The 59,859-nt window shown below is 40.8% G+C and overlaps 1 protein-coding gene and 1 pseudogene across 2 annotated transcripts; one reads left to right on the top strand and one right to left on the bottom strand.

Moving 5' to 3' along the window:
- Nucleotides 1–5,873: 5,873 nt before the first annotated feature.
- Nucleotides 5,874–6,336, bottom strand: LOC107528184 (ubiquitin-ribosomal protein eS31 fusion protein pseudogene; annotated as a pseudogene).
- A 12,747-nt stretch (nt 6,337–19,083) lies between these two features.
- SP1 (Sp1 transcription factor) lies at nt 19,084–53,190 on the top strand. Of its 2 annotated transcripts, XM_087814645.1 has the most exons (6): nt 19,084–19,169; nt 20,220–20,377; nt 20,651–22,166; nt 43,313–43,481; nt 46,549–46,748; nt 47,748–53,190. In XM_087814645.1, the coding sequence occupies exons 1-6, from the start codon at nt 19,163–19,165 to the stop codon at nt 48,059–48,061; spliced, it is 2,364 nt and encodes a 787-aa protein (XP_087670771.1). In that variant the 5' UTR covers nt 19,084–19,162; the 3' UTR covers nt 48,062–53,190. The 2 variants fall into 2 exon arrangements, with proteins under 2 accessions (XP_087670771.1, XP_016056839.2); XM_016201353.2 differs by lacking the exon at nt 19,084–19,169 and having other exon boundaries at nt 19,978–20,377.
- Nucleotides 53,191–59,859: the final 6,669 nt, after the last annotated feature.

Genomic DNA, 59,859 nt, shown 5'->3' with positions numbered 1-59,859 from the left:
GAAGATAAAGAATTGAATGAGTAATTACAGGGTTATATGGGACCAAAGTCTGTTTCAGGAGCTGGGAAGGAAGCCTTCCCTGAGGAGATGAGAGTTAAATTGAGTCCAGAAAGGTGACTTAGAAGTTAAGTGGGGCTCTGGCCAGGTAGCTCAGTTGGTGAGATCATCAACCCGATACGCCAGGGGTGCAACAGTCAACCAGGAAAGGCATGGGTGGGTGAAACGGCAGGTCGATGTTTTTCTCTCTCTCTGTTTCTTGTCTCTCTCTCAAATCAATTAAAACATATATTTTCGAACCTAGCTCAGTGGCTAGAGCATCTGCCTGCGGACTGAAGGGTCCAAGGTTCGATTCTGACCAAGGGCACAGCACATACCTTGGTTGCAGGCTTGATACCCAGCCCAGTCGGGGTGAGTGTGGAAGGCAACCAATCCATGTGTGTCTCTCACATTAATGTTTCTCTCTGACTTTCTTCCTTCCACTTTCTTGGAAAAGCAATGGAAAAAATATCTTCCATTGAGGATTTAAAAAAAGCAATAAATAAATAGATACATATCCTCGGTTGAGGATTTTTAAAACAACTAATGAATGCATAAATAAGAGGAACACCAAAGCAATGCCTCTCTCCCTCTCTCAAATCAATAAATAAAAATTTAAAAAGGAAAGAAAGGCTCTGGCTAGTAGCTCAGTTGGTTAGAGCATTATCCCAATATGCCAAAGAGTGTTCCAAGAAGAAGGAACAGCATAAGCAAAGACCCTGGCTTGGGGAAGGTCATGACACATTGAAAGAACTGAAAACATGTAAAGACAGGGAGAAAACTGTGGCCAAACTTGAAGACAGGATGACTCAGAGCTTTATAGGCCAAGTTAAGATTCTGGACTTTATCCCCAGGGTGCTGGAAAGTCTTGAAAAGATTTAAGTAGGGGAGTGTAATACAATCAGATAAGGTTTTTAAGAAGGATCTGGATGTACTGTGGAACTTAGATTGGATTTGGGTGTTCCCAAATCTCCTCTGCCTCTCCTTCCCAGAAAATATTTTGGAGTCTTTTACTAATTGTTAAATTCATCTCCTGTGACGTTGTGTTAGCTAAATGATCAGAATGTGACCCTTTTTACAAACTCCTGGGAATAGCAGTTGAATTCCTCACTGTTGTTGGGTCATTCAGTAAACACTCACTGGGTGCTGTTCTGTGCAGGGCACAGGTCCAGGTGCTGGAGATATGAAGATAAATAAGACTTAACTCAAGGTACAAAAAGAAGAATAGATTTGACCTTAAAAAAATAAGTTATATTTCATAGATAATAATAACAAAGTTAAGAGGCAATGGATAGGGAGAAAAATCTCGATACTTTTTAAAAAATATTAGTATCTAGCCCTGGCCGGTTGCTCACAAGTTGGAGCATTGGCCTGAGGACTGAAGAGTCCCAGGTTCGATTCCGGCCAAGGACACGTTGCAGGCTCAATTCCCGGCCTTACTTGGGGAGGCAACCAACAAATGTGTGTCTCTCTCTCCCCACTTCCACTCTCTCTGAAAAGCAATGGAAAAAATATCCTCAGGTGAGGATTTTTTTAAAAAAAAAAAGAAGCCCGGGCTGGCATGGCTCAGCAGTTGAACATCAACCTATGAACCAGGAGATCGCGGTTCGATTCCCTAGTCAGGGCACATGCCTGAGTTGCAAGCTTGATCCCCAGTAGGGGGCGTGCAGAAGGCAGCCGATCAATGACTCTCTCATCATAGATGTTTCTATCTCTCTCCCTCTCCCTTCCTCTCTCTGAAATCAATAAAGAAATATTTAAAAAAAAAGAAAAAGAGAGAGACAAAGTATAGAAAAGAAAGCAAGAAGTTATTGGCCACAGCAAAAATATACTTAGGACAATGAAACAAAGAAGGGTGTAGAAGAAGCAACAGGAGAGCCTAGGCTGGGCTGCTTTGGCTCACTGGGAAGTCAGAGAAAAGGGGGAAAAGGGGATGGTTAGCCAGGGACAAGCCACTACTGCCCATTGCTCCACTAGTTGCAAGTCTCATGGGGTCCCTTAGAGGTTAGGGAACATGTGCCTGTGAGGGAAGGAGATGGGGAAGAGAATGACATGGGTGGGCATGTTCCCTGGGAGGAGAGCACATTGGGACTTTCATTTTTAGGGGTTTTAAAGGCTGGGTGTTTTGGGGAGGTCTTAGGGGGTGAATCAATAGAATATTCATTAGCCTTATGTTGATGTACCAAAATGAGATTTATTCTCTTAATTTGTCTGTCCTTGGGTATAGTTGGCAAATGACACTAATTGGATTTCTATTATCTGTCTCTGAGTAGGGTGGTTTAAGCTATTTACCTTCTGGTTGGGAAGAAGTGCAAACCATTTCCTTCTACGTGTCATTTCAGAAAGATAGGATTCATTAGGTGGCTACAAACTGCTGTTTAACTGTCTGTCTCAGTTTCCCTATTCCTCTTGTTCTGGAATCATCCAAGCTTTTCCTAGGCTATAACACAGCCATTCCACTCCTAGGTATCTACTCAAGAGAAATAAAAACATATCCCACACAAAAACATATAGAATTCATAACAGCTTTTTTATAATAGTCAAAGTAGTGGAAACACCCCAAATGTCCATCAAAAAGTGAATGGTTGAACAAATTGTGGTATATTCGTACAATGGAATAGTGTTATGTAATAGTAGGGAACAAGCTATGGATATAGCCAACAATGTGGAAGAATCTCAAGACCATTATGTTGAGAGAAAGAAGCTAGGACAAAAAAGAATTTTTAAAATTTATTTATTTATTTTTTAATTAAAAAATATATATACCTTTATTGATTTCAGAGAGGAAGGGAGAGGGAGAGGGATAGAAACATCATGAGAGAGTCATTGATGGCTGCCTCCTGCATGCCCCCTGCTGTGGATTGAGCCTGAAACCTGGGCATTCCTGACCAGGAATCAAACCTCGACCCCCTGGGTTGACGCTCAACTGCCAAGCCATGCCTAGGAAGGCTATTTATTGATTTTATTATTATTATCATTATTATTATTTTAATCCTCACCTGAGGATCTTTTTTCCATTGCTTTTTCAGAGAGAGTGGGAGAGAGAGAGAAACATCAATGTGAGAGAGACACATTGATTGGTTCACTCTCGAAAGCATCCCAGCTGGGGCCAGGATTGAGCCTGCAACAGGGTATGTGCCCTTGGAGGGAGTCGAATCCCAGACCCTTCAGTCTGAGGGCCGACGCTCTATCCACTGAGCCAAACCAGCTAGGGCTATTTATTGATTTTAGAGAGAGGAAGGGAAGGAGAGGGAAAGAAAGAGACAGAGAAACATCCATTTGTTTTTCCCTTATTTATTCATTCATTGGTTGATTCTTGTGTGTGCCCTGATGGGATCGAACCCTCAACCTTGGTGTATTGGGACAATACTCTAATCAACTGAGTTACCCAGCCAGAGTACCCCCCCAAATTTTTTAAGTACATACTGTCTGGTTCTATTTCTGTGAAAGTCTAAAAAAGACAAATCTAATTTTTTTTCTAGAATCAAATCTAGAATATAATCTAGTCAGAAAGTGGGTCAGTGGCTGCCTGGGTGCTGAGGTGAGGGAAGGGTTGGCAGGGATTGTCTAGGAGAATGAGGCACAGGGAACTTTTTAGAGTAATGTTCTGTATCTTGATTGTTGTAATGGTTACACAGCTGTATACACTTGTCTAAACTCATCAAAATGTACATTTAAAATGAGTGCACTTTATTCTGTAAAAATTATACTTTTTACATTTCAAAAAACACAATAAGGAAAGACAATTGACAGGGATAAAATATTTGGCATGTTTTAATGAAGAATTAATATCTAATATACATAAAGAGCTTCCTTAAGTCAAACAATTCAATAGAAAAATCGACAGAACATGAAAGGACAATTCACAGAGGACAAAATGCAAATGGACAATAACAAAGAAAAGATACTTGTCCTTATAAATCTCAATATCAGGAAAAAACAAACTTCAATAATGGAATTGTCAGATTGACAATTTTTAAAATTGGTGAGAATTCAGGGAAACTATCATTTTCACAGTGTAGGTATGTGTAACTAGGAATATTTTTAGAAGATAAATTGGCAGTGTATAAAAATTTCACATGTGCGTAGTCTTGCCTCAGCAACTCTGCTTCTAGGAATCTATACTGATAACACTGGTATGTATGGAGTGCTTACAGTATGCAGGGATTCTAACCATACCTCAACTGTTCTAGGGAATAAATACCCTTATTTCCTCATTTTACAGATGAGACAAGTGAGACATGGAGGTTAAGTGAGTTGCCTAAGGTCATACTAATAGTAAGTCATAGATCCACAATTCACACCTATAATTTGTCTACAGAATTTGTGCTCTTAACCACTCTGCTATACAGCTCTCCACTCTTTGCTAAATACCATACATGAGTAAATGCCATACAAGCCAAACATATATATATATGTTTGCTGCAATTGAGTTTGAAATATTAAAAAAGAATAAAACTAATATGAAAAGATTTTTAACATATTTTGTTAATGTAAAAAAATAGCAAGCTATAGATTAATACTTGTAATACCTATTTACATAAAAAATATCAACATAGCAACTATGCTCAAAAGAGCAGAAATGAAGAAGCTTGGTCTAAGACATAAAAGATGAGTTTTCTTTTCTCCTTTTGGTACCTTTATTATTATTTAAAAATTTTAAATTGAGGTGTAATTGACATACAACATACATTAGTTTCAGGTGTACAACATAGTAATTTAATATTTAGGTTTATTTAACACCCATCACCATACATAGTTACAGAATTTATTAATTTATTTAAGAGAGAGACATCATTTGTTGTTCCGCTTATTTATGCATCCATTGGTTGATTTTTTTTTAAATAATTTTTTTATTGAGCCCGGCCGGGCGTGGCTCAGCAGTTGAGCATTGACCTAGCATCCAGGCGATTGGGGTTCGATTCCCGGTCAGGGCACAGCCCAGGTTGCAGGCTAGGCAGCTGGTCAATGACTCTCTCATCATTGATGTTTCCATCTCTCTCTCCCTCTCTTTTCCTCTCTCTGAAATCAATAAAGATATATTAAAAAAAATTTTTTTAATTGACTTTAGAGAGAGGAAAGGACAGAGAGAGAAACATTGATCGGTTGCCTCCCACACGTGCCCTCACTGGGGGTGAATCCCGCCACCTTTTGGTATATGGGACGATAGATACTTCAGTCAACCGAGCCATAGCAGCCTGGGCAACAGTTGATTCTTGTATGCGCCCTGCCTGACGGGGTAGAACCTGCAACTTTGGCATATTGGGAGGACGCTCTAACCAACTGAGCTACCCGGCCAGGGCAGAATTTTTTTTCTTGTAATGAGAGCTTTAAAAATTTACTCTCTTAGCAACTTTCAAATATACATAGAATATTTTTTGTTTGTTAATCCTCACCTGAGGATATTTTTTTCATTGATTTTTTTTTTTTTTATAGAGAGTGGAAGGGAAAGAGGGAGAGAGACATTGATGTGAGAATGACACATTGATTGGTTGCCTCCCACATGTGCCCCAACCCGAGCCAGGAATCAAACCTACTACCTAGGTATGTGCCCTTGACCGGGAATCGAACTCGAGACCCTTCGGGATGGGTGGAAGCTCTAACCACTGAGCACACTAGCCAGGGCTGCAACACAGTATTGTCAACCATGCTGTACATTACATCAACAGGACTTACTTATATGATGAATGGAAGTTGGTACCTTTTGGCTCTCTTCACCCATTTTCCTCACCCCCCACACCCCTTACACCCACCTCTGGCAGCCACCAATATGAGCTTGTTATTTTGTTTGTTTGTTTTGTTTTTGTTAGTTCATGTCTTTTATAACCCATATACAATTACTTGTCTTCTGGTTTGCTGAAACAATAGGTCAGAGATTTGCCACAACAATGTCTGTCAAAGTGGCTGGCCATAAAACTCCAGCACACAGTCACCTGAAGGGCGCTCCTGACAAAGCCGGCTGATTTTTGCCATCTCGTCCACCTTATAGTGTTTCAGGACAGCCAGCTTAACCTTCTTTCTCTTATGCTCATTCTCCTTGGGAGTGGTGTAAGGCTTCTTCCTTTTCTTAGCACCACCATGAAGTCTCAACACAAGATGAAGAGTGGACTCCTTTTGAATATTATGGTCAGACAAAGCACATCCTTCTTCCAGTTGCTTGCCAGCAAAGATCAGTCTTTGCTGATCAGGAAGAATTCCTTCCTTATCCTGGATCTTGGCCTTCACACTTTCTATTGTATCCAAGGGTTCACCCTCAAGAGTGATGGTCTTCCTTGCAAGGGTTTTCACGAAAACCTGCATCTTGGTGGTGGTTCCACTGCAGATGGGAGATTGGAAAAACCGTATATTATTTGTTTGTTTGTTTGTTTACTGATTTTAGAGAGAGGGGAAGGGGGAGACAGAGAGAGAGAGAGAGAGAGAAACAATGTGAGAGAGAAGTGTCTATCAGTTGCCTCCTATACACATCCGGATTGGGGATGGAACACCGCAACGCTTTTGGCACATGGGAGGATGCTCCAACCAATCAAGTCACCTGGCAGGGGGTTTTTTGTCTATTTTTTGATTCCACATATAAATGAGATCATATGGTATTTGTCTTTCTCTGTCTGACTTATTTCACTTAGCAGATTGCCCTTAAAGTCCAGCCATGTTATTGTAAATGGCAAGATTTCATTATTTTTTATGACTGAATAATATTCCAGTACGTATATGCATTTTATCCATTTTTATATTTTCTTTATCCATTCATCCACCGATGGACATTTAAGTTATTTCCTTATCTTTACTATTGTAAATAATGCTGCAGTGAACATGGGAGTGAATATATCTTTTTGAGTTAGTGTTTTTGTTTTCAGATAAATACCCAGAAGTGTAATTACTGCCTCACATGGTAGCCCTATTTTTCACTTTCTGAGGAACCTCCATGCTGTTTTCTACAGTGGCTGCACCAGTTTACATTCCCACCAACAGTGCACAAAGGTCCTGAAAGGTGAGCTGTTGAACTGCGACGGGGAAGGCACTTCAGGCGCCCACCTGTGTGTATCAGTGGACGCCACAGAGAAAACCAGTTGGTCTAAATGGGGAACAATAAGTAGTTGAGTGAGTATGGCTGGAACTTTCGTTACATTTCCAGGTGAAAGGTAGGGTCTGCAAAGATTTGAATGGATTTGTGCCAGATATTGAGATCTGTATTTAATAAGGTAAGACTCCCTGGGGCCAGAGCGTTCAGTCTCTTTTGAAGAGAATGAAGCTGGAGACAAGGAACCCATCTGTACAGTAAGATTACAGTAAGCAATGGTGACTCTGCCTAATTAAGGCAGCGGTGAGGGATAGTGAGAGAGGGGCGGGCAGGAATCTGAAAGACATTTGTGGAATAAGACTGATGGGATTTGATGACAGATTACTACTGTGAGGGAGGAGGTAGGGGCCTAAAGAGAGAGAAATCTGTGGGGGAGAAAACTGGGCACAAAGTTCCTTCAAAAGGCATCAGTTGTGTATGTAAAGTCCTTCACTGCTTCTAACACAGGATATTGTAATTTATTTTAATTAGCTGTGTATGAGTCTGCCTCCTTTACTAAGCCATGACTCCCTCGTCTCATCTCCCCCAGTGTCTAGTGCCCTGCCTTGCACAGATAAGTTAACCCTGAATGAAAGAACACAGCAGAGAGACTGGCTTTGGCTTAGGATGGGTTTGGGGAGCAGGGAATGTTGAGGGATAAATAATCACAAAGGTTGGGAGGCAGGAAGTTCTTCAGCCTATACTGCCTTCTTCTTAGCCTTGGTCAGAAGCCTGCCCCAGGAGAGATTGCCCAATTTTTCCTCAGTCCTTTCATTCTCTGGGTTAGTCATACAGTGTGATAATGTGGACTGGCTGAGACGTGGGTGGCTTCAGTAAGGGGGAGAGTGTCTCCCCCAAATTCTGCTACACCACCCAGAACCTGATTCTAAAAAGGCACTGTAGGAGAAGCCTCAGATTTCTACTTCCCTCCTCTAAACAACCAAACCTAGAGATGTATGGCAAGAGGTGGCATGTCTTTGGCAAGATGTCATAGGCTGATGTGGCAAGGGGAAAAGTGGGAGAACAGCCAAGAAGGTGTGAACTTCAGCAGACAGGAAAAAAAGAGGCCTGTGACTGGGGATGTGAAAGGAGAAAGGAGCGAGTGGGCATTTTAATTATTATTATTATTTAATTAAAATATTTTAACCATTTGTATTAAAATCATTTAAATCAGAATAGAGAAGAAAATGAATCTGATATAAGTATCATTTGGACTTAACAATTATTATTATTAATATTTACCATATTTAGGTCAGCTTTTTAGAAAGTATTTAAGATAATTTACAGATATAATGACATTAAACTCTTAAATATTTCAATATGCATTGCTAATAAAAACACATTCATACATAGGAAATAGAGTTAATAATATTGTAATAACTGTCCTGGCCAGTTAGCTCAGTTGGTTAGAGAGTTTCCCGATATGCTAAGGTTCTGGGTTTGATTCCCGGTAAGGGTACATACAAGAATCAACCAATGAATGCATAAATAAGTGGAACAACAAATCGATGTTTCTCTCTCTCTAAAAATCAATAAATGAAAATTAAAAAAATAATATTGTGATAACTATTGTCCATGTAAGAAATGTCCAAACCTGTAAAGAATTAAACATTTTTTAAAAGTTTTATTGAACTTATTGGGGTGACATTGGTTAATAAAATTATATAGGTCTCAAGTATACAATTCTACAATATATCATCTGTATATTGCATTGTGTTCACTACCCCAAGTCTTTTTCCATCACCATCTATCCCCCCTTTACTCCCTTCCACCCCCCTTTCCCTCTGATAAGCACCATACTGTCGTCCTTTTCTATAAGGTTTTTTTTCCCTTTGCTTAATCCCTTCACCTTTTTCACCCAGCCTCCCAACCTCCCTCCTCTGTGACAGCTGTCAGTCTGTTCTCTGTATCTATGAGTCTGCTCTATTTTGTTTGTTAGTTTATTTTGTTCATTAGATTCCACATATAAGTGAAATCATATGTACTTGTCTTTCTCCGATTGGCTTATTTTACTTATCATAATACTCTCTAGGTCCATCCATGCTGTCACAAAAAGTAAGATTTCCTTCTTTTTTATGGTCAAGTAATAGTCCATTGTGCAAATGTACCATTATTGCAATCTTGAGGGTGGTTTGCTTGAGGAATCTGAAAAGAAGCATTTCAAAAATCTGTCAACCCAGATGTATGAAAACAATGCACAGGGCTTGCTTAAGGCCAAGATAAGCCTTTTACTAAAAAAGTTATATGCTTGGGGCATGATTACCCACCATGACTTGTCCAGTTAGGAATTTATGATCAGACCACCCTGTGAGATTACTTTTGGTAGAATCTCTTTTTTGTCTGTACTATGTATGGTATCAGATGGGTACTGCACTTATCTGGATGATCACTTCATAAGGTATATATAAATGTTTAATCACTATGCTGTACACCTGAAATGAATATAATATTGTATGTCAACTATAATTGAAAAATGAATTTTAAAAAAATGTTCTGCTCTGGCCAGTGGTTCAGTTGGTTGGGATTTCATCTCATACACCAAAAGGTTGTGGGTTCGATTCCCAGTCAGAGCATATGCCTAGGTTTTGGGTTCGACCCTCTGATTCTCCAAAACATATCCTGGGGTGAGGATTAAAATGATTACCCCTCTAAATTAACAATCATTCCTTGATATCCTCTAATACCTAGTCCATATTCAAATTTTCCAAACTGTCCCCAAAATATCTTTTTACAGTTGGTTTGTTCAAAATAGGATCACATTGCATATGACTTTTGCCCCTTAAGTTTCTTTTAAGCCCTTCCCTCTTTTTCCATCATTGATTTGTTGAAGAAACAGTCACCCGCCCTGTAAAGTGTCCTACCTTTTGGATTTTTCTTATTTGTTTCTTTGTGTTTTCACTTATCTTGTTTCTCCAGTCCCTGTATTTTCTGCAAACTGGAGATGAGATCTAAAGACTTCCTTAGGTTCAGGTTCAATATTTTGGAAAAGAATTTTTTAAAAAAAAATATATTTTTATTGATTTCAGAGAGAGGAAAAGAGAGGGGGAGAGAGAAAGAGAGAAACATCAATGATGAAGAGAGTCATTGATCGGCTGCCTCCTGCACGCCCCTGACTGGGGATCAAGCCCGCAACCCGGGCATGTGCCCTGACCGGGAATCGAACCACAATCTCCTGGATCCTAGGTCGATGCTCAACCACTGAGCAATGCCCAGCCGGGTGGAAAATAACTTTTGTTAGGTGTTCTTCACATTGCATTACATCAGGGCCACGTAATGTCTGGTGGTCTGATTGATTGATTGATTTTAGAGAGAGGGCAACAAAGAAAGAGGAAGAAAGAAGAGAGAGAGAGAAACATGGATTTGTTGTTCCACTTATTTATGCATTCACTGGTTGATTCTTATATGTGCCCTGACTGGGGATTGACCCCGCGACCTTGGTGTATTGGGATGACACTCTAACTAACTGAGCTACCTGGCCAGGGCCTGATTCAGTGTTCTTGAAGTTGTTGGAGGAGGCTAAGCCTGAAGGGACCTAGGCAGCCACCTGCCTATGGAACTGGAAGCTGAGTTCTGACTGGGTTGCAGCCTTTGTGGCAGGTGGCCTGTGCAGGCACAGAGAAGACTGAGGTGGCACTCAGAGAAGCTCAGCTTGATGTTGGCAGTTTCGATTGGCTCAGTCCTTGGGCAGGATTAAGCAGAGAGTCTTGAGACACAGATACCACATAGGCAGTGGCAGCTCCCTTCAAACCTGCTGTGTGTGTACCTTGCAGGAATGAGGAGACTAACCAGGCAGAGTTCCTCAGGGTTGGGGGTAGAACCATTCCAGGACCTGGTCACCTTGTCCTGCATTTTCCTCTTGTGGAGAACACGAAGGCTTCCTTTTCAGCTCCAGGCCCTTTGTTGGTGGGCCAGGGTTGATGTGGCTCAGAGAAAATTCCTGATTCTACTAGTTCAGTTTTTCTTGTTCTCTGGCTTCCAGTTCCTGCCTTGAAATAGCATTTGATTGCTCTTAAACTTTAGAATGTCAGTGCTAGAAGGAACCTTGTGGATCATGGGCACTAGCTCCTTCACTGAAGAATTCCCATTGTCCCTCATTCTTCCTTAGAAATAGCTGCATGGAGGATGGTGAAACCAGGATGGTACAGTGTATTTCCCCAGACTTTAATCATTCACATTCCACCTTCATAATTTTTTTTAAAGAAAAGTTTATTGATTTTTTAGAGAGAGAGGAAGGGAGAGTGAGAGAGAGAAACATCATAGCATCAATTGACTGCCTCCTGCAAGTCCTACCTGGGATCCAGCCCCCAACCTGGGTATGTGCCCTGACCCAGAATCCAACCAGCAACCTTTAGGTGCATGGGATGATGCCCAACCAACTGAGCCGCACTGGCCAGGGCTCCACCTTCATAATTTTTATTGTTTTGTTTTGTTTTGTTTTTTTTAAATGTCTTTATTGGTTTCAGAGAGAGAAAGGGAGAGGGAGAAAGAGAGTTGAAACATCAATGATGAGAGAGTCGTCATTGATCGACTGTCCCCTGCACGCCCCTGACTGGGGATCGAGCCCGAAACCTGGGCATGTGCCCTGACCAGGAATCATACTGCGATCTCCTGGATCCTAGGTCAATGCTCTACTGCTGAGCCATGCCCGGCCGGTCCATAATTTTTACTGTTATCAGGTTTCCCTTGTTCCATAGTATTAATTTTTTATCCTAACAATAGCATCTGTGAAATGATTGGTTGATAGTAGTTCAAATTCCTTCTAAAATTCATTAAGAGAACACATACAGAAATGTTCAGATTCCACTAGTGGTAAGTGCCTCACACTTTGGGAAATGCTGGAGTAGAACTGGTGACAGGGAGTCCCACTAACTTTGCCTTGAGACCTTGATTGGGCACACTTCTCAAGTGCTTAATTTATTTCCTAAATCAGTTAGAAAGAGATACTGTAATATCCACAGATATTAGTTACTAGTCTAGTGAGTGACTAAGGTAAGCTCTTCCTGGAAGACTTCCAGGGACCTTTGTGCAGGCACCTCTGATCACCTGCAGTGGGGGGGAGGGGAGAGCAGAAAGAAGGAAGGCTTTGGTAAAGGTGACCCCTAAGCTGGGCATCAGTGTTAGGGAAGCTGTGGGAAAACCCCTCTTGGAGGCAGAAGTCTGTGAAGCTCCTGTCCTCTCCCACTTTTCCCTGGCCACCCCAAGAAGGAATTAACATGGTGTTCCGGGCCTGTCCCCCACACGAACCACCCACTCACCCTGGGGACAGCGAAAACTCCCTGAAGAAAAGTCAGGTGTCAGGCCTTAACGAACCTCAGCTGGCTCCTCTGAGGTAGAGCAAAGCAGGAAGGAGGGGTTTGTGGTTGGGGAGAGCCAGATGGTCCACCCTACCCGGAAACTGGGGGTGGAGAGGCCCGGCCCAGCCCACGGCAGTTATCCAGATCTGGCTGAGTCTGAGAGGCCGACAAGCTCCACCCCATTCCCTTCTGGGCACCTCGTGGCCCAGGCAGGTTTGTTTATGAATCCAGCTCCCCCCTCCCCTAGCCCAGCCCAGCCCTCCACCAGCCTCCAAGGTAGCCCGGGTTCCTGTTCTGTGGGACAGGGAAACCGGCCGGGGCTGGCCCCCCTTCCCTTCCTTTCCGGTCGTCCAGCTTCTGTGGATGCCGGCTAAGGGCAAGTCCTTTTTCCAGACCTGTTGAGCCTGTTGGGGGTCATCCTCTTTTCTGGACATGGGGAAGGTAGGGATGGTGTAACTCTCTCCTCAACTCTGGACTCTGGAGGGGACTCGGGGCTAATTGTCTCATGAGAGGAAAGAGAAAAAGAAACTGCTTCATTTTTGGTTAAAAGGCTAATAACTTTTTTTAATCCTTTACTGTACCCCAGTCATTCCTGGGATGCAGAAGTCTAGTTGGGGTGGGTAACTGGTAACAGTAAATTGGCATTAAACACTAGCTTCCTGCCAGATCCCGTGAGCTTTTGGATCCCTGAGGAGCCCAAGGGATTTGGATATTTGGGGTGAGGGAAATGTTTTGATTATGTCTTTGTTTCAAGCTGGAGTCCCTAGGGGTCAGATTTAAATGTTCAGAAAAGCTCTCTGCTGTTCAGTTTAGGGTCCAGTTTCCTTTCTGAGCTCCTGGATGGAGTGCTGGGTGGGGAGCTGAGCCTGCTTCTCTAGTTCTCAAGAATGCAGATGGATTGTGGAATTTCAAGTCCCTCAGCAATTTCTTTTCCTCTTCCCCACCATGCCTCAAATCACCGCTGCTCGTATTTGCCAAAGGATCTTCAAGCTCCAGAGACCATCAGCTGGGTGCACAGTCAGGCCTGTCTTCTCACAACCCTCTTCAGAAAAGAGAATATTCGAGAAGGTTGGGCCAGAGTTCAGCTCCAACAATAACTAAATTGTATTCTTGACCATGCCTCCTAACTCTTAAGACAAAAACTCATTTTTTCCCCTCAGACTTTCCTCCTCCTCCAGGCCTTTAAGACCACCAGAACTACAGACTGGTTGCCACGCTGAGCTGAACAAAGGCCTTCCTAGTACAAGGTATAGTTTAGGCAAGGATGAGCCACAGTGCTTCTCAGATAAGGAAACAAAGACATAGCACAGGTACAGAATGAGTCATTTTAAATAATGATAATAATAAGAATAGCTGCAGTCAGCCCTCCTGGCATGGCATCAACCTATGATCCAGGAGATCCCGGTTTCATTCCATCAGGGCACGAGCCTGGGTTGTGGGCTCAATCCCCAGCAGGCGCATGCAGAAGGCAGCCAATCAATGACTCTCTCGTCATTGATGTTTTTCTCTCTCTCTCTCCCTTCCTCTCTCTGAAATCAATAAACATATACTTAAAAAGCCAACCAAACAAAAAAAGGATAGCTGCAGCCAGTCCTGGATTTCTCATCAACAGGTATCTGGATTTCCCAAACAGAAAGAAACCTGATTTGTTACAGTTTGTTGTTGTTGTTTCTTGTCTTTCCAGGGCCCTAAAAAGACTGAAGGACGGACGTGTGTGATGATCCATCCAGCTTCTACAGACACCAGTGCACGGGGAAATGACATTAGACTGCATGATGTGAAACAGCTCGGCTTGTTTTCTTGTTCAGAGAGCTAGAATAAAGGTTTAGAACATTATCTTTTGAGACTTAACTTGCCAGGGACTCTTACTTTTTATTTTCTAAGCTCCTTTATCCTAGAGTAGGCAGGACAGGTAAAAGAAATGTCAGTCAGCCAATTTTGTATTTAGCTATAATTGAAAGCTTAATGAGAGGGAAGGTTACAATGACGGTGTAAAAAGAAGGCTTTGAATCATCTATTTCAATTTGTAAAATGTTACCAATTTACCGGATTGCTAGGTGGGAAATTGATGAAAGCTAAAGAGTGTTTTCAAAATCAGGAAGAATGATTAATTATTATTATTGGTCTCTAAACCGTTTATTTCTCGGGAGCAGGAGCTGGAGGTCTGTGGGAGCGAGGTGCAAAAATACTGTGGGCTGCAGGGCCTGGTGCAAGTGTGTCAGGGTGGTGTGGCCTTCAGGCAAAGGTGGAGCTGTTCCAGCCCACGTTGGCCCGGCTCTTGTCCCAGTAGTTGAGGTAAATCCTGTCTGGGCTGACACGCAGGCTCTAGGCCGGTGGGCCTCACAGCAGCTGGCTGTACAGCCAGTCTTGCTCATGCTGTGCAGGCTGCAGAGCTCACAAGGCTCACTTGAACCGCAGAAGTGCTGGTCCAGAATCACACGCACTGTGATGTACTAGGCTGGCTTGCGGGTGGCCTGCACCAGCTACTGGGTGTGCTAAGAGAGGAGCCCGTCAGGCACCTAGGGGCGACGCACCTTGATGTTCACCATGAACATCCAAACAATGGTGGAGGGACAGTGAGGACTGGGGTACAGGATCTGACCCAGGTGTGCTAACTGCAGCCTGGGAACCTCAGGAAGGATTATTTAACTTGTAAAAGGGAACCAACTGAAGGCTGAGAATCAATCCTTAGCATTGTAATATCTGGAGACCTATTTAGGATGTTTAGGAACTACATCTTCTCCTTTCTCTTACTGTCAACTATATGGCAGGCCCTGAGGATACAAAGTGAAAAGGCATCAATCAGCTGGGCCCTCAGATTGCTTTGTCTAGTTGGAGATCAGATATTTAGATACCTCTAAATAGAGGTATATATAAAGAAAACAGTGGACAGAGTATTTAAGTCCTAAGGGAGGCAGGAAAGACTTCATAGAAGTTGTTCTTATCAAAAAAATAAGAGTAAAAGGAGGACAAGCTGAGTGAACTGTGATTCTGGACTTTGGAGACCCAAGAAGCATGCTTTTGGGAAAAACGTCAACAAAGTGAATTATAAGAGAATGCAGTGGATAGAAATGAAAGATGAACCTGAATAAGAGCAAGTCAAACCACTAAGAGCCTTCACTACCATGCTGGAATGTTATCACTTACTAATGTGAAACTTACATATACAGCCAGGCATAATTCGTGTTTTATGAGTGGTTTTATTGTCAAACAATTCTCAAGTGATCCACATTGCTCTTAAACACAGTCTGTAGGAGTTAAATGATTTGAGAGGCCTTGAAATCAGTTTATTCATTTTTGGTTTTGTATTTTGTGTTTAGTCTAAAGAAAATTTGTTCAGGTTTTCACAAGTGAAATGGACAAGATGGATCATGTCCATTTGCTTTTGGGGACCATCAATAAGCATATGTTGAAGACATCCTTCACTGGCCAGGTTTTGAATTGTCTTGTCCTGGAGAAGCAGAGGGTATTGTGAAAAGGATGATGGCTCTTAAATTTCTGAGTCGAAATCTGTGCCTTTTCCTCAGTACCTGAAATAAAATCAAACCTAAGTTCCCATTTCAGGCATAGACTAGCTTAGAACCATGGAAAAAAACCAAACTTTGGAACTAAACAGAACTGTTATAATTTAACTGAAGGATCTGAGCCTCCGTTTTATTATCTGTAAAAGGGATGGCAGTTTCTTAAATTGGTTGAAAGGATTAAGTTAGACAATGTATGTGAAATGTTCAGACGACTGCTCCACAATGTTAGACAGCACACACATACCCCACCCCCCACCCTGCCTCCAAGTTTAGGTGTGGTCTTTTGCTGAATGCACTAAACAGCTGTTAGAATCCCCAGAGCTTGGTTTACAAAGATGAGTAATGCAGTTTCTTCCCTCTGGGGAATTTCTTCCCTTCTGGAAGTTTCTTCTCTCCAGTTTCTTCCCATAGTGTTTCTTAAAACTAGTTTAGGGACTAATCACTTTGAAATAGCTACTTAAAAATGAATACTCTCAAGTCCCACCCCAGAGAATCAGATTTATTAGGTATGAGATGGAGTCTAGGAATCTACCTCTTTAAATAGCAGCCCACAGGATTCTGATAGAGACCGTCCGACATAATATCTTGAGAAGCTTTGATCTAGGGAGCGATGCTGTTAATTATAATGTAATGTGATGTTTCATAATAAAGCTGTACAAGAGAATGATGCCGTTTGAACTGTCCTGGAAGTATGGGAAGGTTTTTTTTTTTTTTCAGGAGTTAGAAGGTGACACTACAAAAGCATTTAAACAAACACAAAAAGCAATAAAGGCTCAGACCTCTTCTCGGAGGCCATGGTGAAGGGCTTCCCTCGGTTGGGAGGAAAAAGCCAGAGGAGAAAAACGTCGAGGGAAGGAGGCAGGAAAAAATTTTTTTTTATTAAGCCCATTTTTATAAATGGTTATACAAGGTATTGCTTTATTCACTAAAGAATTAATGAAAGACTTTTTGTGGGACTATTCTGGGTTGGAATCTGGAACTACAACTCATTAGCTTTGTGACCTTGGGCAAGTTATTCCCAGCCTTAATTTCTTCACTTATAAAATACATAATATCTCTAATACTTACTAATATCTTCCTTATGAGGATGACACAAGGAATAAAAAAACGCCTAACTGACCTAGGCACCTAACACTCCATAATCACTTCATCATCTTCAGGCTCTGCCCAATGCAGCACAGGTCTGTTTCATGGGAATCCTTTTAAATATATCTTTATTGATTTCAGAGAGAGAAAAGGAGAAGGAAAGAGAGACAAACATCAATGATGAGAGTCATTGATTAGCCCCCTCCTGCACACCCCTCACCAGGGATGGAGCCCCCAACCTGGGCATGTGCCCTGACCGGGAATCAAACCCTGATCACCTGGATCCTAGGTTGACGCTCAACCACTGAGCCATGCCCGGCCGGGCGGAATCCATACTTTAAAATAAAACATGACAACCTAACCTGGTCGGTGTGGCCTAGCAGTTAGTTGAGCACCAACCTAGGTTCAATTCCCGGTCAGGGGAGGTGATGGGTTGGGCTCCATCCCCAGTAAGAGGTGTGCAGGAGGCAGCAGATCAATGACTCTCATCATTGATGTTTCTCTCTCTCTCTCCCCCTTCCTCTCTGAAATCATGACATATTAAAACACACACACACACACACACACACACACACACACACACACACACAAAACCCCAACCAAACAAAAAATGACAACCTATCATGAAGTGATGAAATTGTAATTAATGAAGTGATAACATATAATATACAAGTGCTAAAGAGAATGACCTCATCATACCATTGACAAGTCACCCAGGCGACTCCACCAAAACTAGGATAAAGGAGAGGCAGAACAGGCTGCCAAAAATTCGGGTGCCTCGAGGAAAAACCTCCTTTAATCTTTGTAGTTGCAAAAGCAGGAATTATCTTGTTTTATGCACAAACGAAATTTACAATTGTGTGTGTTGGGGGGGAAGAGGGTGGTTTATAGGACCTGGACTCTAGGAGGTTCTCCACTGCACTTTATCCTCTAAGACAAGCTCTTGAAAAGTTAAAAAGCCATAAATTAAGTGGTCAGCACCTTTGGGGAAAATCCTAAAAATGCTAGAGTCTCACAAGGACCTTGCAAATTGGTCAGTTCAGTAGTGACTGACGGTGTGAGCGCCCGCGCTAGGTAATCATCGCGCCTGCACCCTCACGGTTTACACCCACGTTCAGTGGCATCCGCCTGCCTCCCCGCCCAGCCTGGGAGGGGTGAGACTTGAGAAGTACTTTTAAGGATCCTTAAAGGAAGACTCAAACGAGCCCCGGTGGAGAGTCATAAGTGCGCGTCTAGTTTCCTGGCCTTGACACTTGTCTAGCTGAAGGGCTCCGCTGAAGCCTACCACCTAGTCACTATAAAGGCGTCCTCTGAGAAGGGCCAAAATGGCGACGGACTCCTCTTGGCACAGCCCAGTTCCACCCCCCGTAGCAAGCAGTTTTAGTAATGCCCATTGGCCAAGATGGAGGGGTGCCTGGCTTCCTCCTCCTCCTCATTGGACTGAGTTACTTATGGGGCCGCCAATTCTCCTCGGCCTACTCCAAGTTCCTGCCCTCAGAGTTCATTCGGCGTTTAATTGGCTTTTAGTTCCCGTCAATTTGCGTCTTGTCTTGTCTTTTTTCAGCATTAACCCAATCATAACTTTCCTGGATGCCCGCCTGATTTCTGATTGGTTTTGATCAGCTTCATCCTATCCCATTCCCGGTTACTTCTTAACTCTCCTCCCACCAGAACTTTGCTCAGGCACGTCCTGGGTTTTGGTTGGTCGTTGTTCTGTCATTCAAATCAAAGCTCTTCCTATCCCTACCTCTCAGGGAGCCCGCCTGGCAGTTGACTGGTTTCATTCCAAGCCTATCATTTCTAGATCCCGCCCATTTTCACTTCCTGCGTCTTTCATTGGGTTTTAAAACTGAGGAGGCGGCCTTTTAAGGCGGACACCAGACACGCAACTTTGTCTTACACGCCTTAGCGAACAAGCGAGTCTTGCCATTGGATTACCTGACCGCCTTTCTTCTGCAAGTCCCTCCTTTCTCCCTCCCTCATTGGGCGGGGCAGCAGAGAAGGGGTGGGGCGTAGGCCGGGCTAGTGGCGCGCTGTTCCCTCCTCCTTACCCCCCCCTCCCTGTCCGGTCCTGGTTCGCTTGCCTCGTCAGCGTCCGCGTTTTTCCCGGCCCCCCCCAACCCCCCCGGACAGGACCCCCTTGAGCTCGTCCCTCAGCTGCCACCATGAGCGGTAAGGATGAGTCCACTCCAAGCTTAGGGGTGGTAGGGAATGAGGGGGCGCGCGCGAGGGCCGACCGGGCGGTCCCCGCCGTGAGGGGGGGCGGGCGGGAGGCGGCGGCGGCGGCCTTGGTCCCGCCCGGGGCGGAGGGAAGGGAGGGAGAAGGGGCAGTGGCGGAGCCTCCGAGGAGGAGGGGGATGGGCCGCCCGCCCCGGGGGAGGGGGCAGAGTGGCCTCGCCCACCCCCTGCCCGCCCCGGCCACGGGGGGACGGGCCTTACCCCCCACTACTCGGCAGCCTGCCTGAGGCTCCTCCCGTCGGGGGCTGGAGCTGCGGGGGCGGCCCGAGCAGTGCAGGCCCCGCCCGGGCCAACCGCCTCCCAGATCCGCCCTCTGGTCGCCGCCTGCCCCAGAGCCCTCCCCCCCTCCGTAGGTTCCCCTCCCCCCCACCGTCCCGCCCTTTCCACGCCCCTCACCCCGAAACCGCCCTTTCTCTCTAGGGTCCGCCCTCAGTCCGCCCGGAAACCTCCAGATTTTTAATCCCTGGACCCTTTTAGCCCCTTAACCAGTATTCACAAATGTTTCCTCACTCACACTTTTTATCTCTTCTTCTTTTCTCATGTTACTTTTTACATTTGAATTTTCCTCTTTCTCCATCTTCTTTGACCCTAATTTTAGCAAACTTTCCATACACCCACGTGTGTGTTTGTTTTTGCCTTAACCTATCCTTTTTTTCCTTCCTGGACATTTTTTCTTATTTTGAAACTCAGCATGCCCACTGCCTTTCACATTTCCTGTACCAAAACATGTTTTCAGTGTTTTCTGAGTTTAAGTTTGTGCAGAGGAGAGTTGAGGCCCAGTTTTGGCATCACTGAGCCAGTTCATGTCCTATACGTCCTACAACTGTCCCTTCTCTCCCATCCATTTCCCCTCCCCCCCCTCCACTGGCGCCTTTCACCTTCCTGTTAGTCATGTCTGTTTCCTCATAACCTTCTCTACCCTTCCTCACCTTACCCTTTTCCTTCCCTCCAACTTTAAATTGTTTATCTTTTCATTCTTTTTAGACCAAGATCACTCCATGGATGAAATGACAGCCGTGGTGAAGATTGAGAAAGGAGTTGGTGGCAATAATGGGGGCAATGGTAATGGTGGTGGTGCCTTTTCTCAGGCTCGAAGCAGCAGCACAGGCAGTAGCAGCAGCAGTGGAGGAGGTGGAGGACAGGTAAGTAATGATCAGGACAGAGTGGGGAAGGTGTTGAGAGGATGTACATAGTCTTAGTTTTCTTTTCACAGAATAAGTTTTAGGAGTGAGCTAACCATTTTATAGATAGGGAAGTAAGTATAGAGAGACAAGTAACTTGGAGATTCCCCAAAGATGAGAACTTCAGTGAGATTTTTGTTTGCTCTTTGTCTGCACCGTTTTGCTGTTTATTTGTTGTAGGCTGGTAGCTGGATGTCACTAAACTAACTCTTTTCCTCTCATTTTTTGGACTAGGAATCACAGCCATCTCCTTTAGCTCTGTTGGCAGCAACTTGCAGCAGAATTGAATCTCCCAATGAAAACAGCAACAACTCCCAGGGCCCAAGCCAGTCAGGGGGCACAGGTGAGCTTGACCTCACAGCTACACAACTCTCACAGGGTGCCAATGGCTGGCAGATCATCTCTTCCTCCTCTGGGGCTACTCCTACCTCAAAGGAACAGAGTGGCAGTAGTACCAATGGCAGCAATGGCAGTGAGTCTTCCAAGAATCGTACAGTCTCTGGTGGGCAGTATGTTGTGGCTGCCACCTCCAATTTACAGAACCAGCAAGTCCTGACAGGACTACCTGGTGTGATGCCTAATATTCAGTATCAAGTAATCCCACAGTTCCAGACCGTTGATGGGCAACAGCTGCAGTTCGCTGCCACTGGCGCCCAAGTGCAGCAGGATGGTTCTGGTCAAATACAGATTATACCAGGTGCAAACCAGCAGATCATCACAAATCGAGGAAGTGGAGGCAACATCATTGCTGCTATGCCAAATCTACTCCAGCAGGCTGTCCCCCTCCAAGGTCTGGCTAATAATGTCCTCTCAGGACAGACTCAGTATGTGACCAATGTGCCGGTGGCCCTGAATGGGAATATCACCTTGCTACCTGTTAACAGTGTTTCTGCAGCTACCTTGACTCCTAGCTCTCAGGCAGTCACGATCAGCAGCTCTGGGTCCCAGGAGAGTGGCTCACAACCCGTCACCTCAGGGACTGCCATTAGTTCTGCCAGTTTGGTATCGTCACAAGCCAGTTCCAGTTCCTTTTTCACCAATGCCAATAGCTATTCAACAACTACTACCACCAGCAACATGGGAATTATGAACTTTACCACCAGCGGATCAGCAGGGACCAACTCTCAAGGCCAGACACCCCAGAGGGTTAGTGGGCTACAGGGATCTGATGCTCTGAACATCCAGCAGAACCAGACATCTGGAAGTTCACTGCAAGCAAGTCAGCAAAAAGAGGGAGAGCAAAACCAGCAGTCACAGCAGCAACAACAAATTCTTATCCAGCCTCAGCTAGTTCAAGGGGGACAGACCCTCCAGGCTCTTCAAGCAGCACCATTGTCAGGGCAGACCTTTACAACTCAAGCTATCTCCCAGGAAACCCTCCAGAACCTCCAGCTTCAGGCTGTTCCAAACTCTGGCCCCATCATCATCCGGACACCAACAGTGGGGCCCAATGGACAGGTCAGTTGGCAGACTCTTCAGCTGCAGAACCTCCAAGTTCAAAACCCTCAGGCTCAGACAATCACCTTGGCTCCAATGCAGGGTGTTTCCCTGGGGCAGACCAGCAGCAGCAATACCACACTTACACCCATAGCCTCAGCTGCCTCTATCCCCACGGGCACAGTCACTGTGAATGCTGCTCAACTGTCCTCCATGCCTGGCCTTCAGACTATTAACCTCAGTGCTTTGGGTGCTTCAGGAATCCAGGTGCACCAGCTTCCAAGCCTGCCATTGACTATAGCAAATGCCCCAGGTAAGGCATCTAATTTTTTGCATTTAGTTCCACAGCTAACTAGAACCCTAGCTCAAACTGTTGGTTCCAAAGAAGGGAGTAATACTTTGTTGAGGGCTAATCATTTAGACAGGTCAGTTAGAGAAATAGCAGTGATTCTGTTTAAATCATTTGGAACTGATTTAACTGAAACTTTTCCCCTCAGTTAATCTGATGAGAAAGGAGCGCTTCTGGGCAATGTCCCTGGGATCTCTGTACTTCCAGTGCCTTTAGTATTACAGAACAAAGATCTGCAAATTTTTCTGTAAAGGGCCCAAGAGCAAATATTTTAGGCCTAGTGGACTACTATGGTCTCAGTCACATACTCTTTTTGTTTTTTACAACCCTTTAAAAAATGTAAAAACATTCTTGGCTTGAGGGCTTTATTTGGCCTGTGGGGCCCACTCTTGTGTAGGATAAGAATTGATTATAAATTTGACTTATTTTTAGGACAGTTATTAAGTCATCAGATATTTCTTATGAACAACTAGAACTCCTAAGTGAGGGGAAGAGTGACATAATGGATTCCAGAAGGATTTTTTTCAACAAAATAAGTTCTCTGGTTAATCTTTAGTTAACCAGGATGTTCTATTCAGTTTAATTTTTTTTTAACTCCCAGTTACCTTAAAAGTAGAGTCCATCTACCTCCCCTTACACAAATGTATATTTTTAATAAGCTTCCTAGGTGATTCTCATACTTCCTAGATAAGAGAACCACTTCCTAGACTATGATATTAGTGTATGGTTGAGAAAGGAGGGGAGAGAAAGGGAGTAAGGCCTGGAATGGAGTGGGGAAGTGGAGTTGAGAAAAGTTAGGAATAAGGAGAACATTGAAGGGAAAAAAAATCTTCAAGGAATAGCTATTTATATTGTAATGTGCATTGAATCAGTTGACCACAATATTCAGTCATTCACTTTGAACTAAGTTTCACAATTGGTTAATTTGAAATTTAAACATATCCATTTAAATTTTTTTTTTAATTCTCACCTGAGGATATTTTTTCCTTTGCTTTTCAGAGAGCGTAGAAGGGGGGGGCGGGGAGAGAGAGAGAGAGAAACATCAGTGTGAGAGAAACACATCCACTGGTTGCCTCCTGCAGAAGCCCTGACTGGGGCCAGGGATGGAGCTTGCACTGAGGTACATGCCCTTGGCTGGAATCGAACCGGAGACCCTTCAATCCGAGGGCCCATGCTGTAATACTGAGCCAAACCGGCCAGGGCTAAACCATATCCATTTAAAAAGCTGACAGTCTATTTAGAATTTATCATTTTAAATTTTATCACAAGTTAGCTAATCTTTACTAAAGCATGATAAAAAGATATATATATAAATTTTTATATTCTGGCATGATATATAAAAGTTATGGGAAATTGTTTAATACCGTTGAACTTCTAGTTCTATTGGAATATATGTAGGCATATGAATTGTTTACTTTTATTATAGCATTATACTCCATTTAGACTGGTTCTTATGTAAGTGAGGATAACAAATAGGCAGCCATATTTCCTGCCTTCTGAAGGTTTGGAAAATCTGGGGGGGGGGGGCGGTGTCAAGTTCCCTAACTTACTTACATTCTTGTGGTGTATTTAAAATGACTACATTTTGCCCGGCCGGCTGGGCGTGGCTCAGTTGTTGAGCATCAACCTAGGATCCAGGAGATCGCAGTTTGATTCCCCGTCAGGGCACATGCCTGGGTTTGGGGGCGAGCAGGAAGCAGCTGATCCTCTCCACTCCCCCTACTCCCTCCTTCACTAAAAAAACACTTAAAATAATAAAATAAAATGACAACATTTTGAGCTTTAACAAGACAGTAATTTTCTTAGTGATCTTAGACTAGAAAGTTAGAGCTGGAAGGGACCTAAGAAATCATCTAGTAAACTGCTTTATTTTCTCGATGAGGCCATTGAGATACTAAAAAGTACTTAAGTGATGAGACTACAGCCAGAGCTTGGGCTTGCGGTTAGTTCTCCTAGTCTAGGGTATTTCATTACCTGTTAATTTTAAGTCTGGACTTGAGAAATCTTTTAGATTGTTAAAAATGTGTATCTGCTTCTTGGAAATTTAATGCGCTAGAGCTGGCAAGTGTTTTATAGGCTAAAAATTGTGGGGAAAGTTTAATAAAAAACTGAAATCAGCCTGGAAACTTAGATACTTTCTGGGTAATTCACATTAGCATGTCTGTTTTTTCTTTGCTCTGAGGTTGTATCCAGCAGGTTGCTTTTCTTTAAAGGAAAGCAAAGCTGTGGGATTGTTCCCGTTAATTTGGATCCCTGCAATTTCTAAAAGGTTTATAACTTAAGCTCTAAGGAATAGTTATGAGGCACCCTCATTGCTAAATCATGCTCTGGGGAAGTCTGCCATTTCCTATGTCATAGGATAGGGCTACCTAGCTGTTATTGATGGTCTCTGAGCTCAAGAAAATGCATGCCTTTCTGTAAGGTAGCAGCAGCTTGACATTTACTAATGAGAAGATGAGGCACTGAAAGGCCATTTTGTGAGAGTTGAGGTTGTTTGCTTCATTAATAGTGGTTTCTGAAGATACAAGTTTCCTCCTTTCTAGTTAGTCATACTTGTGCAACAGTTTTTTGCTTTCAGTTGATCTGACTTCATTCTTAATGAAAGATTAATAAAATTATTTCCTTGAATGAAGCTTAGTGCTGTTCACTTGTTGCCTGGAAGCTACAAAGTGTCTCATTGTACCCCCTTTTCTGATATATAGTTATTTTACTAGAAAAACTCCACCTCTTGGCAGTGTGATGCAGTAGAATAGGTAGGAAGATAGTACCCAGACATGATCGTGAAATACTGCAGCTTCCATGGTATTCACTTGATCTCTTTACATTTATTATTTTTTTTTAAATAATCTTTTAAAAAACTTCTAAGCTCTCCTGTTGACTTTGACTTTTGTTTGCTTTTTGCTGAATACACAGGCAAAGGCACAAACAAACAAACCAGCCACCTCTGTATTCCTGTGTTTTTCATGGCTCTGCCCCTGGTGGGTGGTAGTGAGGAAGGGACCACCCAGTAAATTAAGTTTAGTTTCCGGACAGTGAAAAATGATATATGGGCTTAGTTTTTTGTTTTAAAAAGTTAGCAGCTTTTTCTTTTTTTCCCCAACACCCTTTTCTCTTTATCAGCACCCTTTCCTCTCTTTGTAGTTACACTCATAGATTTTGTTGTGTTTTTTTTGTTGTTTAGTTTAAAGCTTCTGGGTGGTTGTTTTTTTCCAGCAACTGCCAAGTCCTGAAAACTCTTACCCCAGGTTGAGTTGGGGCTGGCTTTGAAAGACTGAGTTTGGGTGACTTCGTGGGAGTTCTGCCTAATAAAGAGTGCAGGGCAGGGCTTTGGCAGGAGAATAGAACATACTTCCTTGATGGCTATAATTCACTCAAGAAACAAATTTCAGGCACTAAAAATAAAAATTTCACATCTGTTCGGTTTTATCGGGGTCAGGAAAATGTCTTCTCTTAGAAGTTAAGTTGAATGTGATACCAGAGTTGGTTTGCCAACAGTGTTACTAAACTTGGGGTCAGATTGCTGAGAGCTAAATTGTTAAAAACTTGTATTTTAGACTAGGGCATTTGAACATTAGTGATAAGTAGATTTAGATGATTTAAATTTGTTCAGAATTATTCTAGTGCAAAAGGTCATACAAGAGAATTTCCTATTTTAAAATAATACACTTTACCAAATATAATGTCAACTGTTTTTGCATCATTTGCCTCCTTTATCAAATATTATATTTGTTTCTTAGGGTGATGTTAGTTTAGTGCTTTTTAAGTGATTTTAAATAGAAAAGGTCTCCTTTAAAAACCTAGGTGTCTTGATCTGAAAAGACTGAGAAGACAGTCTTCAGACTTTTTCTGTTGCTCTTATATATTCATTCCGGTGGCTTTCAGTAAATGACGTCGTTGTTAAATCACGTTGCATTGTGTAATGTGGCCATTTTACTTCTTAATTAAATAATAAGAATACAAGGGTGCCTAGTGTTTCAGAAAACTTTAGTATCTGTTCAGTTCTCATATCTCCCTTTCAATTGTTCCACTTTGTAAAGTAGCATGTAAATGTTACCACTAAGAATTTAGTTCTGGTCATTTCTTGCTTCTCATTGTTTTGTTTGCTCTCTTTGAAAATGTTTTAAAATGTAAGGTGAACATCTGTAGTAATGCTTTTTGTAAGTAATGCTTTGTAAGTTACTTATTGTGTATTTGTAAATAATACATAATAATTAGTTGAAATTTTTCAGTTTGCTATTTAAAAAACAAGCATGTTTTTTGTATTTCTTACAGAAGGTGTGTCACAAAAGTACTATCCCTTTCGCTAACATTTAGCATACAGGCCCTGGTGTATGGACGGATTATTTTAAAACATATTTGCCCACACTATGACTGTATTGATAATACTATACTAGGTTTTTAGAATTGTTCTCCTTAGAAGACCCTGAAAAAGTTTCTGTAGAAAGAGTATTTTTCAGAGTTGGTTGCAAATCCGGGCTGTAATTTGAATTTATGCTTTTGCTCCAATGTTTTTAAAACTGAATGGTTTATGGAAACTGGGCAGTAATACTTGTTCAACAAGTTTGGATGTGCCTATCTAATCTACACTGAATCCTCCTTCTCATGCTGTATCTATGTACAAAATAAACAATAATTTAACAATTTCAAAGAAGGAGTTAAAAGTATAAAATACCTAGGTCACGACAAAGACTTGCCCTTTAAGAGATGAGAGAACTAAATTAGAAGTGTATCCGTCTCTGGAAAATTATTTTAAATGGTTTTTGTAGGCAAACAAATGTTTGTTGCTAACAATCCAAGCTTAAATGCTATTGAGGTGCACCTTTTAAAACTATTCAGTATGAATTGACCCTGTTTTGATGGCTTAAACGTTACAGCTCTTTGCAAACAATACAATTAAACCAGACTAGCCATGGTAATAACAGTTAAACTGATAGTTGCTAGATCTGGAAACCTTCATCCCCTCTAGTACCCTCAGTCTGACAGAACCTAAGATGTAGAAAGATTCAATGACTTGCCAAAGGTCACTGACAAAATTTACAGCAACACATTTTTTTGCTTCAAATCAAGATTCTTTTTACGCCAATCCACTTCTATCAAGTTGAAGAATGGATTGGTTTTCTACCCGATTCAGTTATTTTGAGATGTTGCTAACATTTGTAGCCTAAGACAGATAATAGGAAAAAAAGAAGCAAAACGCATGGTTAATCCGCAGCTTCTTTATAGACTTTGTTATGAGTCAGAATTTGTTATAACCAGATTAATTAATTTGAGTTTATTTAATCTCTAAATAAAAAGTATAAGCAGTGATAATGAAGGGAGGAACAAGATGGCAAAAGAGAAATCGGACATACGATTAATCAGTCTTTGAACACATGAAGATCAGCTTTGTCATATTAGGGGTGGGAGTATTATCCCCCTCTTTTTTTCTTTTACAATTAGGAAGGTGTGATTTGTTTTCCTGTTCTTATTTTTTCCCTGATATGCTTGAGACATTTTTATAGCAAATCTGATCTCCTTAATACTCTCCATCTATCGTTTTTCATGGTATTCTGGAACTTCCCTCTCAGGACCTCTTTTCCTTCCCTCTTTCATTTCTGTTATGTATATGGTTTAACAACCCTTTTAAAGACTATATAGGGCCCAATTTTGTCTAGGCTCTACATGGTTACTGGTGGTGTATCTGAAACTACTCTGCTTAGAATTCTTCGGCAATTTCTTGCACTTACGGAAAAAAAAATATTTTAATTTTATACAGACAATATGTCTTGAAGGTAAAAAGCCCGTAACCCTGAAACCTACTTGTAAATTTTCCATATTATGAAGAAATTGCTTTGGTTTTGTGTTTTCTTTTTTCTTTCTCTTTTTTAAAATATCTCTTTATTGATTTAAGAGAGAGGAAAGGAGAGGGAGAGAGAGAGAAACATCAGTGAGAGAGTCATTGATCAGCTGCAGCCCACAACCCGGGCATGTGCCCCGACTGGGAATCGAACCCTGATCGCCTGGATCCTAGGTCGATGCTCAACTGCTGAGCCACACCCGGCTGGGCTATTATTTTATTTTATTAATTCCAGGGAGGGAGACAGGGAAGGGGAAAGAGAGAGAGAGAAAGAGAGCGAAACAAACATTGATGTGAGAGAGAATCAGTCGGTTGCCTCCCTTGACCAGGGGTCGAATTGGCAACCTAGGTATGTGCCCTGACCTGGAATCGAACCTGAGACCTTCTGGTGCACAGGACGATGCTCCAAACAACCAAGCTACACTTGCCACGGTCTTTAATATTTTTTCTGCAAATCCTTTTACTTAAAATTTTGGCTCATGTTTATAAAAGCAGATGCCTGGGAAAGAGGGAAGAAAATTGCATAAATATTGTGGTTTACTTAATGGTATTCTACTCTTAAATCCCTAACATTTACATGTTTGGGGGAGAAAATTGTTTAAAATGAAAGAATATGAAATATAATGGTTATTTTTAAATAATTATTTTTAATTGTGGTAAAAAAAACACATAATATAAAATTTACCTCCTTAACCATTTTCAAGTGTACAGTTTAGTGGTGGTAAGTAATATATTCACATTGTTATGCAACAGATCTCTAGAACTTTTTCATCTTACAAAACTGAAATGCTATACATATTCAACTCCTCATTTCCCTCTCCCCTCACCCTTTTGCAGCTGTTATTCTACTTTCTCTTTCTATGAATTTTACTACTTTAGATGTGTCATATAAGTAGACTCCAACTGGCTTATTCAACTGAACATGAAGTCCTCAAAGTTCATTCATACTGTAGCATGTGACAGGATTTTCTTCCTTTTCAAGGCTGAGTAATATTCCATTGTGTGCATTTACTGCATTTTCTTTGTCCATCTGTCCACATTTGGGCTGATGGATATATATAACATATAATTAAGTACTTTAAAGTATGCAATTCAGTGGCACTTAATTCATCCACAATGTTGTACAATTACCACCTCTTTCTGCTTTTAATACTTTCATCACCCCAGAAAAATACCCATACCCACCCATTAAATAACCACTCCTCATTCTTTCCTCACCCCATCTCCTAGTCTCTGGATTTTCCCTTCTAGGGATTTCATATAAGTGAAATCATAAAATATGTAACCTTTTTTATCTGGCTTTTTTCATTTAGCATAATGTTTTCCAGGTTTACTCACATTCCCTTTTTTGGCTGAATAATATTCCACCATGCAGATATACAATATCTTGTTTATCAATTGGATATTAAGGTTGTTTGCACCTTTTGGCTATTGTGCATAATATTGTTATAAACATTTGCGCACAATTTTCTGTGTAACATATATTTCCATTTCTCTTAGAAATATACCTAGGAGTAGAATTGCTCCCTTATAGAATTTTAATCTAAAAGGTATTAGCAAGAATGTTCATCACAGCATTGTTTGTAACGGTGCAATTTTGGGAACAAGTGATATAAAACAAAAAGCAACAAATGCACAAACAAAAAAACTCATAGATACATGCAACAGAATGTTGGTTACCAAATGGGAAGGGGGGTCAGGAGAAAGACAAACAGGGTAAAGGGGGTGAGGAAAGGAGACTAGACTTTGGGCAGTAAGCAAACAATAGAGTATACAGATGTCATATAAAAATATATACCTAAAACATATCATACATTAACTAATGTCACCCCAACAAATTAAAATAGAGCATATAGTAGCTTTCCATCTTACGTCCTTTTTTCATACTGTGGTTGGCAATTGAAAGCTGTGATGTGTTTTTGCAACACTAGTTATAAATGAGAGTATCTGCTTTTGTTATTCATCTAGTAATCTGGACAAATTAAGACAAGGTGAAGTCTAGTTCTCACATTAGAAAGTCACCTTAGCCCTAGCTGGTTTGGCTCAGTGGTTAGAGCGGTGGCCAGTGGACTGAAGGGTCCTGGATTTGGTTCTGCACAAGGGTACGTACCTTGGGTTGCAGGCTCTATCCCTGGCCCCAGTCTGGGTGAATGCAGGAGGCAACCAATTGATGTGTCTCTTTCATATCAATGTTTCTTTCTCTCCCCCTCCCTTCTAACTCTCTCTGAAAAGCAATGGAAAAATATTCTCAGATGAGGATTAAAAAAAATAAATAAAGCTACCTTAGCGTTTATTCTTAGGGAGGAATTGAAATATCAGCTGTAGTATATCAGATTATATAATTGTACTAGGGGCATTAGTCATGCATAAACTTAAAGGGCCTATCATTAAAAGATACCTGACATGTAAGTGCCTATATTACGTGGTTGCTTCAGGGATCTCAGGATGGTGTGGATCTGAAGTTACATTTAACGTTAATTCAGATTTTTGTGATAACGTAACTATTATGATTACAAATAGGTAAAGTTTATTTGTGCATATGAATAGTAGCTGATGAGATGACAAATTGATAATAGTTAATTTGTTCAGGTAGTAGTATCTTGGATGTTTTCACCACCTTTTTGGTTTCTATTACTTTTAATAGTACTATAAATATATATATGTCATTATTGATTTCAGAGAGAGCAAGGAAGAGGGAGAGAGAGAGAGAAACATCAATGATGAGAGAGTCATCATTGATCGGCTGCCTCCTGTACACCCCGGACTGGGAATCGAGCCCGCAGCCCAGGCATGTGCCCTGACCAGGAATCGAACCAAGATCTGTATCCTAGGTTGATGCTTAGGTGCTGAGCCACACCCAGCTGGGCTATAAATACATTTTTAAAATCTTATTCACAGAACATGATAGATGGCTACTATTACTCATTTTTCTTCAGGCACTACTAGAGAATTAATTTGGCTTTGTTAGTGGGAGAATTCTCTAGGATACTTGAGTTTTGGGTGCTTATCTTTCCTATGCACATCTCTACTTTGCTTCAACTTCTACTTTTTTTCATGCTTTTATCATCACACAGCATCTCATTGTTATATTTTATCCAGAAAATTTTCTGAATAGCTGAAATTTAATCATCCACAGTTTCTCCTTTCAAGACAACACTGTGCATTCAAAACAAAAACAGTTATTTCTGCATTACTAATCAAATACAAGCTGTTTTTAATGGGAGTTATGTATAATTTAAAGGCTCTAATAAGATTACCTTTAAATGGTAAATCCAGTATTTAGAAACAAAATATTAGATGGCTGTGCGTTTTATTTTTTGTTTCTTATTTTGGTTACTCTCACCCGAGGATGTTCTTCCATTGATTTTTAGAGAGAGTGGAAGGGAAGGGGAGAAGGAGAAAAAAAATCAGTGTGAGAGAGACATTGATTGGTTGCCTCCCGCACTTGCCCTGACTGCAGCTAGGGATCAAGCCTGCAACCAAGGTACGTGCCCTTGACCTGAATTGAACCTGAGACCCTTCAGTCCGTGGGCCAACACCCTAACCACAGAGCCAAACCGGCTAGGGCTGTTTTTTGTTTCTTTTACAGTATTCTTTTATTGCTGCTATTTTTAGTGACATTGATGATTGAATTTGATGTTACAACTCTTCTAGATAAATTCAGAATGATGTATTGTAGGTAGTAAGGGTGCATATATACATGGGGGGAAAAACATTAAAAGTATATTTTGCCCTCCTTTTATTTTCCTAATATATAGTGATTTATTGAGTATCTCCTGGGTGCTAGGAACAGTGCTAGGTATATTATTAATTTATTAGTTAGTCCCATATAATTAAATCCTTTTTGCTGATGAGGAAGTTAAGGCTAAGGGAGGTTACCCAGCTAGTAAGTGGTGAAACCTGGGTTCAAACCTAGGTCTGTCCAGCTATACCATTATAGTGTATTGCAGTGTTTGTAATGGCTTTTATTAATTTTAATTTTTAGAGGCTCTCCAGTAATTTAAAATGTCAGTTGATGGATATGAACAGTCCTAAAAACCTGATTTAAAACCCAATGCAGGAGTACATTGTGTTTGTCTCTCCTTTAATTAGGGAAATGATGTCCAAAATTGAAATAAGTCCAAAATTTATTATTCTATTTATTTTATTTTATCACTTTCCTGCTCTTACTAAGCCAAACAACTATTCTCTTAACCTTTATGCCTCTCCTCCATGGCTTTCCCCTGGTATGTATATGTTATATATTTAAATTAATTTTAAATCATGTCAGCCTGAATAATAATACATAATTATAGCTAGTTTGGGGAGAGATGATTTCCTTTCCCCAGGAAATCACTATAGTGAGAATTGGGGAAAAGATAAGACAATCTAATTTATTTCTCTGTCTTGAAAAACAATTTTCACTGTAGAATAATGTTGACAGAGGTGGGGAAGTAGTTGAAAGTCTTGGAATTCGGAAGAATTTCAACCTTTCACTAATGATCAAATTTTGAAATCTTTTGGTGTCTTGGACATGAAAAATAGGGAAATGTGTACCTTTGTATTTCAGTGTTTAGAAAGGAAACATTACTAAAACTGGAAAAAAAAAATCTTGTTTTGATGGAGAAACTTCTGAAATTATACTTCCTCAAATAGTCTCCCATTTAAAATTTGTGTGTCCTCCCTTCTATGAGTTCCTTAGTCTATGTTTTTGAAAGATCTTAGACATATTTGTTGCTTTTCTTTTGTTTATATCCCTGGCAGTCTTACTATTTTACTTATATCCCAGAAACTTTGAAGTTCCTTGTATTTATCCACTAAATCCTGCCCTTTTTCCCCCCCTAAACGTTTTTTATTTATGCCTTTCTCAGCACAGGAACCACTGCTCTACTTTAGACTTTTATTATCGCTCACCATTATCTAATGGAATAGCCCAGAATATTTCACTTTTCTTTCTTCTAATACTCCCCTTCCCAACTCTTAAACTTCATTTATTAGAGTATTTTATTAGTACTTTATTATACAAATTATGGGTCAGATATACTTCTTGATTTTATTTTCTTCCCAGTAAGATAGAAGTTCTACAATGGCTAGGATTATATGAAACTATCCCCAGAGCTTAATACAATATCTGGCACATGTCCTTATTCCTAGTATACTTGTTGGGTTAAAGATTAGTCATATCTTAGCCTGGCCAGCGTGGCTCAGTGGTCAAGCATTGACCTAGGATCCAGGAGATCACAGTTCGATTCCCTAGTCAGGGTACATGCCCAGGTTGCTGGCTTAATCCCCAGTAGGGGCTGTGCAGGAGGAAGCCGATCAATGACTCTCTCATCATTGATGTTTCTATCTCTCTCTCCCTCTTCCTTGCTCTCTCTGATGCCAATAAAGATGTACTTTTTTAAAAAAATTATTCACATCTTCAGTATTTGATCTGTATTGCCAGAATGTCTTACAAACACTATGCCTTTTCTGCTATATGCTTTTGTGCACTCATGCTATGGGGAGTTGTATAAAAGTGTGTATCTCTCCATACTTCCTCTACCATCACTTAAAAATATTTTTTTATTGGTTTTTTTTTTAGTATTGATTTGTTCTCATTTGTGCATGTTTTTTTGTATTTTAAAAAATATATCTTTTTTGATTTCAGAGAGAGGAAGGGAGAGGGAGAGAGAGATAGAAATATCAACAATGAGAGAACCATTGATCAGCTCCCTCCTGCATGCCCCCAAATGGGCATCGAGCCCGAAACCAGGCATGTGCCCTCACTGGGAATCAAACCACTATCTTCTGGATCCTAGGTTGACACTCAACTGCTGAGCCACACCTGGCTGGGCTGTGCATGTGTTTTTGAGAGAGAGGGAGGGAGGGAGGAAGAGGGAGGGAGACAGGTAGACAGACACAGACATTAATTTGTTGTTCCACTTGTTTATGCATTCATTGGTTGGTTCTTGTATTACCCTGAGGATCCAACGCTCAACTTTGGCATATCGGGATGACGCTCTAACCAACTGAGTTACTGGATCAGGCCGGAGCCCCCCCTTTTTTAATCAGTCATTTAAATATTTATCTTGTATCTAATAATATCTTCTGTTTCATAGTTCATCTCTCTACCTCCATCTTCTCTCTCTATTCCACCACCGTTCCACACACCATGTCTACTCCTGTGTTTCTTTAGGAGTCTACTCATATCTGCTCATAGTGTTCCCTCTACCTGGGACACCCTTCCCTTGCCAACATTTTTCACCTGGCCAACTCCTATGCATTCTTTAAAGTTTGGCCCGCCCGGCCGGGCGTGGCTCAGTGGTTGAGCGTCGACCTAGGATCCAGGCGATCGGGGTTCGATTCCCAGTCAGGGCACATGCCCGGGTTGCAGGCTTGATCAATGACTCTCTCATCATTGATGTTTCTGTCTCTCTCCCTCTCCTTTCCTCTCTCTGAAATCAATAAAGATATATTTAAAAAATAAAAATAAAAAAAATAAAATAAAGTTTGGCCCAAATATCAGCTCCTTTAGGAAACAAGCCTTCTCTGAAATTCCAGATCAGAGAAATTACCCTTTTCAGTACTAGAACATTTTTTAATGGCTTTTATTATAACATTTATCACATTGTTTTTGAAAGTATGTTTCTCTGTTTAGTGAGCTATTCAACAGCAAGAACTATTTCTTTGAATCTTCAGAGCTTAGTATGGTATACCTGGGACAATAGAAGTAAATAATTGATAAACATTTCTACAACCTGCCTTTAGGAAGTCTGGATGGTATAGGGCACTATAAGGATTAAAGCCCTAAAGAAAGTTTATATATAGCAAAGCTCATAAATTATTGTTCATATATATATCTGTATAAAATTTACTGTAGTAATTTTGTAATCAGGAAAGATTAAAAATGGAAGAAATCGCCTGGCTGGCATGGCTAAGTGGTTGAGCATACACCTATGAACCAGGAGGTTATGGTTTGATTCACAGTCGGGACACATACCCGGATTGTGGGTTCCATCCCCAGTGGCACCATAGTGTACACACAACGCACACATACCGCTGAACCCCAAATTAAGAATGAGGAGTCCACTTGAGTAATTATTTTAAATAACTGCATCTTCCTATATTTTAAACTTTTTAAAGGTAATTTACTAACAGTTGTGGGAACACAATAATGGTGGCAGCCAGTTATTTTAGTCTTTCTGAAACTCCCTCCTGAAAGCTGAGTATGTTGATATCATCTACCTGCTATTGCAGTGTGATGAGAATGGCATGCTTCACTTGTGTGGCATTCTTCTCCAAAACCAGTAACTCCAGTCTAATTAGAATATATTGGACAAATTCAAATGGAGGGATGTTCTCCGAAACACCAACCAGTATTCTTCAAAGCTGTGAAGGCCATGAAAGACTAAGATACTGTCATAGATCAGAGGAGCCTAAGGAGACATGACAACTAAATGCAGTGTGGTATCCTGGATGGGATCCTGGAAGAGAGTTAAGGACATTAATGGAAAAACTGGTGAAACCCAAAGAAGCCTACAGTCTAGTTACTAACTAGTATTGTACTATTGCTAATTGATTAGGTTTCTTTTTTATCCTCACCTGAGGATATGTTTATTGGTTTTAGAGAGAGAAAGAGAAACATCGATATGAGAGAGAAACATTAATTAATTGCCTCCCATGTACACCCTGACCAGGGATCGAACCCACAACCTAGGTATGTGCCCTGACAAGAAATCAAACCCACAACCTTTCGGTGTATGGGACAAAGCATCAACCAGCTGAGCCACCTGGCCAAGGCAGTTTGTTTTGACTAAAGTACCTTGGTTAAGTAAGATATTAACATTAAGGGAAGCTGGGTGAAGAATATACAAGAACTTTCTGAATTATCTTTGTAGTGTTTCTATAAATCTAAACTTGTTACAAAACAAAAAAATTGCAATAACAAACCCCAAAACTTTACAATGAATCCTTATAGCTACAATGAACCACCAAGTAGGAACAAACTAAGATCTACAGATAATGACATTTGCAAAGGGGAGGAAGCAGAGAGAAGGCAACAAGGGTTTCTGATGGCACTGAGAACAGGAGAATCTTTAAATCACTAATAGGCATTCATTGGAGAAATCTAGAACAGTAACAAACTGGGAAGGGTTCTGCGGGATTCAGTTAGAGGGTAAGTAGAAGGGAATTGGGATAGAATCTGAAAACTTTTGAAATTAACAAACCAAATTTTTGGAACTGAGGAGAAACATCTAGGAATAGAATCCACATTGAGCAAGACAGGGACAAAGAAAAGAGCAAAAAAGTAAGAGCAGAGGGGTAGATATGAGAAAGAATTAACAGTTATGTGTTGGTTTTTGTTTTAATCACTTTGCAAAAATTAGGGGAAAAAAGGAATCTGTAAATCCTTGAAGCTAAGAAAAGCCATACTGGTTCCTATTCCTTGCTCCTAAAATTTCAGGAAAACTCATTTTATTTTAAAAGTGAGTTTGACTATATAAAGTTGCTACTAGCAAAAAATACTAATAACAGAAAGAAGCAGAAAAACATTCCTTCGGACATTGAAAGGACCCTGGAAAAACATGCCCACAGAAATAGATGAAAATTAAAAATGAGCTAAAAGAATTCAAGAAAATGAAAGAAGTTAAAGTACAAATTCAGATTAGAAAAATCTCAAAAATGAGGTGATTGGAAAAAAGGAGAATTTGAAAAGAGAAGTAACAGACCTCAGGAGTAATTTTGGAAATAAAAAATTATTTTAGAAATAAAGATGAGCCCTGTCGGGCGTGGCTCAGTGGTTGGGCGTCGACCTAGGATCCAGGTGATCAGGGTTTGATTCCCAGTCAGGGCACATGCCCGGGTTGCGGGCTGCAGCCGATCAATGACTCTCTCATCATTGATGTTTCTATCTCTATCTCTCTCTCTCCCTTTCTCTCTCTGAGATCAATAAAGATATATTTAAAAATAATAATAAAAAAATAAAATAAAAATAACCCCCCCAAAAAAGGTACAAGGGATTGAGAAAAAAGTAATTTAAAATATAGGGAAAGGCCTGGCCGGTGTGTCTCAGCAGTTGAGCATCAACCTAAGATCCAGGAGAGGGCAGCTGATCAATGACTCTTATCATTGATGTTTCCCTCCCCCTCCCCCCTCCTTCCCCTCTCCCTGAAATCAATAAAAATATATTTAAATATATATGTATATACACACACACACATATGCAAAGAAGAAGCAACATTTATATGAACAAAGTCCTGAAGGAAGAAAATGAAACCCATAGGACAGAAAGAAAACTTTCCGAAAGTGTGCTTGGGGAAATCAAACGAGAATAGCCAAAATGATACATAGTCTGGTAAAATTGGTGGGTTTTAAGGGGGGGGAAATATATAATTTGAGCATCCTAGTAAAAAACAACAACCCTGGTGCTGTGGTTCAGTGGTTAGTGTTGCCCCATACACCGAAGGGTCCAGGGTTCGATTGATTCCCCGGCAAGGACAAGTTCCTGGGTTGCAGGTTCAATCCCCGGTCCTGGTTGGGGTGCATGTGGCAGGCAACCAATCCATATGTCTGTATCCCCCCACCCACCTCCCTTCCACTCTCTAAAAAATCAATGGGAAAAAATATCCTCAGGTGAGGTGAGGATTAACAAAAAATAAAAAACACCCCCACCCCACCCCCACCCACTTAATCACTTATAAAGGAAGGAAAATGGAATATCACTAGACTTTTTGGCAGTTTGTTTAGCGTCAGGATGCAGTGGATTAACATTTAAGAGAATCAAGGAAGTGAAACACATGAACTAAGAATTTTATATCCAGATAAATAGGCATCCAAGTATAAAGACTACCAACAGTGTAATACTAACATTACATTGTTAGAATTCAGAAAATAGTGTTCACATGGTCCCTTCCTATGGAATCTACTAGAGCTTCAAATAACTAAAATGACTAGAGAGCCAGATCATGTTATCTAAATACTAATTTCCCATTAAAAGAAACTTAGGAATACTTGAAATAATAGCCGATTCTAGATTTAGAGCAAGAAATAGTATCAAAAGTGGAATATCTTGTCATAGTGCACAGGAGCCAACAAGGTAGTTTTCTATGACCAAGTGAAGGACAGTTTGAGCATCAATAAGAATAAAAACTGCAATGGAGTGAAGCATCAAATATGTTTAAGTCCATGAGTTCATATCAATGCAAAGAAAGTTGCAGAGGGGTGTGGAACTATTTGAGGAGGTGGAAATGTTCTATATCTTGCTTGTATTAGTGGTTGCACCATTTACTGCATATGGTGACTCAGCCTTGGCACTATTGACATTTTGAAGTGAAAAATTCTTCATTTTGGGGGAGGAGCAGCTGTTTTGTGCATTGTAGAATGTTTAGCAACATTAGGTGCCAGACCTGACAATCAAAAATGTCTTCATACATTGTCAGATGTCTCCTAGGGAGCAAAATAGCCCCAGTTTGATGAACCCCGATCTAAACTTATTAAAAGGGTAAATTTTCATTGTAAATTATATCTCAATAAGCTTGATTTTTAAGAAAAGTTCAGTGGTTGGTCACTTTTCAAGGATTGTAGGAAATCAGCCCACAGTATTTTGAAAACTAGTGATTGACAGAATCAAGTATTTACCCCCGTCTTTTCTATATTGAACTGTATCTTAAGAGTAACCAAGTAGTCAGTATAGGGTTGGGGACCAACTATATTTTTTGGCATTATATTTTATCACTCCCAGTTGTCAATCTTTCTGTCATTAAAGTACAATTCTTCTATTATTCCCCCGTCCAATTTGCTACCTGTAATTCACTTTGGACTGGGAAACCAGATTAGTAAAATAATTGTTTAAAAAGATAAAGCACCGTGTGTTATGAATCATCTATTTCTGTTACTAGAGACATTTTTATTTCTTGATTTGGGGTCGTATTCTGGACACCTGATGTTCCTCATGCATAAGTGAGTGTTACCAGTGTTGTTTTAACGTGACTGAACACGCAATCACTTCATAGTCTGAGATATACTTCTTTAAGTCTATTGTGTAAAATGAAACATTCAGAAAACCCAGTGTGTGCTTAAAATAGGTATAGTTTTAAAATTCAGTCTTACTGTATTGATACTTGTTGAATTAAAGAACACATGTTCCCGAAATCATTCTAGAGAGATGAATAGGGAAGTATATGGGAACCGCCCTTTTGAAAATTATTTAGGACGTTCCCATTTCATCCTATTTAGTATTGCCCAAGTTTTTTCTGAAAGAATAGGGTGTTTGACTTACCATGGTGGTCTTAAAAGTTCATGACTTCAGCATACTTGTTCACTTTGAGGAAACCGAAAAGGTGTATAACTGCCATAGCTATTTCAGAAACTGATGCTAGAGGCAACCACTGGGTTGTGCAAAACTGTCATTAAACTGTGCCTTTGGTTTACTAGTTATTTTCATCATGGAAAGGAAAATCTTTAACTCATTGCTTAACCAGTGCCACATTTTAAGATAAAACTGTTCTTTTTCTAGAACTGTTATTAGCCCTGGTCAGTGTGGCTCAGTTGATTGTGGGTAATCCCGTGCACCAAAAGGTTGATGGTTGGATCCCTGTCTAGGCACATGCCTGGGTTTCAGGCTAGATCCCCCAATGTGGGTCATGCAGGAGGCAGTCGATCAGTGTTGTGCTCTCGTGTTGTTTCTCTTTTTCCTCTCTCAAAATCAGTAAACTATTCTTTAAATAAATAAATAAATCTTATTAAAAGAGGCTGGAAACAGATTCTGGTCTGATGTTGATGCTTTGTTAGGGGTTCATTCCTCCTTTTTAAGTGAAATTGAAAAATTGACCCCATTTCCAGTTTTCATATTTTAAAAAATGTTTTTGAAATCATAGTGCAGGGGGGCGGGTTCAGAAGGGTATTAGTTTTGACTGTTCATTTGAAAAGAGGGTTAGACATATGGTTTTATTTATTTATTTAAATGTTTTCATTGATTTTTTTAAATGTTTTTATTGATATAGAGAGGAAGGGAGAGGGAGAGAGAGACATAGAAACATCAGTGAAGAGAGAGGGTCATTGATTTGCTGCCTCCTGCATGCCCCCTACTGGGGATGGGGCGGGAAACCTGGGCATGTGCCCTGACCAGGAATTGAACTGTGACCTCCTTGTTCACGCTCAACCACTGAGCCATGCCAGCTGGGCAACATACGGTTTTAAATAGCCCCAGTATCTAAATATTTCTTTGTTTCTCTCTTTACCTAATTATACCCTGTCTTGAATTAACATTCTTATGTTTCGGTAAAATGGAGAAAGGTTTGCCTCTTTCCAGTTGATTTAGACAGAGGAGAACGGGGGTTAATGAATTACTTTTCTAATTTTAGTGGAGTTAGGTTAGCTTGGAAACTAGATCAAAGAAGATGATTTGTTTACCTGCACCACGGTTTTGTCCTTTTTCCCCCTTTTTATTCTTTTTTTATTATTAAATTACAATTTACATTCAATATTACTTTGTTATTAGTTTCGGATGTAACCATGGTTTTGTCTTATCTTGATTCTAAAGACCTATTGTAGATAGCTGGATCTATAGTTTCATAAATTTCTCTTCTGAAGGTAATTTTTGGTAGGTAACCAACTGTAGGTAATACCAACTAGCATCCTAACTAGCCTTGCCTGCTGAGCTGTTTGGGCTAATTTCAAAGGATAAATTCTTCACCCCCACTAGGGGGAGTTTACAGTCAGTAACAGTTTTTAAAGCAGGTTGATTAAACAAAATACTGTTGTATATCTTTTCTGTTTTTAAAAAAAAAATTTTGTATTGTTGACAGTATAACAGATATCATCCCCCATTTTCCCTGGTCTTTGCCCCCTCTGCCCAGGCCCTCCCCCCTCCCCAGTCCTTCACCACATTATTGTCTGTGCCCATGGGCTAGGCACTTAAGTATAAGTTCTTGGTTTATCTCTTCCCATTCCCCCCATCCCCCAGATATGTCTGTCTGTTCCATGCCTCCATGTCTCTAGACTTACTTTGTTGGTCAGTTTATTTTGTTCATTAGATTCCTCAAATAAGTGAGATCATGTGATGCTTGTCTTTCTCTGACTGGCTTATTTCACTTAGCCTAATAATCTCCAGGTCCATCCATGTTGTTTCAAAGGGCTCTTGTATATCTTATCCCATGATTTCTCACTGTGATTTACCCACAAGATATTTTCCTAATAATATTAACTGTAATGTGTTGAATGTTTGTTATGTGACAGATATTATGCTAAGCACCTTACATGTATCATTTCATTTGTTTTTTACGATAACTTTATGAGATTGATAATACGAGAAGTGATTGCTCACTGTTAGAAGTTACTCAAATGGTAGTGCAGGAACTCATATCTAGGTCTGTTTTACTCCAGAACCTGTTCTTAACCCTGTACTCCAGTAATACCCAGTTTTAGCTCTGCCAGTATCATGAAAGTCTCAAAACAATCAAATTAAATTTATTTTAATGCCATAGGCTGGTACTTAGAAGTGGTAGAGCGAGCAGGAAAGCACAAGGAGAGCTTATTATTAGGCATAGTAACTCAAAATTATGTTTATGAGCTGAAAAGAGGAGATATTATGTACAGAAGTACAGTCAAGAGCCTAGATTTTAGATGGTAAGTCTGATCTACCCCATTTACTTAGTTCTCATCTTTATAGAGTAGATAAAGCAGGCCAATTCAAAACTCCATTTATAGAAATCTTAAATATGGTAGTCATTAACTTATAAAAATTTATAAGGTGCTTTTGTAGGTAAATACTTACAGTAGATGTTTTGAAAACCTGAGAAGAATGTTATCTGCTCCTTTAAAAGTACACATTTGTCCACTGGCCTAGAGCAGTTTTTGAAAATGTCAAGTGTAACCAACCCATTAATGGTTCATAAAATCAACAGCACTAAGGGAAAAAAAATTAGAGTCTAGAAAATTTAAGAATACATTGTTTGTCATAAGGGTAAGGATTGTTTATGAAACTTTTGTTTCAGTTATATGTACTGGGTCACAGTGTGAAATATATTTTTTACTTTGGGTCACAGGTTTTAAAAGTTTGAAAAACACTGGTCTAGAGCTTTGTAAACATTTACCTTTTTTTTTTTTTTTTTTAAATTTATCCAGGACAAAAATTAGTGATTTCATACACATTCATCTTTAAAAGCAAATGACATCAAGTGACATAATAAAATGTATGCTTTATATTTTCTTCCTTTTTCTAGCATTCTGAAAAGAATCCAGTTCCAAATCCAAACTTTCCTGGGGGTATAGCTAGCTTTTTCCTCTCCTCATTGCGTCAAAATTTACAATATACAGATATTATTCTCTGCTGAATATTCAGCACAATTTTTTTGCTCATTTCAGGAAGTTTTCCCTCTCAGGTTTTGTATGATTTCTAGTTTGGAATCCCGTAAAGTCTTATTTTTGGTCACTTTCATTTGGTTGCTTCCATAGTAGTTTAACTCAGGGATTGAATGAGAGATTTGTTGGATATCTTTCTGTAGCATTATATACCTTTATCTCATTCTTTTTAATGAATGTATAGTGGTCCATTGCATAAGGTTATAATTTATTTAGTGCCCCAGTGGTATACATTTTGATTGTTTCTAGATTTTTGCTGTTACAGAAAACACTGTTGTCATATGTTTGTATACTACAGGACATTGCTGGTTCAAAGTGGAATTACTTTGATAATATGCATTTAAATTTTTAATAATATTGCCAAATTGGCCTTCAAAAAGTTGTTATAATTTGTCACTACGTATATAAAAAAAATACCTATTTCCCCATACCCTTGCCAATGCATGCATTATTGGAGTTTTAACTTTTTGTAATCTGATAGATGAAAAATTACAAAAGTTCAGTATAAATAGAGTTGCTCTTTTTTTTTTTTTTTTAATATCTTTATTGATTTCAGAGAGGAAGGGAGAGAGAAAGAAATATCAATGATGAGAGAGTCATCATTGATCGGCTGCCTCCTGCACACCCTCTACTGGGGATTGAGCCCACAACCCGGGCATGTGCCCTGACCGGAAAGCGAACCTAGATCTCCTGGATCCTAGGTTGATGCTCAACCGTTGAGCCATGCCCAGCTGGGCTAGAGTTGCATTTTTAAAATTGAGTGAGATTGTCTGTGTTTTCATATACTTAAATTGGCTCTTTGTATTTTCAGTGACAGTTATTGAGATTTCAAGTATGGTGATTCAAAGCTTTGAAGAAATGGTGCTATAATAAATGTAGTCACTGAGATGCCTGCAGCTATGATGACGTCTCCTATTTCCCACCTTTACCGTTTCTTTACTCTTAATTTCAGGTGATCATGGAGCTCAGCTTGGCCTCCATGGGGCTGGTGGTGATGGAATACATGATGACACAGCAGGAGGAGAGGAAGGAGAGAACAGCCCAGATCCCCAACCTCAAGCTGGTCGGAGGACCCGGCGGGAAGCGTGCACCTGCCCCTACTGTAAAGACAGTGAAGGAAGGTAAGTTGAATAAGCCAGTATCTTTTTTTTTCAATCCTCACCTGAGGATATTTTTTCTGTTGCTTTTTGGGGGGGGGGGGGAGATGTAAGAAAGACACATCAGTTGGTTGCCTCCTGTATGAGCCCCAACCTGAGTGGGATGAACCTGCAACCCAGGTATGTGCCCGTGGTCGGAACTGAACCCGGGACCCTTCAGTACACAGACCGACACACTAACCACTGAGCCAAACCAACTAGGTCTAAGCCAGTATCTTAAGAGTAGTATAAAGAAGAAAAATTAAAGGATTTGGAAGTAAGAAGAGGGTTGGGTTTTTTTTGTTTGTTTGTTTTTGTGTTGTTGTTTTTTAACATTTAAAACTTGGCAGTGTTGCAAAAGGATCAGAGAGAACACAATACATTTGGTCAGGTTATATTATAGGATCTTGGTTGCAGCTCTGATCCTTTCATTGACTCTTAAGACATTGGGCCTTAATCAGTGCCTGCTTCCTCTTAGAGATAAGGAAATCAGATGGAGCCAGCTGGTCTAATGATTGTTACCATATGTCTCTCTATATATTTAAATATATTTTTATTGATTTCATAGAGAGGAAGGGAGAGGGAGAAAGAGATAGAAACATCAGTGATGAGAGAGAGTCATTGATCAGTTGCTTCCCTCTTGCATGCTTCCTTCTGGGGATAGAACCTGTAAGCTGGGCATGTGCCCTGACAGAGAATCGAATTGTGACCTCCTGGTTCATAGGTCAACACTCAAGCACTGAGCCAGGCTGGCCTGGCCCATATGTCTATTTTGAGATGGTTTTAACAATGTTGCTTGTAAAATAGCCTTGCAAACAAAGAAATATACCTACACTATTGTGTTTTTACAATGGCTTATGAGAGTCTATTTTCCCTCAAAATAGACAAAAATGCTTAGAACAGATAGAAAATTCTTCCATTAGGGACTCTAACATGTCCTGCAGAACAAAGTTCTGACAATTTTCTTAGTTGGAGTACTTGGTATTCAATATTATCTCTGGAGAGTTCCAAGTTCTATTTTTTTCCTTCAAGTCACTGCTTTTTTTTTTTTTTTTTTTTTTAAATCCTCACTTGAGGATATTTTTCCCATTGCTTTTCAGAGAGAGTGGAAGCGGGGGGTAGGGGGGAAAGAAGCAGAAATATCAATGTGAAAGAGACACATCAATTGGTTACCTCCTGCACATGGTCCGACTGGGGGCCAGGAATCAAGCCTACAACCAAGCTATGTGCCCTTGGCTGAAATTGAACCCAAGACCCTTCAGTCCTCGGGCCAGTGCTCTAATCACTGAGCCAAACCAACTAGGCTTTTTTTATATATATATGTTTTTCTTGATTTGAGAGAGGGAGAGAGAGAGGGGGGCATTTATTTGAGAAACATGGCTCGGCTGCCTCCTGCACACCCCCTACTGGGGATAGAGCCCACAGCCCAGAGTGTGTGCCCTGACCAGGAATCGTGCCCCTCCAGCTGGGCAAGTCACTGCTTTTTGAGAAAATAGAAAGATACATAGTGTTTAAGTACCTTTGAAAAAAAATTTGTTAAAGTTTTTTCCCAGTAAAAATAAGCATTAAAATAAGAAAAGTACTAAAACAAGAAATAATTTTGAGTTATTTGTTGGTTAACCCTGCATTACCCGAAAAACCTGAATTAAAAGCAGTGTGAATATGGTTAGAACGTTGGCCTGTACACTGGAGGGTCTTGGGTTCCATTTCTGGTCAAGGGCAGGTCCCTCAGTTGCAGGTTTAGTTTCCACCCCGGGCAGGGTGCATGTGAGAGGCAACCAGTCAATGTCTCTCTCTCACATCGATGTCTCTCTCTCCCACATCGATGTCTCCCCCCTTCGCCCCTCTAGAAATCAATGAAAAAAAATATCCTCTGGTGGGGATTAACCAGAAACAACAGCAACAACACGAAGTACAATGGTGTTTACCTTTAACAAAGCTTAAAGTGGATTTAAATCTTTATTTTTTAAAAAATATATTTTTATTGATTTCAGAGAGAGGAAAGGAGAGGGAGAGAGAGATAGAAGCATCAATGATGAGAGAGTCATTGATCGGCTGCCTCCTTCACACCCCCGACTGGGGATCGAGCCCACACCCGGGGGGCATGTGCCCTGACCGGGAATCGAACCTTATCGCCTGGATCCTAGGTCTACGCTCAACCGCTGAGCCACGCCCAGCCGGGCAGATTTAAATTTTTGAAGGAACTTCTTGGATTTCCAGCTAAGTGTTATTTCATTTCCATTATGTTTTTATCCTTCTGCTAATATGTGCTGTTAAAACCAAAAAAAGTCCCTCTTGGAAATTTCCCCAGTGCCCACTAATGGATCACACATGGAACAAATTGGTTTGGCAAAAGTGTTTCAGAGCTGATTCCTAAAGGGAGCTTAGTATCTGCTCCATACAAGGAATAATTTTTTACAAATCTTGAATTAATTAGGGTTCTTATTCCCCTCTTTAACTTTCATTCAGTTCATCTTCCTCTTCCACTGAACTCCCTGATACTGCTTTAGCTTTTCAGCTATTAATCTTCACCATTTGGCTCTTGACTTTTTAGGGAAAAAGTTCTATAGGGGTAAAATATTTTCCTTAAAGTTCTTAACCAGGTGCTTAAATGGAGAAACCCTTTGCTCACAAGTAAGTTCCTTAGCCAAAAAGACCACCTTATTCACAATAGTTCCTGTGGAAAATGCTTGTATTGAGACTTAAACTTCTTGAAAAATACAACAAAATGCCCCACAGACTTCACAAATCACCGTGAGAGTGATTATTTCTTCAAACATCAAAATTGATTAAAGATAAGGAAAGCAGAGAAGAGCAAATGTCTGGTAGAGAGGAAACCTACAACTTGAATTTTGGGTATTAAGAACCAGAATCAGCTAAAGATTTTGATACAATAAAGAGAAGCCATTAAGAAAAAAAAAAGTTGCCTGGCTGGCGTGGCTCAGTAGTTTGGGTTAGTTTTGAGTGCGTCGGGTAATTGCTGTTGACACTTCGTTGTTCTTTAATTTTTATCTCTAGAATGAATGATGAATAGTTGTATTCTCATTTTCAGGGGCTCTGGAGATCCTGGCAAAAAGAAACAGCACATTTGCCACATTCAAGGCTGTGGCAAAGTATATGGCAAGACCTCACACCTACGGGCACATTTGCGCTGGCACACAGGCGAGAGGCCATTCATGTGTACCTGGTCATACTGTGGGAAACGCTTCACACGTTCGGATGAGCTGCAGAGGCACAAACGCACACACACAGGTGAGCAGGAGCCTGGGGAAGAAAAAAATAGTAATAGACCAGAATGGAAAGGCACCAAATATACCTATGAAATAACTAAAAATACTTAGCAACTTACATTTGAAACTAAATGTATGGATCACAAATGGAATTGGAGTTCATCTGGAAAAACTTTAAGAAGGAAGGAGCTTCCTGGCCAATGGTTGAGTTGAGCGTTGTCCCGTCAACCAGGAGGTTGCCAGTTTGATTCCCCACCAGGGCACATGCCTGGGTTGCAGTCTTGAGTCCCTGGTGGGGGGCGTAGCTCATCTCAGTGTTTCTCTCTCATTGATGTTTCTGTCTCTCTCTCCTTCTCCCTTCCTCTCTTTGAAATCAGTTTTTAAAAATTATATAAAATACAATAAAATTTTTAGAAAAACGGAACGAGCTAGGTTTTGAGTGGAATTTTGGAGGATCCCATTACTCTTGTTAGTCCTGCCAGACTTTTGTGTTCTATTCCTTCCTTTCTGAGCACAAACCTACCTACCTTCCTTCCTTTTTTCTTTTTCATTTATTCCCCTCCTCCCTGGTACCAGAACACCAAGTTTCCTTTGAAAACAATCCCTCTCTCTGCATCCTTAGTTGTGTGGTTTGGGTGGGATTGATCCTACTCCTACCTCCTGGAATGGGCTGTGATTGGCTTAAACTAGTCATTGTGTCCCTTCCCCACAGGATGTTTGGTTCAAGGGGTGGGCAATTAAGTTTGTTCAGGAAGAGTGAAACTTGGGACTTAAGCTGGGAATGCAGGGCCACAGACACTTTCTCCTTGGGTTTGTGGTGTGAAGATGCCAGGAACTGCTACTCCCCAACCCTTACCTATTCTTCCTCCAAAAAGCAAAAGATACTCACCAAGTTTTTCTTGCTTTTATCACCTTTTAAAACTGGCCTAATATTCTGCCTGATAAAGTTTGAAAGCAGTAATTGGACAAGGTACCCTGTACTTCCTGAGATGATTGTTTATCTTTCTCTTTTTTCACTTAGGTGAGAAGAAATTTGCCTGCCCTGAGTGTCCCAAGCGCTTCATGAGGAGTGACCACCTGTCAAAGCATATCAAGACCCACCAGAATAAGAAGGGAGGCACAGGCGTAGCCCTGAGTGTGGGCACTTTGCCCCTGGACAGTGGGGCAGGTTCAGAAGGCAGTGGTGCTGCCACTTCTTCAGCCCTTATTACCACCAATATGGTAGCCATGGAGGCCATCTGTCCAGAGGGTATTGCCCGTCTTGCTAACAGTGGCATCAACGTCATGCAGGTGGCGGATCTGCAGTCCATTAATATCAGTGGCAATGGCTTCTGAGATCAGGCACCCGGGGCCAGAGACGTATGGGCTATACCCATTAATCCTGAGATGCAAGGTAGCATGGGTCCAAGAGACATGTGGGAGAGAGAGCCATGAGACATTAAAATGCATGGTGGTGGGAAGAATTGGAGGGATATAAGAGAAGAGATGGGGTCCTGGCACTCACCTATATCATCAGTACCTCCTTGAAGTGGGAAACATTAGTGAAAATTCTGAGTGCCACACTTTGGTGAGCATTTGTTTGACCCCAGTTTCTTAACATTTCTTACCCCAGCCTCCCTGTCCTTCGTTTCCCTTCTCAGCTCCCTCATGATGGATTCCCCCCTTTCCTAAAGCCATCATGCCTTGATAAATATATATGATCATTGAAATACTTTTTAACAAAAAAAACACAGATTCTATATTATATATATATATATATATAAAAGATATATAGAGATGCATTTGCAGGGGTTGGCTGGGAGAAGGAAAGAGACCATTCTGTGACCAAAATACCTTGGTCATTTTTTTTATATTGCCTTATTTCCTTATGGCTGAGCCTTGTGACACATCAAGCTTCTATAGATGCTGTCTTGGCTTCCCACTTAGATTAAGCATCCATATGCTCTGCTTTTAGTTTATATATACATACATAATGTTTTTCCTTAATTTTGTCTTTTTATTTGGGATCAGCTTCTTGCACTCCTTTCCAGACTCAATCCTTTCTGTCTCCCTTTCTCTTACCTGATCATTTCATGTTCCTGGCCGTGATCTCCGGATAAGGCACTTCTGTGAATCTTTTGAAGTCCTTAGTCCCAGCAGCAGAATAGAGAAACCGTGAAGCCCAGGGTGATGCTTGAAGTAACTGTGGAGAGAGTGTTCAAAATACTACTGACGCAGGCACCTCTTGGTGCTGGAGAGTCAAATGCACCTCTATCAGCTGCTCTAAGCATCAAGATTCAGAAGTATTTCTATGTAATTGTACAAGAGACCCTTTGAGGGTTATAATCTGGGATTGGTTTGTATAAACTATCAAAAGATGGTCAAATAATAGGTGGGGGCTTTTAATAGGAAAATGATGTGCTCAGAAGTGGAAGTGACTCAAGTAGTCCAGTTCAGGAGTTAGTGGAGTATTTGGACTTTGTACCCCTGTCTTCCAAGGTGGCTCTAAGCTTTGATTTCACATAACCTCCTGAGCTCACATTCTGAAAGGAAGTTTACTTCCTCTTTTGAACATCCCCAGTAGTTTCTTTTCCATTATGTTATTAAGGAGCATCAGGCAATGAATCTGTTCCAGGTTTCCATTCTGCAGAACTCCAGAGCATATACTAGTGGCAAGGCAGTGGTTCTTTGATCTTTTCCCTTAACTCTTCCTTGGGTGGTTCCTAAGGGAAAAGGAAGCACATGATCATGGGACTGATAGCCCAGAACAAAAAGAAATCTTGTCTTACCACTGTGGTTTATAGGAGAGATTGGAAGAAGCCATCCTGCTTTCTTCAAGGCCTAATTCCTGAAGAGACTGATCCAAAAATTATAGCGGCAGGGAACTCAGTGCATTTGGTACTGAGATTTAAATGCAACCAGAGTTGTCCTCAAGGCCCAGCCATTAAAACATCGTCTCTCTTGACCTTCTGGTATCTTGTCAGAGGGCTTTTCACTGTGAGGAAGTGTGGAAATGGCTGTGTGTATGCGTGTAATCTGTTAGATTGGGGATAGGTTTTCTGTTAGCCATTACTAAAAGAGACCTGCAATAAAAATTACCCTGATCTGATAGTGAAGTGTTTGTGTATGACTGTGAATGTGTGTTTGTGCCTGTATATATCTACACACAGATGAGAAATTATATTTAAAATTGTTGAAAAATAAATCAAATTCAGATCAAAATGCCTTTCAGGCCCATTACCTAGAAATCTATTTTTAAACCTGGGTATGTTCCTGAGGTCATTTCTTTGCTTATACTAATAAATTAGCTACAATTATGAATGGGGGATATTCTACTGCACTTTTAAAAGAAGAAACTATTTTTGTGTTTGAAAGTGAAACCATCTATAGCAGACTCTTAGTTCCTTTCATAAATATTTTTACCTTGACTACAAATAGATGATGCTATGATTCCACTATATATTTTATATAAAATCTATCCGAATTAGGGTTTGGGTAAGTTTGTGTTGTTTAACCTGAAAATACAATAACTGTTAATATTCTAAACAGTAATTCACTCCATTTGGTTCTTTTTCTGAAGATTAATACTGTTTTTAACACTCAGGAACCATTGCAAGGAACTTTCCCCAGATCAAATTTTGTTAATACTAAAAAGTAAAAGTCATCCATGTCCAAACACATGCCACACCCTTTATTCCCTGAAAGGCAGAACTTAGAACCTGTTACTTTTTGTCTATAATCATGTACATAGGCATCTTTTGGAGGAAAGGGGCAGGATTAACTCACTGGAGTTTGCAGTATTTTACTAGAGCATTTCAAGAAATGGAATCTTCCCCAGTATGAAATTATTAGCTACAAACTAGCTTAATGAAGCTGAGAACTATGAGCTTTTGGAATATTATTTTGATGATGTTTCTTTCTGGGATGGAATATTGGTTTACCCTCCACCCCTTTCATTAGCATTACTGTGAGTGAATTTATATCTAGTTCTTTCCATTTGCCCTGTTTTCTTCTCACCAAGGAGCTCCAGATCCAGTATCTTGTTTGGCCCCACAACGGAAGCAGCTTCTGCTTTTGTCTCCCAGCAGCAGTGAGCCACTCAGTCTTTTCCACAGGAAGTTAGGAGCCTACATTCCTGAGTCAGAAGCTTATTGCTGAAAAATCCCTTTCCCTGAACTTTTGGCCAGCAGAAATTAATGTAACTGACAGGCATATTGATCCTAAAAATTTTAACATGAGTTCCTTTTTTATTTAATTTTTTTAAGTGACCAAACCTGGCAGGGCAGGGCAGGGCATGCCCAAAGGAGTGGTAACATTGTAACACTCCCTGGTCCTTTCAGGTTGCCCATTCACTTTCATCAGCTTATCATTTGACTGCCTCACTTTTTACCCAGAGCAGTAACAACCCACACCATCATCTTCCTTCAGGGACCTCCCAGCTGGCACCATGTTTGTAGGTGCTATGCAGAATGAAATTTAATCGGTATTTCTCAGCCTGGTTCAGAATAAATAGAACCCTTGATCCCAGGGAGTATAGACTGCAGTGTGGAGTAAAGATTATGATTGGGGGAGGATTAGAGACAAAAGCTGTAAATTACTATGGCTGATTGATTCATTTCTATATACATATATATATTTTTTGCTTTTGTATATCCTATATAGGAAACTAAGCATTGTATTTTTTTAACAAATCTGAGAAAGCACTATGAACTGCAGATGTTTGACTTTCAGAATATATTTTGTATTAATATCTTCACATTGTGTGAATACTGGAAGCTGCAGATCTTTGCTAGGACGCAATAAATTTATATACTTTTTGAGGGGTTCTTTTGAGGGTATTAATCAAGCCCCTGTAATGCTTTGGGGGAGCCCTGGTGCTACTTGCTTTAAAGTTTTCATTCAGTTGTAAGTACCCTGATGCCTTTTGGACCTTGAGATCACATCAAATGAGTTTTGGAGATCCAGGTACCAAGGAAATTAGAATAGTCTAGCTGCCTCAAATGAAGTGCCCTTTGCATAGCTCTCCTTCCCCTTATTCAAAGCTGGGTAGCCTCTTCAGGTTGGGAGGGAGAAATGTGAAATCTCAGAGTTTCATCTCCCTTAGAAGAGAGCCAGTAACTTATGTGCAAGGATGAAAGGTGGCAGCAGTAGCTTTGGGGAAACGGAGGAGGACATGGCACTTCTCCAACCCCGGAAAACTGCTTTTGAAAACTGCTGATAAAATATGGGCAGGTTGCTTTACTTTTGTTTGGGAGCCTGTGTGCTCTGGTGCCTCTCTTGGCCCTCCTCCTGGGGTACAGACCTCTTCTAGGAGGATGAGCAGTCCAGCTTTGAGGTTGACCTGTTTCTTTTCTTTGTCTGCCTTCCCTAAACACCAGCCCCCAGGAGGACATAAAGCAACCTTAAGCTTAAATTCCTTCTCCCTCTCCTAGATTTGGCTTGCTTGCCTTAGATTTGAAGTCTGGGAAAGAAAAAAAAGGGGCATGGTCCCTGGATTTGTTTCTCCTATAGGTCGTCTCCACTTTGACTTCCCAAACTCAAAAAGATTTCTTCCACAAAGTTCATTTGAGAGAAATGACTGTTTTGTCCCATTTCCCCCTTACCAACAAACAACTCCAGCCTTTCCTTGTATCTGCTATGGGAGGAGAGGTGTGGTGATTGTCCCTCAACTTCCTTCAGTATCACATGGGAAAAAGCATAAATGGGATTAAGCTGGGACTGCAAGTAGTGACAACTGTGGATATCTCTCCTGGAGTGTGTTTTTCTCTTCCTCACCTTCAGGAATGACACTGTGCCTTCTCCACAAGGGAATGGGCTTTGTCTGCTCAGTCCTTCACTTTCCCAGCAACTGTTCTTGAACAGTGGGGACAAGGGCAGGTCTTCATATTTCTGATCACCCCTTTCCCCCAATGGCATCCCATAGCTAGCTCTCACCTGAAATCTAGGGCTCAAAGACTTAGGGGAAAGATGGGGAAAATACACTGAGATTGACCTGAGGAGTCCCCTTCTTCACACACAGATGGCAGCTGCCCTAGGGCCTGCTTCCTATTCCTGTGTTTGTCATCCTTGGGTGGGAGGGGCGTTGCTCCAGTTTCTGGTGCCTAAAACAAGTTTATTTCAACTCTGGCGATAACCAGTCTTCATACCACTGTTGCCTTTTTAAACTTCCTAATAATCTCATGCTGTGTTTGTTGTTGATTCCGAGATGATCACCTGAGCTGTGTGGGGAAATACTTTTAAATGCTCTTTCATCTTGTTCTTTCCCGCCCCCCTGATTCTGTATGTATGATGCTAATCTCTTTCAGTTTCTTCCTGCTCTTTTGTATCTTTCTTTCTTGTGTCTCCTACCTTTTGTCTCTGGGTGTTTGGGGGCTTTTTTTTTTTTTTTTTTTTTTTTGCCTTTTTGTACAAAGATTAGTTTCAATGTAGTCTGTAGCTCCTTTGTAAGCCAATTAAAAGTTTTTGGTTTTTTTTTTTAATAAAAAGATGTCTCTGGTGTGTTGAGAGGGTTGGGAATGGGGAGGATATGGCTATAACTTCATATACTGAACCCAACAAAGGTTTCCCGCTACACCTTTGTGCTCCTATACATGCACAGTTGCCCTACACTTAACTTCCACGTAAACGGTATCATGACCAGATCAGTGTGCCATGACTTCATAGAAATGTGGAGGTCCAAGAGGAACAAAGGCATCACTGACTTTTTTGTTTAGTAAGCTTTTTATTTTGGGATACTTTTAAATTTAAAGGAAGGTTGCAGAGATAGCACAAAGGGTTCTCATATACCTCTTCCCCAGTTTTCTCCATTGTTAGCATTGTCATGGAACATTGTCAAAACTAAGAAACAGACATTGGTACATTACACTAGTTAAACCTCAAGCTCTAGGTTTCACTAGTTTTTCCACTGATGTCCTCTTTCTGTTCCAGGGTCCATTCCAGGATACCACACTGCATTTAGTTGATATATTTACCCAGTCTCCTCTAGTCTGTGACAGTTTTTGTTTTTCATAACCAGGACAGTCTTTGGGAGTATTACCCCAGTGTCCTGTAGAATATCCCCAAATCTGTATTTGATGTTTTTCTCTTATTAGACTGAGCTGATGGGTTTTTGGGAAAAATACCATCTAAGTGAAATGCTCTCATCACATCCTGTCAAGGAGTATGTGATAACCACATGACATTACTGATGCTAACCTTCATCACTTGGTTAAGGTGTTTGCCAGGTTTATCCAGTTTCTCTTTCCCTAGTTGTATGCAAGTCAATAAGTCTACACCTTTAATGGTAATTAAACTTCCTCTATGTAGTACCTACATAGAGTGTCTCCCCCATTAATTTATATGCACTCTTTTTTTTCATACTTGGGTTAAATTAAATATTGGGTAAATACATAGTTTGTTAAAACCCAATACTACATTATTTTTGTTGCTAAAATTGTCCCAGCTTTGGTCATTGCAAGCTCTTTCAGGTTGGTTCGTGTGTCTCTTTGATGTCTACATCCTTTTATTTTTTTGAACCCTTTCTTGCTTTCTGATAAACAAGATGCTTTGGGCTCATCTTATATTTTCCCTGTGCTGGCCCTAAAATCAGGCTTTTCTCCAAGGAGTCTTGGTTGTTTTTAAATTTTATAAAAAATATGTTTTTATTGATTGTAGAGAGAGAGAGAAGGGAGAGGGAGAGAGAGAAAAACATCAATATGAGATGGGTTGCCTCCCATAGGTTCCCCAACCAGGGATTGAACACAACCTGGGTATGTGCCCTAACCGGTGACCTTTTGGTGTATGGGACGATGCTCAACCAACTGAGCCACACCAACCGAGGGCCTTGGTGGTTATTGTAGAATTGTGTTTGGGAACCGAGGTCTAGCCCTAATTTTACATTCAGTTAATACCAGCCTGTTTGTAACATGATTGAATCTGGATTGTGAACCTATCTGAAACTGAAATTGAAATTATTTTGACAGCCTTTCCGACTTTCCATCAACCTACAGCTTCACTTCCTTTCCTACCTGTGTAAGAATCCTTGATCAATTGTTTATACTTGACTACCAACATTCTCGATTATCATGCTCATTTGACTTCCTATGTCTGCTTTGTCAATCACTTAGCCATGGGTAAACTCAGCCATTTGATTTCCATATGTCCATCAGCAATAGGACATTTTAACATTGGGCTTTATTGGGGGAGGGGGGATGCTGTTTTTGTTTTTGTTTTTTATTTTTTGTTTTGTTTTGCAGCCTTAAGTGGGTCTTTAATACTGATGCCATCCATTCAATTAACATTTATTGAGCCCTTACTATGTGCTGTGTACTAAGTTGGGTTGAAGATAAAAAATAAAATAAGACAGGCCCTGCCGCCAAGTACTTCGTAGTCTGGTGAGTGAGACAGATGCCATTAATTGCAAATTTCCGAGTCCTGACCCCATTTTTTAGCAGATGATTTGCTTTGTATTTCATGGAAAAAATGGAAGCATGAATTCCCTCAAACTTCCCTCTCCTAGCCCCACGAACATCAATGTATTCACCAATTTCTTAGGAGAAAATATTTTTCCTTTGTAAGCTCAATTCTGTCACTTGTGCTCCTTTTCTTAGATTTCTTTTTCTTTAGTTTCAGATTTCCTCCTTTTATCTTTAGTTTTGTCTGGGTTCTCTTGTCAGCCCATCAGCATGTTAAAATCCCTTCCCTCCCTCCATTTTGTAAACTTCTGCTTCCTCTTCAAGCTACTGACCTAGTTCTTTTCATTTCCAAAGTTATCAAAAATACACTCAATTTTCCTCTTCTTTTATTCACCCCTCAGGGCACTTTGTTCAGCACCCATCATTTACCAAATTGTTTCTTACAAACATCTGCTACCTGGTTGCAGCTCCAGTCATTAGCCTCAGACTTCACTGCAACTAGGTGCATTTTAGAGCTTTCTTCCCATGGAATGTGAAACTGTTACTCTCCTAGCTCTCTGTCATCCTTTCAGACTATTCTTATTAGTCTCCTTCATAGGCATTTCTTCTGTCCCTTGAATCAGTTGGTGTTTCCGTTTTGTGTCCTTTCTGTATTCTACCTTTCACCCCCTCAAGCAAGTTACATCTACTCTAGTTACAAAATACATGTTGGTAACTCCTAATTTTTAAAAGTTTTTTTTAGGACACAAAGTTTATTTTTTTAGGGGAAGGGATACCACACTTCTACCCAATTAAGAGAAACATTCTTATCAGTACTGAGGTCTTTTTTTTTTACACTTATCATGCCATGAATTCATAGGGAACGGGTTCCAGCAGCTCAGGCTCCTTTCCATTGGTTCTCACAAAGCGTGCTTCTCTGGGTGGAGCAGGCTGACGCTTCAGCTGAACCCAGGTACCTTTCTCTTCGGCTTGCTTCTTTTTCTGATCATTTTCCTTCATACATTTCAGGAAGCTATCTTGGCTCTTAAAGTGCTTAATATGCTCAATACTTACATTAATTCTCAAGAATCTTGCCCTTAGCTTGTTTGTTCCCAACAATGCTCACCGCATGCTGGGTGACATTGTAGACTCTTCCAGTTTTGCCATGGTAACATTTGTGGGGCATTCCTTTTTGAACAGTGCCCATTCCCTTGATGTCTGTAATATCACCTTTCTTGTAGATGTGCGTGTATGTGGCCAAACAACTCCATGTTTTCTAAAAGGTCTAGAGAACATTTAGCGGGTGCCTCTCCTCTTTCCCTTTGTGATGGTCATTTTGGCAAATTACTGGAAGATGGCAGTTCTGGCCAAAAGGCCCAAATTTATTTATTTTTTAATATGTCTTTATTGATTTCAGAGAGAAGAAGGGAGAGGGAGAGAGAGAGATACAAACATGAATGATGAGAGAGTCACTGATCGGCTGCCTCCTGCACACCCCCTACTGGGGATCGAGCCATAATCCCGGCCATGTGACCTGACCGGGAATTGAACTGCTGTCTCCTGGGAATTGAACTGCTGTCTCCTGGATCATAGGTCAATGCTCAACCACTGAGCCACGCCGGCCAGGCCTAAATCTTTTTCTTTTTTTAACACTTTCTTAAATGTATTGGAGTGACAATGGTTAATATGAATATACAGGTTTCAGATGTGGGTTTCTGTGTCACAAGATCTGTGTATTGCTCTGCGTGCCCACCACCCAACGTCATATATCTTCTCCCGTCACCATATATTAAGACTCCCTTCACCCTCCCGCCCGTACTCCCAAATCTTTTTTTTTTAAAGTATTTTTGAATGAGTTAATTTTTTTTATTGATTTCAGAGAGAGGAAGAGAGAGAAACATCAGTGATGAGAGAGAGTCATTGATCGGCTGCCTCCTGCACACACTCTACTGGGGATCAAGCCTGAAACCAGGCATGTGCCATGTGCCCTGACTGGGAATCAAACCATGACCTCCTGGTTCATAGATTGGCACTCAGCCACTGAGCCACACTGACTGAGCTATACATCCAAATCTTAAGCCCTGAATTTTCTCTCAACCTGGTAGCCTGCTTATTGGACATTTTTCATTTGGATATCCCACAGATAACTCAAATTCAACATGTAAAAAGGGGAAATAACCCTTGTGTTCCCCATCTCATTTAACAGTATTACTACCCCTTGAACCTTTATACTTGACCTCTCAGGATCATCCTTTAATTCTCCCTTTCATCTCCCAACATTCATTTCATTACCAATCCTATCCAATACAATGCATCTCTCTCTCTCTCTTTTTTTTTTTTAAAGTTTCCACTGTCCTGGTACTCACCTTGGCTACTCTTAGATCTTGTAACTTGATTTTACTTCTAGTTTGAGCCCCAGTCATCCATCTTCCACATTGCTACCAGACCCTTGCCTAAAATCCTTTGCTCTTAGGAAAAGTTTAAGCTCCTTGATAGAGAATTAAAAACCTTTCCAACCTGGTCCCAGTCTATCTCTAGGGTGATTTTCTGCTTTATATCTCATACACCTTTCTCCTGCTCACACCCTCTACCCCCAATGCATACACTTTGTGTTCATATCTCTGTGCATTTATTCTTGCTGTTCCCTTTACCTATAGCAATTACTCTCCTTTTGCTTATTTTCAGTGTGTTTACCTTTGGGAAAATTTAAAGATTCCTTTCTCTCTGAAATCCTCTGGGCACCTTTCTTCCCTTGTCTCTTATGCCCTGGACAGAATTAGCTTATTTGATCTTTCTGCTTATTTAGCTGCTTGTTCATACTCCTGGTCTGATACATAATTTTCTGGTTGCTTATTGATTTTTCTTCTTGCATTTCTAGACTATGAGTTCTTGAAAGGCAGGAATCATATGTCATTGCAGGCCCAGCACCTATGAAATACCTTAGACTGGGACCTAATAGATATTTTCTGAGTTGAATAAACAACTCACTTTAGCCTTGTAGTCAGTGGGGTCAAAGGTCAATTATTGGGCCATTGCAGACTTTAATCCTGATTCTGATGAAGCTTTTATTCAGGAAGCTTTTATTCCTATGCTGAGGTCCTTTCTCAGGACCTTCCTAATCCCTTAGCTCTCAGATTGTTACCCCTTCTATCACCATCTCAACTCTAAACTCTGCCCAGAGCAGGTATACTTCCCATAGACCCGAATGGAATGTTTATCTTTGAGACAAGTAATTATCCAAGGCTTTAGGTGAGGAGGCTCTGCCTTCCTGCCTGATCCTTACCTCACTCCCCTCTGGCGGAGATAGTCTCCTGAGACACTCCAGACACAAGAAGTTATTTGACCTTCAACTCCCTCCTGTCGAAGACTTATCTGATCTGGAAGCTGGTGAAGGAAGATAGCTGTAACTAAGTACATTCCAGTCATCTCAGCAGAGTCCTGCAGACTCCCCCCCAAAAATGGGCAGCTGTCCATCTGCCTCTAGCTCTCATTATTACTCTAGCTTTGGCTTCACAACTACTAGAGCTTTTACTCTCCTTTCATTCAGGCTCCCCAGAAGAAAGTATCCAGAATCAAAGAATCAATATTCAGACCTTTATCCCTTGTGTAAGCCAGACTATTCCCAGAAAGGGTTTCCAGACAGCCACCAGGGAGACAGAAAACTCGGGAAACAGGGAACTGGTCCCCCTCACTCTAATTCCTGTGGGAGCTAGCTAGTTACACCTGTGGAAACGATTTCTGTAGTTTATGAGCCTGTGGAGTTGGACTCCTGTGTTTCTATAGCATAAGCTATTGTGTCTCCTTCCATCTCCATGCTGACATTTCCTCTACACACCCTGTTCCCTCCTTTCACATTTTAAAAAAATATATCTTTATTGATTTCAGAGAGAGGAAGGGAGACGGAGAGAGAGATAGAAACATCAATTATAAGAGAGTCGTCATTGATCAGCTGCCTCCTGCACACCCCTGACTGGGGATTGAGCCTGTGACCCCGACGTGTGCCCTGACCAGGAATGAAACCGCTATCTCCTGGATCCTAAGTCGATGCGCAACTGCTGAGCCACACCCAGCCAGGCTCCTTTCACATTTCTACAGTCCCTGCAGCTTAATAGATATAGGAGGTGGCCCTGGCTGAGCAGTTCAGTTGGTTAGAGCATCGCTCTGATACACCACGGTTGCAAGTTCAATCTCCTGTCAGGGCACAGACAAGAATCAACCAATGAATGCATAAATAAGTAGAACAACAAATGGATGTCTCTCTCCTCTCAAATCAATATTTTAAAAAAATAGATATAGAGGTGTACTATGGATATTAGTCATAGGAAGAGCCTCTTGCTGCCTCCTCCCCCCAGTTTCTCCTATGTCTGCTGACCTCTGGTGGTGATAGTTTGAACTGTACCTTACCTTTCTAGTTAATGGCCTGCTGGCATGTAACGGTGTATTTTTTCTTAATACAAATTCAAATATTTAAATGCTGTATTAAATGGAAATAATTTTTATTGCTGTTTTGTATTTGTTTTCAGGCATTATAGAATAATGCAAAGAACAGGGCCTGGGCTCTGGAGTCAGACTTACCTAGGTTCAAATCACCTTGTGCAAGTTACCTGAATTCAGCTTTCTTATCTATAAAGTGAAGATAATAATAAATAGTTTAATGGGAGAATTAGATGAGGTGGTTGTAAAATCCATAGCCCTAGCTGTGTTCTAGCACATAGGTGCTCAATAGAAGTTTGTCACCTTCTCATTAATAATGATTTGTTCAGTGTGTGATTCATAAAGTGA

Source organism: Miniopterus natalensis, chromosome 2, assembly GCF_054644295.1.
Source record: "Miniopterus natalensis isolate mMinNat1 chromosome 2, mMinNat1.hap1, whole genome shotgun sequence".
Lineage (NCBI taxonomy): Eukaryota > Metazoa > Chordata > Mammalia > Chiroptera > Miniopteridae > Miniopterus > Miniopterus natalensis.
This window is presented reverse-complemented; position numbering and strand designations above follow the sequence as displayed.

Coding starts and splice junctions, on each gene's coding strand:
- SP1 (XM_016201353.2), top strand. CDS start 20,039: ATGTCCTATACGTCCTACAACTGTCCCTTCTCTCCCATCCATTTCCCC. Junction 43,482..46,548: donor TGTAAAGACAGTGAAGGAAG/GTAAGTTGAATA, acceptor TCTCATTTTCAG/GGGCTCTGGAGATCCTGGCA. Junction 46,749..47,747: donor GCACAAACGCACACACACAG/GTGAGCAGGAGC, acceptor TTTTTCACTTAG/GTGAGAAGAAATTTGCCTGC.